The sequence below is a fragment of the Adiantum capillus-veneris genome, chromosome 3, assembly GCF_014529385.1.
Source record: "Adiantum capillus-veneris isolate H3 chromosome 3, ASM1452938v2, whole genome shotgun sequence".
Taxonomy (NCBI): Eukaryota; Viridiplantae; Streptophyta; class Polypodiopsida; order Polypodiales; family Pteridaceae; genus Adiantum; species Adiantum capillus-veneris.
In genome coordinates, this window is record NC_140933.1 from 95,191,158 (window position 1) to 95,263,246 (window position 72,089).

A 72,089-nucleotide genomic window follows, 5' to 3' on the forward strand; every position below is an offset into this window, starting at 1 on the left:
AAAGCGCACATTTGTAAGGCCCCCATTATGAGGAGAAGCCATCGTGCGTGAAGGAAAATCACTCACCGGAAACCAAAATTTTCACGGACAAGAATCAGGGGCAACTTTAAAGGCCTCGGGGGCGGAGACCCCCGAGACTTTTTTTTTCGCCGGAATATTATGGCCGGACGGCGGCTGGAAAGTGGTCGGAAAACAACCGGTCGGTTGGCCGGTGGCCAGTAGTCAATGGCTGATGGCCGGTGGTCAGAAGTCAATGGCCGGTGGCCGGTGGCCGAATTCAAAAGCGGACTTGTCTTCTCAAGGGCGGCCACACATGGGCGGATTGGAGGGTCCGATTTGGACTTATTCGCACAAGGGCGGCTACACATGGATGTCTCTCATAAGAGAGGGCAACCCTTTTGGCCTATAAAAGGAGGCCATTTCTACACACATTTCATAGTGTGAAGTTGATGCAACAAGGTGAGTGTGAGGTGGTGAGAGTGAAGCAAGGCGGGAGCTCCATTAAGGGTATAATCCCTTTGTAAACTACTTCTTGTTTTGAAGTACTAAAGCCATTGAGTGGCTGCTTTCCCGTGGACGTAGCCCACATTGGGTGAACCACGTATATCGTGTGTACTCTCTCTCTCTCTCTCTCTCTCTCTCTCTCTCTCTCTCTCTCTCTCTCTCTCTCTACTCTATAATCTCGTGTATATAAATCTGTCTCTCTCCATTAAGTAATCTACTCAATTATCTATTTAGCTACGTCTTATTTCCTAACAGGTTCTTGAGGTGGCTCTCCTTTGTAAGGCTTTAATAGGCTCACATGAAAAGCATTGTGTATGAGCCAATGATTGGGAAACTTGAGTTGATAGGCCATCTCATTGATTGGCCTAAGAATCTGAAAGGGACCATAGTACCTTTTTGCTAGTTTAGCATAGTACTTTTGGTGACCCGTAGGATTCTTGCCCGTTGTGTGCCTTAATCGAGCTTTGGGAAACTTTAACAAGACCCAATTGTTTTCTTTAAAGGCTTGGGCTCTTCTGTGCTTGTCAGCAGCAGCCTTTTGCCTTTGGTGTGAGATAGAGATAGCATCCTTAATCTTTTGGAAAGATTCTTGTAGGTATCGGCTATACTCATCTGCAGCGAAGATCTTCCCATGTACCTTAAGTAGCAAGGGACTTTTTGATCTTCCCTCAATTACCTCGAAAGGTGCTTTTCCTGTGGAAGTATGTACAGTGTTATTGTAAGCATACTCCACTAAGGGTAAGTACTTCTCCCATTGGGATCTTTGATCTACTTCCGTTACATAGGCTTTTAGTAGATCGAGAATGGTTAGGTTAGCTATTTCACTTTGGCCATCAGTTTGTGGATGATAGGCCGAAGAGAAGTTTAGCCTTGTTCCTAAATTCTCAAAGAGACCCTTCCAGAAATTACTGGTCATTCTAGGATCTCTATCCGACACTATGGACATGAGCAAGCAATGGTACTTGAAAATTTGTGAAATAAAGAGGGTTTCCATTTGATGGGCTTTGATAGTCTTTTTGACAGGTATAAAATGAGCTTGTTTACTACACCTGTCTACTATCGTCCATATTCCCGTATTCCCATGGATAGACTTAGGCAATCCAAAGATAAAATCCATGGATATGCTCTCCCATGTTGAATTAGGGATTGGCAAGGGTTGAAGCAATCCAAGTTGCTTCCCTCTATCAAATTTTGTCTTTTGGCATACCACACATTTGGAAACATACTCTTGTATGCTCACTTTCATGGTAGGCCAATAGAAATATGTTTCAATTCCCTTTAAGGTAGACTGAATCCCTCTATGCCCCGCATAAGGTGGAGCATGAGATTTATACATTACTTTCTCACGTAGTGAGTTAGTAACGCATAGTCTATTGCCATAGAGAAGAAAACCATCTTGTAAAGTAAATGGTTCTTCTTTCTTCCCTAATGCAAGGGCTGAAATCACATCTCTAAAATCGGGATCAATAGCATACTCATCTATCATTGAAGATAGATCATTGTGAGTTGCTATGGAAACCGCATTCACTCTCGGCCATCTTGAGAAGACATCAGCTACTTGATTATGCTTGCCAGCAATGTGAGCAATATGAAAATGAAATTGTGAAAGGAAATTTGCCCACCTCATTTGTTTGTCGGAGAGCTTGGTCTGTGTCATGAAGTACTTAAGACTTTGGTGATCCGTTCGCAGAATGAAAGGAGTCCCCAATAAATAGTGCTTCCATGAGTCTAAGGCATGTAGAACTACAAGGAGTTCCTTTTAATATATGCCTAGAGCTTGCTCAACAGGGTCGAGCCTTCGACTCTCATAGCCTATGGCGTGCCCTTCTTGGAGCAAAACAGCTCCAAGGCAATCACCACAAGCATCGCATTGGACCTCAAATGGTTTTGAGAGATCCGGTAGTTTAAGCACAGGTTGAGAGATAAGATTTTCTTTAAGCTTTTCGAAAGGATTGTTCTCCTTAGCAGACCATGTATACCTAACACTTTCCTTTGTTAGTTCATGTAATGGTCCCGCAATTTGTGAGAACTTTTCTATGAAGCGTCTATAGTATGCACACATACCTATGAAGCTTCTTAGTTCATGCGGATTCCTTGGTTTAGGCCATCCTTTTATTACCTCTAACTTGGATGGATCCATTTGGCTGCCATCTTGAGAGATAATGTGACCTAAATACTGAATCTCTTGCAAGAAAAATTCACTTTTCTTTCGATTAACATAAAGTTTATTCTCTCTTAAAACTTGAAATATTACCTGGAGGTGTTGCTTGTGTTCCTCCAATGAATTAGAGTAGATGATAATATCATCAAAGAACACTCCAGTGAAGGTTCGATGAGGCTTGAACAGCTTCTCCATCAAGCGGTTGAACGTGGCTGGTGCATTGGTCAAGCCAAAAGGCATGACAATGTATTCGTAAAGACCAAATGTAGTACGAAATGCGGTCTTTACAATGTCTTGATCAACTATCCTTATTTGATGATAGCCACTTTTTAGGTCAACCCTATTGAAGTAGGTCGATCCTTGTAGCTTATCAAATAGGTCTTCTACCCGTGGAACGGGAAACCTATTCTTGATAGTGATCCTATTTAGTGCTCTATAGTCGACACACATACGATATGTGCCGTCTTTCTTTTGCACTAATAGCACAGGTGAGCAAAATGGAGATGAGCTTGGCCTAACCATACCTTCTCAACTAACTCATGCACTTGCCGCATAATCTCCTCTCGTTGAGCTTGAGAAACTCTATAAGGAGGTTTATTAGGCGGTGAACTTCCTGGAAGAAGTTCAATTGCATGGTCATCATTACCTCGTTTAGGAGGTAGCTCACAAGGGATGTCGTCAATAAAAACATCTTGAAACCCCTTGAGAAAATTGGATAACTCTAATTCCTTTTGGTTGCTTTTATTTTCTTTTTCTAAAGCATTAGGTTCATTTTGAGAGTCTTTAACAAAAATCATGTACACGGAAATAGAGCTCTTTATTGACTTGTTGAAAGCTCGTGTATGTACAATGGGGATGATGTTACCCATTTCCTTAGCATCTATATACATGTCTTTTTCCCTGAACTTAAAGGAGATTCTCCTTTCAGGAAATTTAACATCGGCAGCCAGGCGGTCAAACCATGGTGCCCCTAGGATTACATCCTCATGCTTGAGAGGAGAGATAAAGAAGTCCTCTTTGTCCACATAGCCTTGGACATGAAGCCTCAATTTCTCGATTAAGGGAGTGACTGAAGCTTCTTGCCCCTTGAAGGCACTGTCTGCGGGTAGGACATCTCCCATCTCGTAGGATTGTATTCCTAGCTTGGTGGCCAACTCTATAGATATAAAATTGTGAGTAGAACCAGGTTCAAAGAGAATAAAAGCATCATGTTCTCTTACCTTTCCCCAAGCATGGCATAGAGGAGATCCTTTGTGGTGAGTTTGGTGAGTCTCCTCCTCTTGGATTTCAACCAAGGAAGCTCTAGGAGGATCTTGGCGGTTGTTCTTTTGGGGACAAGCGCGGTACGCATGCCCTTGTTCGCCGCACTTGAAACACCGGTTATCCTTACGATAACACTCAAGCTCTTCAGGAGAGAGTTTATTCTTACCTTTGTAAACTCCCTTCTCTTTAACTTTGTTGGAGTTGCCCTTAGGAGACTTTTGGACATTGTCCTTCCCCTTAGGCTCATTGGAACCCTTATTTTCCGGGGGCTTATTATTTCTTTTTTCCCTCGTTTGGAAATTGATTCGAGAGGCGACCATAGTGTGGTGTATTACCGCCGATATGGTACGTGGTCTTGGGGAGTTGACATACTCCGCCATTTCTTCGGTTAAGCCCGCACAAAATTGTTGCTTTTGCTCTCCAAAATCCAACTTTTTGAAGACAGTGGCTTTGAGTTGTAGGTCCCAAAACTTGTCTACATATTTGTGGATAGATTCATTGGGAGAGAGCTTTAAGCTTCGCCATTCGGTGAGTACTTTGTCTTTGGCATCGGTGGCCAAAAACTGCTTCATAATGGAAGCTCTTAAAGATTTCCATGTTCATGGAGCTTCACCGTTGGCTCGTAGGCTAGACCACCATTGTCTGGCGGACTTTTGAAAGTGCATAGCTACATGGCGTAGCTTAGAGGACTCCGTGAAGCCCTCATCTCCAAATGCCGCATCGAATTGTTGGATAAAGGCCAAGACTTTGTCCGTAGCACCAAAGGTACCATCATAGGTAAGGAAAGAGATGCTCTTCCCTCCCTCTTTGAATTTCTTCAACTTGGACGACCTCTTCCATGCGGCATAGGATTTCCTATGGCCTTTTCTTTTTGATGGTTCAAAGGTTGCACCGTCACTTTCTTCAGAAGGTGAAGAATTTGAAGAAGGTGGAGAAGAGGGTGACCTCTTTCTCGCCTTTTTCTTGTCTTGATCTTTGTCATCTTCACCATAGCTTTCATAAGAGGAAGAGGATGAAGAAGATGGAGAAGAGGGTGTCCTCTTTCTCGCCTTTTTCTTCTCTTGCTTTTTATCATCCCTCTTTGAATTATGGCATGGAGAAGAGTGTGATGGTCTTCTCCACTTTGGTGGTGATGGAGAGCGTTTAGCCCGCCGTCTTCGTGGAGCCATCTCCGCCGAGGTGGCAGGAGACTCGCTTCTTTCTTGTTCCTTTGGTGAAGGCTCTTGAGTTCTCCTTTGGGAAGGAGATGCATCATCAAGAAGTAAATTCTTGAGCCCTTCATATGGATTCTCTTCTTCTTCCCGAATCGGAGAGAGACCTCTTTTGGTAGTCTCACAAGGAGGCTTCCTAGGTGTTCTCTCATCATGGTGATGAGCTTGGAGAATCCCGTGAGCACGGTGCTACCATCGCACTTCACTTTGGAGAGATGGATTGCCCATGGCTTGTTGAAGCCTAGAAACAAGATAGTTAACAAGCATTGAAGCATCATTAGTAGCTTACTCATGAGCAAAATCAAAGTTATCAACATTAATTTCACTCTCTTTACTATTGTCAGCCATTCTAACAACTTTTAGGTGTAAACTTTTTAGGTTTACTTTGGCGCTTCAAGCCCTAGTTGCTACTCCTCTTTACCCCTTTAGAAAAAGCACTCAAGCTACTATACCCGCGGCTCGAATACCATTAATTGCAAGGAATAGAAGAGAGGGTCTTTCGACACCAAAACAGCACCGGCTCCTGTCAAGCTTCTAATAGCTCGATAGTGGTTAAGCCGTAAGCAAGCCCCGTAGGACTCCACTATTAAGACCATAGCTCTCGACGGTGATGCCCCGTTAACTCCACGAAGGCAGGCGCACTGCAAGGCTGAAAAATCCCTATTCTACTTACTCACAGGCAATTAATAATACCAACCATTTGTAGCTAGCTTGAGGACCTCCCTTCTTGAGCAAGAAAAGAGAAACCTTGAGCTCTGATACCAATGTAACATTTTAATGGACTAATAACTTATGTGTAGCGAAAATTAGCATGAACATAGTGGGCATTTCATTAGAATAGATTCCTAATGAGAATTACAAGAGTGCTTGGGTGGAGAGAGAGCAACAAAAAGCATAACACCTAGTTAGATAGCATCGACAATACTTTCAAAAGAGAGAGCAATTAAGCTATTGACAATAGTTGAGGATCGGATTTTCATGGAGCAGGTCCCCCCTCCAAAAGGCTTTGTATTATGGTTTCTCCCATCAAGAGAGACATTGTACAATACAATTCTTTGTGTTCCTTCAAGACTAGCTAGTGCAATGAAGATGGAAACTTCATGCACTAAGCAAAACACTTAACAAACACAACTTGAATTATCCCCGTTCTCAGACCCAAGACCTCACACACCTTCGAAGATGGTGAGAGCTAGCAGGGTATGAGAGTAGATTGAGAGGAAGAAGGAGTATCTTACGAGAAAGATGTACATCTCCTCACATAATCACTCATATGTAGCATAGCTTAGCTTAGTAATTAGCTTGGTAGAGGAGATGAGCATGTATTGAAGCTTGGCTCTTGGTTGGATTTGCATCCACATGCCAAGAGAGTGTTGGTGTAGGCTTCTATCTCACAAGATTGGAGTAGGTGATGAGTTCTCCATTAAAGCTTGGGAAGAGATAGTCTTCTCTTTCTTCACACCTGAGCTTGTGTGAGTGTGTGTGTGATAATGCTTTGCAAAAATCAGCCCCCTCTCTCTCTTGGGAGAGCCCTCTTGCTAAATGCTCTTCCTGAAGCCTCATTGACCCTCCCCAAGTCAAGCCAATTACAATTAAGCAGCATAAGTGATAGCCTTCTGACATGTGTCCCCCTTTCCCCTTTTGTGAGAACTTTAGGTAGTTAAATAATTAAACTAAACTCTCATTGGACCCCTTTGCCTCTTGGCCAATAGGAATCAGGCAAGCCATGGGGCTCCTGAATGCTCATTGGACCCCTTGGGAGACTGCCCAATAGTCTTCTAGGAGACTTAATTCTCATTTGTTTCTTTTATTAAATGTTTTTAAATTAATTAAGCTAGATTTACTCAAGCTTAATTTTCATTGGTCCACTTCAAGGGTCATCCAATAGAAATTGGGCACACCTTGTGGGCATCTGGCCTAGGGAGCTGACATGTGTCCCTCATTCCCTTTGTGTAAAGGGAGCCTGTGTGTGTGTGTGTGTGTGTGTGTGTGTGTGTGTGTGTGGCTTTCTCTCTCATCCCCTACCTTTAGGGCTCGCCCCCTCCCATGTAGGGATGTGCAAAGACTTTTAGGGCACACACAAAGCATCCAATTTTCCCTAGGGTTGACCTTTGGACACAACCTTTGAATTTTGGAACCTTAGCATTTTGGAAGTCTTAATGGGCTGAACCTTAGGGTCTTTTTAGCCCATTGTTTCACATGGCTCTTTTGCAGATGGCCCCCCCTTTCGATCCCTATTTTCCCTCCTTTGGATCCCTACTGTGGCCGGTCTGCTAGCTTAACCAATATTCTAGCTTTTTCTCCCCTGGCCTTCCCCACATTAAATGATCAGTTTAATATGACAAAATCATTTAGGAGAATTAGATATTGATTATTATGACATTACCTCTCTCTTGAAATCATAGTCATCCTCGACTATGGTGTAGAGAAGATAAAGCATGTTCATGAGTCCTTTTCTTAGCGGGTAGAGGATCCCTATGTTACCCTACGACATCATTCCACAATGGATGACTAGTCCATTTGGCGCTTGAGAGCCTGAGGCTGCTGCAATCATGTCTGCACATTAGTCCTATCAGTCTTCCATAGTAGAGTGACAAGCTCTACTTGGTGTTTGGGAGACGTCGTCTCCGCAAACTTGATCTAAGCATGCATACTACTTCATTTTTGTGCACAAATAAAGAAAAAGAGAGTCTTATAAGACAAAAAATTTTGTTCATTTTTAACATTTTGTACATTTGCTTACTCTTGGGAAGCATTGTAAGCATTGACAAGGTTTAGGTTATCCTTTAATTGTATGCCTTGCATCCATCTAGCATCTTCAAAAGGATAATTCTTAAACTTAATAAGATATCGTTGGATAGTATTACCGCCTCTTAGTACCTTGTCTTCATGTCAGAGAATGGACTCGGGCTGCAGCACCTCTTCTTGGTCCTCGATCTCCGGTGGGTCTTCAATAGTTGGTTCTGTTAAGTATGGAGCCTGATTTACCCTTGTAATTTTCTGTGGTAAAAGCGCACATTTGTAAGGCCCCCATTATGAGGAGAAGCCATCGTGCGTGAAGGAAAATCACTCACCGGAAACCAAAATTTTCACGGACAAGAATCAGGGGCAACTTTAAAGGCCTCGGGGGCGGAGGCCCCCGAGACTTTTTTTTCGCCGGAATATTCTTTTTCGCCGGAATATTATGGCCGGACGCAATATTATTCCACTTCATCCATCAAAATTCTTGTAGCAAACTGGACATTGGGAAGATGAGGATGCATCTTAAGTAGATGAGGGGACCAAATCTGGATGCAAGACAAGATGGCTGGTGTGTGTCCCTTGTACAGGCATTGGATTCACTCGCTGTGTTAGATTATGAACATCCTGGCTTAAGTGGTGAATTCTTTTCTCCATCCGGACTTGTGAGGGCCGAAGTGTCTGGGTGGCTATAGAAAGCCGTGTTATTTCTGCATCTTTCTCTTCCAACTGTGTTGTGTAAATATCCTTCTCCCTCTTTACTGTAGGTCGGTGCCTTCCACTATCAATGCCAGCTCATCTCGGGTGAAAGTGACACAACTCTCCCTTAAATCATGAGTGGCAACAGTTTTCTCCTTTGACGAGAAGTATACTGGTCATTGTTGCTCAAAGTGAACATATAACATTTTTGCAAAATATAGCGCACAATTTGCATTGTGCATGGGATGTCCATAAACTTCCAAGTACATCCTCTCAGCATTTCCTTTTATCGCATCATGGTCGTACTTCCAAACCTTCCACCTTCCTTTCTTGATCTTTGCGTCCTCACATGACCATATTGTCTTGATCATGTCCTTTGTCACTTCTTTATTGATCTCTTTCCATTGCATGTGGTTTGGATTTGCCCATTTTGAGAGTCGTCAAGTAGTGTGTGTCGCTTGTTGTGCCGACATACCTTGTGCTAGAGACTTCATGCGCTGAAATGCATTAACAACCGCTCGTTGTTGATCATCGGGTAGTGATTGGGTGTCAATATCTTGTTCTTCATCGGCCATTTTATCTTGGGGCTGCAATCAATAGATAGACAAATATTCAATATCATTGGCAAATATATATTCTCACGATTCAATAGTCGCACAGATGCACAAGATAGCAACCCCTCGTCCACTACAAAAGACGTCAAAATCCACTAAATCAAACCACAACAAATGCGACTAATTAAACCATAAGGCAAATTCGAAATATCGACACTCAACACAACAAATTTTAAATGACTAAAAAAGCTCATCTCAGTTAGGTAAACCTCTTCAAACCAGATAATACACTTCAATAAAAAATAGAATACCTTGGACAAGACATATGTATATCATAAAAATGTTTAGATCGGATAAAATGATTGTGCAAGTTCAACAAGGGGATGTTGGACAGGGTTAGGGTCTGTCTTTAAATGTTCTTTGAAAAACATCAACACGTCAAAAGCATTTCTTCTTTGTTCCCACTCTTTTAACTTCATCCAACAATCTACTTTAATCCAAATAGCCCTCATAATATCTTCGTCCGGATGGTGAAAAACTTCTTCTAGAAAATAAACTTTTTTGGTTGCACTCCAAAAATCTGCCAGCATGTCGAATAGATAGCCTTATGCATAAATGTCACTCGCTTTTGTGTATGTATCTGTGCACCGTAGATCGTATAGTTCTGGAGCAATCCATGGTCGCTTAGCCATCTCGGCATTCCCTGCTCTCTGTGCCTCCAAAACTATAGAGTTCGAATGTGCACTTGGATGCAGATAATTAATATTTGTGAGCTTAGCTGCCATTTTGAGCATCATCCCCCAATCAATGATGCCGACGTGGGGTTTATTGGTGCGAGTAAAGTCCAACATTATGTTGAACGGGTGCAGGTCACTGTGCACTATCCCGGTCGAGTGGGCAGCGGCAACGCCCTCGATTAAGACATGACAAATGGCTAGCATCTGCTTCAAAACTACTTTTATCCACGTCGTGTCTATCTCTTGTACAAGAAGATTTGTTGTAGGCAATGACCTCCATCCGTGTTGTAGCCTGTGCATGTGTCGTCTGAACAATCCGTGAGCGAATGGTAAGCGGCACATCATGTCGCCCACGATACCCCCATTATAGTATGGGAATATTGTGATCCAAGGAGATTCAGTAGTAAAGCCAATGCACCTTACAATGGAGGGGTGAAGCGTTTGCATTCCTTGCTCTATCTAAAAGCTGTCAAATTTCGCCTCACTCCCTCCCTTGTAACATTTTCCCACATATGTAATGTGGTCTGGAAAAAAAGAGATGCCTTTGATGGTGTACAATGTGCACACACCAAAGGAGCCTGCTCCAACCCTCATACCTTCTACCACCTTTGTGAGGGATGCTGACAAGATGAGCGCACTTGGCATTCAAAGCCATGCGCATGATTGTGTCGGTCCCGCTGGCATCGAATCGACCTCCCAAAGCTACTTGCGCATCTTGGGCCATCTTCAATCTCTTGGGTAAGGCTGCTTGGTCCTGTGCTTTCGCACGCTTCATCTTTACCTTCTGTTCTTCCCACAATTTATCCCAGAGCTCTAAATTTGACATGTCACAGGCGGGTGGGATATCTTCCTTTAAGTCTCTGCAACATACTTTCATATTGCCCAACACTATTCTAACCTTGTGGTGGGGGTCAAATTCTCGAATCCCTCTTGGAATCAACAACTCCTATTGGCCTTCACCTCGCATCTTGCGCTCTGTGTTCTCCCAAATAGCACTAGTGAGGTCTTTGATAAAGACATTAGTTTCACTAATCTGTTGTATGCGACCATCTGCACATGATGAGATTGCCAAAATACATTCTTTACAAATGGCAAGCATAATACTTTTCTTTTGATCTGGTGTCATATTTTCACTGGACAATAAAAAACAACATATCAAATACACATTCATGGTTGCGAATGACACTAACACTCTCACACTATTTCAGGCAAACCCTTAACCACCACTTGAAGACTTTAAGAAATGTGCAAGGAAATATTGATAAAAATTGAAAATAATCTTCACTTAAAATTGCAATCTGTTACACGTGTAAAATGCGGATCAAACAAGTGGTTTGTAAGAACTTAATTTAGATCAAACAATACATGTTAACAGTCTCGCATATTTCAGCGTATATTGAATTTTTAAATTAAATTTTTCTCCGTGTACACATACCAGTTCAAACAAAGCACACACCGACTTGAAGACTTCAAAACATTTAAAACATTGGAAGTATACAAATTGGACTAGAAAATTGCAAAGAATGTCTTGCTCTTTAAAAAGATAGAAATAAAGATTTAACATGCAAATTGTGGTCACACACATTTTTACATAGAATTTATGTAAATGTAGCGATCAAAAAAGCGATGATAATTGATTCTGTTTAAAAAGATACAAAAGAATATTTAACATGTGAATTGTGTGCAAATTCTTTTTTATAGAGAATTTATGTAAATGAAGCATTAAAAATGGCGATAATGCTTGAGGTCTTTTAAAAAGATAAAATTGAAAATTTAACATGCAATTTGTGTGCAAATACTTTTTTGCATATAATTTATATAAATGGAGCATTTAAAATAGCGATGATTGATGAATAAAGTATTCTTTTGAATATGATTAGCTAGTATATAATTTCATATGGACAATTAAAAACAACAAAATCAAACAATCCATATATTTGTATATGAAATACTCTTCACAACCGTGTTACCGACCAAGTATTTCATATACTTAATACTTAAAAAATTAACTGCACATGCACATACAGATTATATGAAGTTTGTACGGCCGGGTTAACAACCTGAATGCCACATTTATGCAAAAACAGATGCTTCTAACAAACAACACTCTGTTAGCCGCGTTATCAATCGAGTGCCGCCTGAATCTAAGGAGAAATAATGGCTTGCATACAAACATCATATAGCCGCGTTACCGATCGATGCCCATATGTTTTTTGGGTAAGGGGAAGGGAAGTTGACTTACCATAAGGATACTAGATTCGTCATGTTACCAACGTAGTACCCAGACAGTAAGCCAATACTTACGACAAGGACACCATCTTCCCTGCATCACCGAGGTGATGCCCCTGTGATAAGCATTGTTCCGTAGAACAGCTTACACACACACTCCCATTGTGTGGTAAGGTACCTCATCACTACCGTGCAATACAACAAAAGGCACGCTACCAAACAATGCGTACACACACAACACATACACGGATCATGTGGTCAGGTACTCCGCTACTACTGTCGTGCACTTCGACGCAGAGCACGCTCCCACACGACCCCCTCTCTCCTCTCTCCTCTCGACGTACCTACAGAGGTGATCGACGAGCTCTCTCTCTCTCTCTCTCTCTCTCTCTCTCTCTCTCTCTCTCTCTCTCTCTCTCTCTCTCTCTCTCTCTCTCTCTCTCTCTCTCACACACACACACACACACACACACACACACACACACACACACGACCCCCTCTCTCCCTCTCTCCTCTCTCCTCTCGACGTACCTACAGAGGCGGCCGAATCTCTCTCTCTCTCTCTCTCTCTCTCTCTCTCTCTCTCTCTCTCTCTCTCTCTCTCTCTCTCTCTCTCTCTCTCTCTCTCTCTCTCTCACAGACACACACACACACACACAGAAGATGAAAGCAAGAAATAACACCCAGCGGGCCCGATCGGGCCTGCATATATATAATTATGCACGCCCGTCGAGATTTTTAGTATTACCGACGGCACCGCAAGAAAAATGGAAAAGCCCGACGGGAATTCAGTGGGTTTCTAGGTTGCCCTTAACCGGATTTTGTGTGATCATGTTTAGTGTAATCATGTAAATGTATCAATAAGACCTTGTGATCACACAAAATTTATCGTAATTACGTAAATATTAAATCCCTACTCGATACATATACCCTATAGTGCTATTCTATTTCAAAACACCTCCTGAAGTGATAAATGAAAGCCGGTTACACATGAACAAATTCATACCCAAATTTTATTTCAATCGCAATGCCTAAAGGCCTCTGTAGCATTTTAGAGAAAGCAAAGCAATAACCTATTTGAATTTTCTTTTAAGAACTTTCAAAGGTGATGCCTTTAATGAAAAACGACACAGTAAGGTACATGACTCCGATAACTAGCAGAACGATCAGAGGAGTCCCAACCCATATGTTTGGATTTTTTTTGAAATTTACCCCTACTTGAGTTAAGAATAGATTGAATCATTTCAAATGACATCATCATTTACAGCTGTCTCTCTTCATGTGTCATGGCCAACATATTTTTTCACAAAGCCAGTAACATATTCGTGTTTTATTCCCTGCTAAAAAAGAATAATGTCAATACCAATTCCATCATCTGTTATCAAATATAAAAAAGAAGCAACAAATTTATTCTTCTCGGTATGGAAACCAAAAAAGCAGAAGAACTATAAAGTATGTTTTGATAGTGTAGGCCAAAGTGCTATACTTTGAATCACAACTAGATCAGTCGAGCAAGTCTAAGCCCCAAGAGAAGCAATAAGCCAAAACCAGAACAATAATAGCCAGAGATTAGGAAAAGTACAGCTAAAAAGCCAGAGACCAACAAAAGCATAGTCCAAAGACCAACTCTCATGCTAGAGAGTACCCATTATGCCATAGACCCATTTTAAATGTCTAATCTCTAGCTGGAGATATCAAGTTTCATATTCTTTGTAACCAGCATCATGCGGGTATATTTGTAATGCAATAATCCTACTTCTAATTGATATGATATGAAATGAGAGCATGTATAGGCAAGTTCAAAAGAGAAAAGCTTAGATCATTTTAAAGCAGGGGAACTAAACCATAACTAGGTAAGATATACCAAGCTATCATCTGTCAGCAATCCTTTCAAGATGCAAATGGTGAGCAACCAATCTGGCTAGTGTAGTAAAAAGACCAGATATCTTTTGGGTACGTGATGAATGTCGGCAAATATATTCAAGCTCAAAAAGAAAACTAGAGATCATTAGGGTATGTGATGCTTTTCATCTTCAAATATTCTTTTCAAGATCTGGCAGCACCTCAGTACCCAGTAATTATACGGCAGTGAGATTCTCATATTTTTAGAGATTTCAGCACAAAAACAGCTTAGAATCAGAGCATACCATTCCATCACTAATCAGTCCAACTAGCAGGAGTTATAAATACACAGAGTACTATCGACATAGGTTTATCACTACATCTCAACCAAATCAGCCCAGACCGATCTTAAATGCTAGATAAGTGAAAAACACCACCAGATCAAATATAAAAAATAAATAACATATCGACTAGGAGAAGATGATGACTCCACCACAGTTTTCTCCTTTCCCTTAGCCATGTTGCAATCTTAACAACTTAAAAGTTTGAACGCACAGGCTAAAAACACAGAACAAAGATGTTAAGTGAGTGTAGTACTCACCTATTCCAAATCTATGAGGGTTTTATAGAGGTTGATGCCCAGCCATAGCTGATGGAACCCGAAATTTTCCAAAATTTCCCGCAATCGAGGTAGCTCATAAATCCCACATCTCCTAGGATCTCATAAGCGCAAGATTGATAGAGCATAGTGTGTGTCGAATTGTGAGCAATGTAGCCACATACTCCATTCTTGTGCAGAGGGTAATGTGTGACAGATAAGATGTACGTGTAGTTTTAATGTTTGCAGAGGGTTAAGTAGTAAAGCTATTAGGTGTTAATAAAGTAAGGCAATATATTTAGTTGAAAGTTAGGGCTTTTTGACATCAAGAAAAATAAAAACTAGCTTGAATAATTTAAAAAAAATAGGCTTCAAGTCCACAAAGCCTTTATCATCCTCTGCCCACTCTACCAATATAGCAAGGCAATAGTACTCTCCTAGATCAGAGAGATTTTGTATATCATGTAGCAACACAAACTCCTTAGTGTTTTTCTTGTAGGGGGGCATGGTTGCTATGCACAACACGGGAGCAAGCTCTTTCTCTAGAATATGAATGGACTCCGCTTACTTGGTAATGTTCTTTGTCTCGAACTCTACCACATCCAAACCCTCTTTGCTTTGGATCTTCTCCATCTCTTCTCTAAAATCTTCGCCGTTCGCAGTTGCTGTGATTTGAAAGGGCTTGGACTCTCTCTCTTTTATAGGAATAAGACTTCAAAATATCAAAATTGCAATGCCTTCAACCAAAAGTTTACACCCATACTTTCCATGCTACTAACAAGGGTTATGAATCTTCTTCCATTCATCTTGGAGTAAAGCCAACTTCTTGACCGTTGTGCTCTTGTTTAGGTTTTTTCTTTGAAAATATCATGAAAGTGTACAAAGTTGCCAACTTTGTACTCCTTCATAAGGTCAGTAAAGACCTTCTAAAAGTTTGAAATTTCATTTATGAAGCCTTCAAGAAATCCCTCCAATTGGAAGGGAACATTAAATATTTCCCTAACAAAAACAAATTTTTATAACTAATGACTTGGCACACATCATCACTTGTCTTTTCAAAATCTTCAACTTCTATGTCTTCCAAACTCTTCCTTCTAGAACTTTTTTTTGTAAAAAGTGAAAAGCAATAAAATTCATATGTTAAGACCACTCAACCATATACATCACACCATATTCCACAACTCTATACATGTGGCAACTATCCACCTTAAGAAATTATGTATGTAATATGTGTCCTCCTTATGCAAAAATAAAATGCACAAAGAGCCATCTATGTACACATTTTTGGTGCAAGGAGGACACATGTTCAAAAAAATTGAACAAAAACTTACACTCCAAGGAGTGTCCTCCCTAAACAAAAATGCAATGCACGAAGACCCATCTTTGTTCACATTTTTGACGCAAGGAGGACACATGCTGAAAAAACTCGATCAATAACTTATACTCCAAGATGTCTCCTCCCTACACAAAAATACAAATGCAAGGATTCCCACCCATGTACGGGCCGTATACAAAATTTTCACGTGAGGACACAAGTTGAAAATTTTCAAAAACAAGCTTTTATTGCAAGAAGTGTCCTCCTTATGCACTTTAAGTAGGTCCGGATGGCTTTTGAGTACTCTAAATTTGCATAGGGAGGACACAAGTTCATTAAATTTTAATTTCTTTAAGGAAATAATTAAAAAAATACATTTATTTCCTCTAAACATCATTGTGGATTGAAGGTCACGCTTGAAAATTTGGGCAAAATAGAGAAGATTGAGAAAAAATGAGGTTTAGAGAAATTTTGGGGCATACATAGCTTGTCGATTATGAACTTAAAAATTTGTGCACAACGATCAAATTCATGCAACACGGTTAATTTTTGCCTTGTAATTTGTGCAAAATCGATTTTTTCCTAGATATTTGTTTAATGCTATATAAAGAGGGGAACATACCCAAATAACATTTTCTACTCATTTTTCTTCAAATTTTCTTTGACCCCTCTGCCTCATTTCTTTCTTCATTTTTGGATACTTGATAGCCTAAACACTAAATCTAATTCTACATGCTTCATAAGCTCAGTGGCACCTAACTACTCCCCAATATCCTCTTGGAAGCCTCGGATACTACATTTCTTGGTACGAATTTGAGCTTTTCTGATATGTGTCCCCCTTGCACAAAAATGGAAACGTCTCATTTTTGTTACAAGGAAGACAAATCTTTCTTTTTTTTATAAACTTTAAAAACATATCTCCCCCTCCTGCAAAAATTGACCAACTACTTATATTTTGTGCAAGGAAAAATTGGTTTTTCATAAAATTCTAAGACATGTGTCCCCTTGTGCTAAAATTTAGTAGTAGGCTTCTGACTACTCAATTTTTTCACAGGAGGGACACTCATTTTCTTTTGGAAACTTCTAATACATGTGTCACCCTTACACAAATAAAAGGATGTTGGCGTAGCCTTCAAAGACTCTATTTTTGCGAGGTGGACACTTATCACCACATGAGAGTTTTTTCTCTTATATTTTATATAAATTGTAGGTTTGACCTTAAGTTATCGCAAAGACTAAACAAACTACAAGGAAGGTCCATAGGGAAGATATGAAACCAAGATATGCCAACAAAGGAAATGCACCTGATGAGTGAGCCAGATAAAGGTGAGAGCTCAAAGCAAGGAGAGCTCTCAAAGAAAGGGAAAAGTGCTATGCCCATAAAGCAACCAACCAAGAAAGGAGTTGATATGAATCCCCCCCCCCCCCCCCCCCCCCCCGCAAAGAAGATGATATTTTCTCAAAAGATGAAATGTTTGAGGGAGATTAGGAGAGCACAAAAGGCCCTTACAATGCAATTCCTAAGCTACCTTTCCAAAGGCTTTGTAGGTAGGTAGAAAAACAATTTAATATTGATATGATGTGGACAAGAGGTTCTTGGAGTGTATGTAAGAGGTTATTGAAGACTTTCTAATTGAGCTCTTTGAAGATGTATACAGACGTGCAACCCACTCTCATAGGATCCCCTAATGGACAAAGATATGGTTATTTTGAGGAGATTAAGGTATAGATTCAACAAAATCTTGAACCAGTACCTCTCCAAGATGAGAAAACCTTCAATATCTTTAATATACCTCCATTAATAAGGCCAAAAGAGCTTGAAGTGGTGATTGATGAGATCATAGAGAAGGAAGAGGATGATGTGGAAGAAGGGGAGGACAAAAAGTTGACATAGAGGATCTAGAAACAAAGGATCTTAGGGAAATTGAAGCTCAACTACCTTCATTGTTGAGAAGCGTCAATCCCAATGGCTTCAGTATGGATGCCTTCTTGGAGGATGACTTTCTTCAAAGGAAAGATTATGTGGTCATGGATGTTGGTTTTGTTGACATTCTTAAAGACTGGCAAAAAGGGATCACCGAATTTATTGTCCTGACATCCTTAAGGTTTGCCTTCCCACCCAACTCCTTGCATTGAGTAATTATCCCCCCGGGGGGGGGGGGGGGGTCACTATGTATAGATTGTGTAGATCACGTACGTTTGAGGACTATTTCTAAAACCCCTTTTCTATGAATTTTTGACAAATAAAATACACCCTTTTCCTATTCAATTTCTTTTTTTTTTTTCCCAAATCCATTTTATGGTACCCTTTTGCATGTGAAAATGTGAGAAAAAAATAATAATAACCCCTTATACACTGATGTGATAGTCACATAATTATTGAGTGCCTCTAAGGTAATTTTTGGTAGATTATTGATGCATGATTACAAGTTAAATGCCCAACATAGAGTGGATGTGGTTGATCCAACCATCTCTCACTTTTTGAGAAGTGATATTGACATAAAGAATTGGATAGCCAATATTTATTTTGAGACTTGTGAGATTCTTCTCTTCCCCTATCATGAGAGGTACGTTGTTTTTGCAACGCTAGTTAAATGTGAGGGTTTAATCTTAGAGGCCTCTTACAAAGTCCTTTGCTCTTGCAATAACTCACATTCGAGTCTTATAGCAACTGATATCACTCATAAAACATGTTTCATATCAAACTGCCTTGAGGGCCACCATGAAAATGTGTGTGTGTGTGTGTGTGTGTGTGTGTGTGTGTGTGTGTGTGTGTGTGTGTGTGTGTGTGTGTGTGTGTGTGTATATATATATATATATCTGTGGTCATAGGCTCACTCTAATAGTGTTTTTTGGGTTGCACTAGGTGTAGTCAACCACTAGCTTTGCATTTGTGACCATTTTCCAACCACATGAGAAATGTTGGGGTATAAAGCCCAATGTGGTCGCCCAGGTAAGTGGACGGGCCGCCAGGTATGTACACATATTCTTTTGTAAAAATCTAATAAGAACTCACTATGCTCTACACATTACAGTAGAACGAGTTCACCATATCGTCGTGCTCTTCTTCTCGCACTCTCTCTCGCGTCGCACTTTCGCTCGTACTCCTTCAACTAGTATCAGAGCCCAGATCGAGGCTCGGGGCAGCACTGCAAGAGGCTAGAGTCACCAACTCAGATTGGAGAGAAATTCGATAGGCGAAGACACGGCCCCAAATCTCGTGGGGGTCATCTCGGGCACCGTTCGGCTTCGACAAAGGTCTGCGCATGCCATTTTCGACTACGTGGTCTCGGCGGGTGCAGATCCGACTCTGCAAATTTGGGGTTTTCGACCTACGACTGCAGGTGCTGAGGATATCGACACTCCCAGAGTGTTCATTTGTGGATGTCTACACATCGAAGGACGGCTCACAGTTCTTGGAGGCGTGTCACATACGACACAGGCGCATCTACACACAGATTGTAGGCGACATCCACTAGTTCATCAGGTAGCTTGTGTTTGCTGCTTGATATTCCAGATTTCATCCTGATATTGCAGGTACTTCCACATGGGATGTATTGTCAGAGATGATGTATGTCTGTTGAGGGTTTGCTGGCTGTGAGTCACGCAGCAAACAACCGCTGCAGCGGTTACAGCATATAGTGGGACATTTGTGGATGTATGACTTTGTGGGAAGTCTATGTACTATCAAATTTACTGCAGCCTTTGTTCAGGGTCGAGTGAGGTTTTATTGAGCTGGGGGATTCTTGAATGTTGAGATCCTTTCGGTGATACAGGTCTTGGAGCGATCCCTCGAGCACCCTTAGATAGGCAGCTGGGATGTATTGACTGTGAGTTAGACAGTTGGGATTGCATCTTTGCTTTACTGCCGTTGAGGCATTGTCACAGTCTATGCTTACAAGACAGTGACAGGACAGTGAGAGACAGTATAGGTGCAGGACAGGTTTACCCGCAGCTTATAGTGTCAGAGAGACAGTGTTTTTTGAGCTGTTTTTTGGTCTGTTTTTGAGTACACCAAAGCCATTTTACAAAGGAGACTCTGCCAAAATTTATGCAGAATCTGAAGCCTTCTTGGTTCATTTGACAGGTTGATATTGGTTCAGAGGTCAGTTTACAGGGGAACTCTGCCGAATTTTTCCCAGGAAAGTAAACCACTGTGAAGCGTAGCTATGGCTGGATCACAGGACACTGCTCTTTACAATATCAAGAAGCTGGATGGAACCAATTTCCCATTGTGGAAGAAGCATATTTGGCACGTGTTGGTACAAAAGAAGCAGATAAAACCTATAAAGCTCAAGGGGATAAAACCAGAAGATATGGACGAAGATAAATGGAGCGAAATGGATGAATTGGCACTTTCTACCATTATGCTGACTTTGGTAGAAAGCGTTTACTTCAATGTAGCAGACGAGATGTCGGCTTATCAAGCATGGTTAAAGCTAAGTGATCTTTATGAGAAGTAGAGTGCAGCTTCACAGGTATACTGGCTTAAGAAGCTTGTTGACTTGAAGATGAAAGAAGGGACACCTATGTCCAATCATCTGAATGAATTCAACACAATCTACAGTCAGTTGTCAGCTCAAGGTGTCAAGTTTGATGAATCTGTTAGAGCTATGTTCCTGTTGATCACATTGTCAGAAAGTTGGGACACTTTTCGCACAGCTTTGAGTAATTTTGCACCTCCATATGGTTTGAACATAGCAGGTGTAGAAGGAAGTCTGCTTACTGAAGAAACCAATAGAAAGACAATGGACAAAGGCAAAGGAACAGCCTTAGTTGTCAGAGGAAGGACCAAAGAAAAGTACAAAGGTGGAAAGAGGAATCAGTCTCGTAGCAAGTCCCGCAGTGCTAAAGGCAAGAGTGACATAGAATGCTACCATTGTGGCAAGAAGGGTCACATGAAAAGAGACTGCAGAGAATGGAAAGCAGAAAAAGGCAAAGAGAAAGCTGAAGAACATGGTGAGAAGAACAAGTACTCAGTAAAGATTCAAGAAATAAATGTGACAAACACTGTTGCAGAGGATGGCAGTCTAGTGTCAAGAGACATCTACTTCTTGAAGAATACAATGGACTCAGCTCTTCTTACAGCATCTGATGGAAATGCACTGAGTGACTGGATAATAGACTCAGGGGCATCACTTCATGTGTCTCCAAATAAGGAGTGGTTTACTTCTTATGTGACCACTAAAGATCATGTTCGGCTAGGCAATGGGCAGACATGTGAGATCTTAGGTGTTGGAGATGTTCAATTGAAGTTTCAGAATGGCTCTTCTTTCACGCTGAAGAATGTGAGACATGTTCCCGCAATTACAAAGAGCTTGATCAGCACAGGTTTACTTGATGATGCTGGCTACGTCACCACTTTTGGACAGAACATGTGGAAGATATCCAAGGGTTCTATGATAGTAGCACATGGATTAAAGTCTGGAGGACTTTACATGATTTATGTATCAAATGTCTCTAAAAATGTAATCAATGTAACCGAGCAGCCGAACGTTTCTTTGTGGCATAGCCGGTTAGGACATATGTCCAAGAAGGGAATGGAAATCTTGTCTCGTTCTGGTTATTTGCCTGGCTTTTCATTTAATGATTTTGAATTCTGTGAACATTGTCTGTATGGTAAGCAAACACAGCAGCCACATAAGCATAGAAGCAGTAGAAGAGATACACAGTTGGCACTTGTTCATAGTGATTTGTGTGGACCTATGCCTAACCTATCTCTAGGGGGAGCTTCTTACTTTATGACATTTATAGATGATTACTAGAGGAAAGTATGGGTTTACTTTCTCAAGCACAAGGATGAAGCGTTTAGTGTTTTCAAAACGTTTGTGACACTTGTGGAGAATCAGAGTGGGAAGAAGCTTAAATGCTTACGCACTGACAATGGTGGAGAGTATGTTTCAAAGGCCTTTCAGGACTTTTGTGAGTCAAAAGGTATAAAATGTGAACTTATTGCTCCTTACAATCCTCCTCAAAATGGTGTTGCTAAGAGGATGAAGAGGACCATACAAGAGAAGGTCAGAAGTATGTTGTCTAATGCACAGCTGCCAAATGGGTTTTGGGCTGAAGCTTTATCAACAGCTGTTCATCTTGTAAATAGATCTCCTAGCAAGGTTTTGCAGAAGGATTCAGTGCCAGAGATGGTATGGTCAGGCAAGGTGCCCTCATACAAGCATCTCAGAGTCTTTGGCTGTGAGGCATATACTCACGTTCCAAAGGAATTTAGGAACAAACTTGAGCCAAAGAGTAGAAAGTGCATCTTTCTAGGCTATGGTAATTCTGGTGAGATGGGGTACAGACTTTGGGATCCCGAATCCAGAAAGGTTGTCCGCAGCAATGATGTTCACTTTAATGAATCCAAATATCATTCTAAACCAGAGAGGGTTGAGGAGATTAGAAGATTTGTCTTCCAAAAAGATGGACTTGCACGTGCAAGACAAAATGTCAGAGCTCAAGAGGAGCAAGGACAAGATAGAGTGGAACCACAGGTTGTGGCTGAGCCTGATCCACCTATTGTGCATAGATCTGGACGTGTCACGCGACCCCCTGATAGGTTTGTTCCATCTATGAACTATGTCATGTTGACTGATTGCAATGAGCCTTCATATTACAAGGAAGCAGTGCAAATGAAGGACTCCGGGAATTGGCAATTGGCCATGCAGTCAGAGATGACAGCTCTGCATAAAAACCAAACATGGAAGCTAGTGAAATTACCACAGGGCAAAAAGGCTCTACCCTGTAAATGGGTTTACAGGTATAAGATCACCGCTCATGATAGTCAGCCAAAGTACAAAGCAAGGCTTGTTGCCAAGGGCTTTAAGCAAGAACAAGGCATTGACTTTGATGAAGTCTTCTCTCCGGTGGTCAAAATGACTACATTGAGATGCTTTCTTACATTGGTTGCCATATTAGATTTGGTGTTGCACCAAATGGATGTCAAGACAACGTTCTTGCATGGTGATTTAGATGTGGAAATTTACATGCAGCAGCCACAAGGATTTGTTGAGAAAGGCAAGGAGGATTGGGTATGCCAGTTGTTAAAGAGTCTTTATCGCTTAAAACAATCACCGAGGGCATGGTACCATAAATTCCACAAGTTTATGCTTTCTCAAGGCTACAAACGTAGTGAGTTCGATCACTGTCTATATGCAAAGAAGGCTAAGGATGGCAGTTGGCTGATCCTTATTTTGTATGTGGATGACATGTTGATTGTTGGCAAGCACTTGGAAGAAATTTCAGCTTTGAAGTCAAAGATGGCAAAATCGTTTGACATGAAAGACATGGGTGAGGCAAGTCATATACTTGGTATGCGCATTGAGAGAGACAGATCAAAGAAGTTGATTTGGTTATCTCAAACAGAGTATATTGACAAGGTTTTGCAACGTTTCAATATGGAGAAGGGAAAGGCACTGAGTGTTCCATTGCCACCATATGTGAAACTTAGCAAACAAGATTGTCGTGTGTCTGAGGAAGAACAGGCTGAAATGGATAAGATTCCATATGCGCATGCAGTGGGTAGTTTGATGTATGCAATTGCTACTCGCCCAGACATTGCATTTGCAGTGGGAGTAGTAAGTCGATACATGTCAAACCCAGGCAAGAAACATTGGGAGGCAGTGAAAGGAATATTGAGATACCTGAAAGCTACAAAGAGTATGCGTATATGCTATGGGAGTCAGGAGCTAAGTGTAAAGGGTTTTACAGACTCAGATTATGCAGGTGACTTAGACAACCGAAGGTCTACGTCAGGGTATGTCTTTACATTGGCTAGTGGAGCAGTATCATGGCGTTCTAGATTACAAGATTGTGTTACTCAATCTACTACAGAGGCTGAATATGTTGCAACATCAGAGGCATGCAAAGAATCAATATGGCTTAATCGACTAGTAACAGATTTGGGAATCAAAGAAGAGATGCTTGTGTTATATTGTGATAGTCAAAGTGCTATACAATTGGCTCGCAATCCAGTTTATCACTCAAAGACAAAGCATGTGGATGTGAAGTATCATTTCATCAGGGAAATGCTCGAGGATAAGCAACTTCAGCTTGTCAAAGTTCACACCACAGAAAATCCTGCTGATCTACTTACAAAAGGACTTCCCTCAGAGAGCCTTGCGCATTTTTGCAAGCAGTTTCTCTTGTATATTAGCTTGTATAGTAGCTTCTCTCACACTTAAAGTACCACATTGGACTTTAAGTGGGAGGTTGTTGGGGTATAAAGCCCAATGTGGTCGCCCAGGTAAGTGGGCGGGCCGCCAGGTATGTACACATATTCTTTTGTAAAAACCTAATAAGAACTCACTATGCTCTACACATTACAGTAGAGCGAGTTCACCATATCGTCGTGCTCTTCTTCTCGCACTCTCTCTCGCGTCACACTTCCGCTCGTACTCCTTCAAGAGAGACTCTTCTTGTAAGGGGGGCTACACAAACACAAGGGGAAGCATTAATTTATCGTACAAACCAGTATTCACTTTATAACCTAGCAGCACCATACCTTCACATTAAGCTCTATGTGTCATCCATGAGCTTTGTGATGGGAGGACATTGCTCAATTGCCTTTATTAGCATTGAGTATCCCTATTACTAACAAAGATTCAAAGTATTGGCTTAACCAAAGAAAAAAACTCAATGAGTGGGAGCAGTAGCTTTACTATTGGACAACTACACTTATATCCTAGCCATTTCCATGGTGGCCCTCAAGGGAGTTTGATATGAAACATGTTTTATCAATGATATCAATTGCTATAAGACTCCAATGTGAGTTGTTACAAGAGCAACGACTTTGTAAGAGGCCTCAAAGATTAAACCCTTACATTTAACTAGGGTTGCAAAAACAACATACCTCTCATGATAGGGGAAGAGAAGAAGCTCACAAGTCTCAAAATAAATATTGGCTATCCAATTCTTTATGGTTTGGATCTTTGTTAGTAATAGGGCTACCTCAAGGATAATAAAGGCAATTGAGAAATGTCCTCCCATCACAAAGCTCATGGATGACCCGTAGATTTTAAATGTGAAGGTATGGTGCTGCTAGGTTGTAAAGTGAATACTAGTTTGTACTATGAATTAATGCTTCCCCTTGTGTTTGTGTAGCCCCTCTTACAAGACGAGTATTTGTCATGTGGTTGGAGAGTGGTCACAAATGCAAAGCTAGTGGTTGACTACACCTAAAAAAAACTATTAGGGTGAACTTATGCCTGTATATATATATATGTATATATATATGTATATATATATATGTGTGTGTGTGTGTGTGTGTGTGTGTGTGTGTGTGTGTGTATACATACATATATATACATACATACATACATATATATACATATATATATATATATATATATATATATATATATAGTTGTTACTTGAAATCCTCTTGTTGAGAGCTAACACACTCATCATTCTTTTCTAGATCAATAGGAATTGCTACACCCACAACCATGTTTAATGGGTTAGGGCCAAACTAATTAGATATGTGGTCATTGTCATTATGCCACTACATACAGTGGCACGAAAGCATCCCCAAAGGGCCAAAGAAGCCAAAGCAAGAGGCCAACAACCACAAATGGTAGCAAGGCAGACCCACAAAAAAATAAAAGGGGAAGAAAGAGAAGAAGGAGAAGGCAAAGGAAGAGAAGAAGGCAAAGGAGCTAGACTCACCCTAGAAAGAGCCCTAGAAGAACATGAACACATGCCAACATGGAGCAGAAGAAGGAGACAAAAACTAAGTAGAAGAAGAAGACACAAGAAGAGCCAAAGACTAAGAACAAGGAGGAAGAAAAGCCTAAGGAGGAAAAAAGGAATAAGAAGAGTAGAAGAAAGAGACAAGCATTCCAAAAATTAAAGAGCCCAAGAAGAACAACATATGATGTAGAAACAACATCTTACATATTGCAATGAACCAATATTTTGTAAATAGAACATTACATATTGTGGTGAACCAATATTTTTTAAATAGAACATTACATATTATAGTGAACCAATATGTAATGTACAATAGTACATTACATATTCTCTCCTTGATAACATTTTGTAGAAAACCAATATTTTTGTAAAGATCACACACTGCATCTCTTGTAAATTTTTTAACTTTCATTGGCTCTAGTTCTTGTGTCCCAATATAGTCTTTTAGCATTTGTCTTTGCTTGTTTTTACCACTCCAATTGTGTTGAAAGTAGCATGTCAAGCAAGACCCAAAGCATAATACATGCCATTTTCCAACCCTATACCTGAAGGGCCTAAATACTATGTGAACCTTCTCTTCTACTTCCTGGACTACAAATTTTCTTTAAACTAAGTGGAGATAATAAACATTGGTGCCTCTACCTTCTCTTCTACTTCCTCTTCTACCTTCTCCTCCTCTATGGGCTTCTGTTCATGGAATTTTCTCTCTTTTTCTTCTCCTTCTTGCTCATAGGAAGTGAGGAAGAGGATTGAAAATCCTTACCCATATCTCTTGTCCTATTTCTCATTGCAAGGTTGACAACTCTAAACGGGATTGATCTATTTATAGTATTGTGAAGCAATTGGATGACAAGACTGCATTTTATTATTTAGAACATACAAAAATCATACAATATTGAGGGAATGACAGTTGCACACCTTTTCATATCCAACCATAGAGATGAAAACCAACATTTTCACCAAACCAATAATTCATTGATATAACAATGTTTTGTACAAAATGTCATCTATAAGCAGCAATTGATAAAAATTTTCAACAAAACCCTGGTAGTATAGTAGGGCTCTAATAGGGAGCAAGCTTTAGCTTGGAAGAAGATGCATAATCCCTTATGGAATTTCTTGGCATAGGAATTTTGTTTTAGTCCTCCTTGAGACCTTCAAGCCATAATACAAGATAGGGAAAGTAAGATTATGACTCACGGAAGCAAAGAATGGTAGAAAGAAAGAAATCATTATTTGCATATCTTCTTTCCAACTATCCGAAAAACAAAAGCTATAGGCAAAATCTATATCCTCATTGTGTATGTCGTGCCTCACTTGGTTCAATGTGCACATGGTTATTATCTTAAAAGTTGCTAGGTATTCATTGTTCGTCCATGCATCAATGTCCTAGATGGGATCATGAAGATCATCCATGTTTTTATCTAAAGGGACTAGGTCACCCCCACATTTTCAAAAAGAAGGTTTCGTAACGGAAGCACTTTTCTCATTGGCCTAGAGCACTCTCTCTCTACAAACGTTAAAAGGCAAAAGATGGCCTCAAACCTCCCCTAATGTTATCTTCAAGTTGGTCATCTCATCCCTTTTAGTAAATGCACAAGCATATGCACATGATGGATTAATTAAAAGATGACACACATGTGGTTTAATAATCTCACCAAATAATATTTACTTGAAGAATGTGATCCCTCAAACTCAACTTGTAAAAATCTTCAAAGTCTAGTGGGAGTGCTTGTCCCTCTACCTCTATTTTATGGATAAGCTACAAAAACTGCAAATTCATATGAGAACAATAGGTTTATTTTTTTCCATATGCCACAAAAGGTTCTATAATCACTAAAATGTGAGTATTGAGGTTCTTTGGCCTTTGTGAGGCTCATGAGATGCATAATAATTTTCTTCTTGTAATGAACAAATGTATGACAAACACTATGCATGAAACATGCTTAAATATCTATTTTGAGCATCTATACTATATATGAAGCAGCTTAAAATTTTCAAGGAAGGAGAAGGCATCTATACTATCTATGAAGTAGCTTAAAATTTTCTCTCTCTATTTTGAGCATCTATCCTATATATGAAGCTTAAAATTTTCAAAGAAGGAGAGGGCATCTATACTATATATGAAGCAGCTTAAAATTTTCTCTCTCTATTTTGAGCATCTATACTATATATAAAGAGCTTAAAATTCTCTCTCTCTCTCATGTCACTCCTTGATCCATTTCAAAAAACACCTTACAAAACATCTAATCTAAAATGCAAAAGTGAAGGGTACGGTTGCAAGAAATGGCAGCCTTTGCTTAATGTAAGAATTGAGAACCCTTTTCAAATGTAAAGTCAAAAGACATTCTATTTTACATAAAATAAATGTTCAAGTTTGATTGCACATCAAAAGAAAGGGGTAACTTTAGTGGAGTTTTTGTTACTTAATGCAAATTTACTTTTTAAAGATATAACAAAAAAACTCGAAGAGTTTTAGTGATTTTTTTGTTTAATGGAAATGTAATTTTTGAAGATATATTTGGCTTTATCTTTTCAAGGGGCTTTTTCAAGACCAATCTTGATATGTTCTATAAATTCCTTAGATTTTGACAGGCAAAGGTGCCAATCAAAAATCAACTTGAGAGAGAGAGGGGAGGGAGGGGGGGGAGGAGAATTTTTTAGTATCGTATTTAATTTTTTGAAATACAGAGTCTAATAAATGACCCAGGAGGAGAGAGGAAGAGATAACAAAATGTTCGGGTATATGAAGAATCAAAAGAGACTTTAAAAGTTACCAGACAAGTTTTTGACAAAAGTGAATATCTATGGGGAGGAGGAGGAGGAGGAGGAGAGGAGAGGAGAGGAGAGAGAGAGAGAGAGAGAGAGAGAGAGAGAGAGAGAATAAAGAAGAAGAAAATTTTTAATGCCATCTAAACAATCCCAAAAGATATATCTAACAACATGGGTGAGAATAAACTTATTTTTGTTTCGTCTTCTTTCAACTAGAGGGTTTGGGGTGGGGGGGGGATGAGGGGAGCATATAAATTTTGAATATCATAGTTACTGTATTGGAACAATAGCAAGATGCCTCAAGACCTATGTGACAAATATTTCCTTCAAGCATGTGTGTGTGTGTGTGTGCGCGCGCGCGTGCGTGCTATGTGTACATATAGACATATTGGAACAATATCAAGACGCCTCAAGACCTATGTGACAAATCTTCGCTTCAAGCAAATATATATATATGTGTATACATACATCCATACACACACACACACACACACACATATATATATACATGTACATATATATATATGTATGTATCTCTCTCTCTCTCTCTCTCTCTCTCTCTCTCTCTCTACACACACACACACACATAAGGCGAGAGAGAGAGAGAGAGAGCTTAACTTATGTGAGTCATCTCTATATCATTCAATTTATCATATGCTTCAAATCTTTGAAATAATTTGAGACTTTTTTAATGATGTCAGAATATTCTATAAGCTATTCATTGACATGAAAAGTTTCCTAAACTCTTTTCCCCACAAGTAACCCTCCCTCTCTTCCCTTTTCATAGTGTTGACGAGAGAAGATGCTCGCATCCCAGTGTATCAATAAATAGCGGTGGCCCCATGTGTGTCTCCCTTGACTACACAATGTGTCCCCCCCCCCCCCCTTCTCTCTTTCTCCCCAAGCCTTCAAAAACCTTCTGACACCTTCCCTTTTGTAGCCAAAATGGACTTCACTTTGTTGATGTCTCTACAATGTACATCTTCTTTCCATTAAGATGCACACCAGAAGTACTAATAAGCTCTCAAATTTGTAATTTTAGAGCATTTTTTTACTATTTTTACCCGCTTTACTTTCTATTAACACGGTTTCGGACCGTTTAATCTAGACTCTCAATCCCTAAGCTTAGGCAAACCTTCTACAAACATTGCTTGCAAGAAGCGGTCATGTTGCATAGCTTAAATAAGAGACACGTACAGGTTTACACACACACATACACGCATATACACACACACACAATTTTTAACATCACCAAAGTAAATAATCGAGTGACAAATACTATCAAATGAGTTTTGAGAGGGAGAGAGATGACAAAGGCAAAGAGAGAGAAGAAGAAGAAAAAGACAAGAGACCTTAAAAATATAGCCAAAGAGTCTTGATTCTTGAACGCAAGTGCTTACATTCTCGCATACTTTCTCAAGGAAGGATACGGAATGGGATTTTTTGTATCGTAGAAACAATCACCATGACCTCAAAATTTGGAGAGAGAGAGAGAGAGAGAGAGAGAGAGAGAGAGAGTAATTGTCCTTAAACGGTATGTGTGTATATACATGCTTAGTTACTTACTTACATACATACACACACACATATGTATATATAAAGACCTAGAGAGAGAGAGAGAGAGAGCACTTAACTTATGTGAGTCATCTTTGTATCGTTCCAATTTTATCATATGCTTCAAATCTTTGAAATAATTTGAGATTTTTTCCATGATATTAGAATATTCGATAACCTCTTTATTGACATAAATTTTTTCTAAACTCGTGACTTCTCCACACGTAACTCTCCCCTTCTACCCTTGCATAGTGTCAATCAGATAAGATGCTCGCAAATCAATGTATTAACAAATATTGGTGGCCGCATGTGTGTCTCCCTTGACTAGGCAATGTGCCTCTCTCTCTCTCTCTCTCTCTCTCTCTCTCTCTCTCTCTCTCAAGCCCTTGAGAACCTTTTGGCACGTGTCCTTTTGTAGCCAAAATGGCCTTCGCTTTGTTGATGTATCTACAATGCACATCTCCTTTTCATTAAGATGCACACCAAAAATACTAATAATCTCTAAAATCTATAATTTTAGAGCTTTTTTAAAAACTATTTGTACCCGCTTTACTTCCTATTAACGCGGTTTGAGACCTATTAATTTAAACTCAACGGATAAGCTTAGGCAAACCTTCTCCAAACACTACTGGAAAGGAGTCATCGTACTACATAGCTTAAATAAGACACACACACACACACGTGTGTGCGCGTGCACACACAAACATAAGGTGATTAACATCACCAAAATAAATAATTGAGTGACAAATATTATCCAATGAGTTTTGAGAGAGAGAGAGAGAGAGAGAGAGAGAGAGAGAGAGAGAGAGAGAGTGTGTGTGTGTGTGTGTGTGTGTGTGTGTGAGAGAGAGAGAGAGAGAGAGAGAGAGAGAGAGAGAGAGGAGGAGGAGGAGGAGAAGAAGTAGAAGAAGAAGAAAGAAAGAGGCCTAAAGAATATAGTTAGCGAGTCTCGATTCTTGAATGCAAGTGCTTACAAAATTGCATACTTTCTCAAGGAGAGAGAGGATGCGAATGTCTTTTTCATTAGGTGGGCGACGCTCATTTAATATGGCTTTCGTCATCATTGAAATTTAAAAAAAATCACAAAACTGTCAATTGGTGTTGGAATTTGAAGCTTTTGACACCGCCATTGTGTTCGGGACGTCCAAAAACCCGGAGAGGGAGAAATAGTCAAAAAAACCCTAAAAGGGGAATTTTGGATCATGGTGCGTGAGGGACCGTCTGGAGAATTCTAGATGACCCTCTGTGCGCCGTGATCCATATTTTTTTTTTGCCTCACGCCGCGCGGCAGATCATTTGGAATTTTCTAGATGGTCCCCCGCGCACTATGAGACAAAATCTCCTTTTTAGGGGTATTTTGACAATTTCTCCCTCTCTGGTTGTTAGATTGAGGCAAGTAGATAGACATTTTTAAAGTTTTTGGTCATTTTAGACGCATTGGCGGTATCAAAAACTTTAAATTATAACACCAACTAGTAATTTTATGTTTTTTTAATTTCAATGATGACGAAAGCTATATTGAATGAGCGTCATGTACTTCATGAAACGACACACGCAATTGTCAAGGATTTTGAAAAGTTAGGTTCACTTTTGAGAGTGTTCAGTTGTTCTTTTGGACGTATGCAACAAGTGCAAGTATATTTTAAGAACATTTTCTAGAGAGAGAAATAGAATTTCTTAGAAGGCCCTCCAAATGACCTCCGAAATCTCCTAATTCGGAGCTTGTTTGGCCGTAGAAAAACAACTCTAATAGTAGCAATCCTTGCAGCAAGACCTGCAACATCCTTAACATCGCCTACATCCTCAGAACTAGGACGTACATCAATGCCCTGCACAATATTCCAGACGCCCTTTGACACAAGAACGTGTTGCATCATATAAGCCCACATAGGGTAATTGTCTCCATCCAACATGTCCTCAGCAGCAAACATCATGAACACATCTGTGTTGTTGTCAACCATGGTAATTAATGATGCACCTAATGTGAAAACTGCCCGAAAAGAGGAGAAATGGAGCGGGAACAACATGTGCTATATACCACAAACCGTGGAAGATTGTAAGGCACCTGTTATGCAGAAAACGGCACTGACAGAAATTCTACACAAAATGACAAAATTGCCTATGCAGACCTGCCTGTAGTGCAAACAGAGGCCGAAATGAGCCCGAATCAAAAATCTGAGCAAATTGAGCTCTACAAGGTTGCCCAAAATATTTATCGACCTGCGAACGCTCGCCAAAGCTCATTGAAATCGGAGAAAGTGAGCAGGTGTGTGCTGGAGCAGCTGGTAACTAAGCCCGGGAGGACGCAACCTGCTTTGATACCAATTGTTGGAATTAGGGTTGCAAAGAAACGCACACAGCTTGCAGAAGACGAAGGAAGCTTAAGGCACGCAATAGAGAGTGTGTTACTTAGTGTGCAATGGAAAGATAGATAGCCCTAGAGTGATGAGCATATATACAATGCACGGGGGAAAAAACCTCCTAAAGAGGGAAAAAATGCACCGGCGGTCCTAGTGTGTTCACACACATGACTACCACATGTATATGGTAACACAATGTAGGGAAGAATTAAAGCTAGTTGTACTCCAGATGTGACAATGGAATGGATCAATGTGCCGGATGAGAATACTATGTATTCTCCCTCTTTGATAGCGAGCGGATCAGTTTTGGAATGGGAAGCAATGGCATGTCCATGGTGGCTTGAATACTCCATGTATGTGATCCCCCAGCAAGACACAGCTCTTAGAGCTAGTATGTACCTACTTTAATCTAAGTGTTGTATGAAACATCTCAATGAATTAACTTTGTTGTTTATTGCTCAATGTAGGGTACATGGAGGAAAGTCAGGTGGAGCTTGATGATGAGGGACACGATGATACACCGGAACCATTATTGGAACCCACTAGTGTAAAAAAACAGGTTGCCACGGCTTCACAAGTCACCTTGAAGACCACTACAAACATGGAGGTTGTGAGTATGCCATATAGAAAGGGTAAGAAGGTGATGGGAGCATCAATATAAGTTTGGACTTGTCCCCAATGAATGATATGCTTGGGACATCAAAGAAGCCTTGCATGAGTGCTCACACTTCCTCTTTTATTTTGAAGTCATCCCTTGGATGTCCAAATTGGGAGAGGTGACCCAAAACGAGCAAAGTTGATATATTCCATGTTTCAATCACAAAATAAGATAAATTTTTAGCTTCGTTTCATGATTCCCTAAGAATTTATGACACATGTATGTTGTCTTAACACTTCAATACACTACTGCGGTGGATCCTTTTCTTGTGGAGGTCACCTACATTGATAGATTTGCATTGGACGTGTAAAACATTGTGAGGTGTATCATGCATGCATTACTTTTATTTGATCATTGGATGTTAGTAGTGTACTATGAGTTTTGAATAGCATCAATAAGTTGTTTGCGACCCAAAAGATTGATCTTTATAGTAAACATGGTGCACCGTGTCACTAGGTGGCTTGATTGTTTTTTGCTAATTTTTCCATGGGTTTTTTAGTTGATGCATTGGGTCTTATCCACTTTGGTGAGACTTTGATAACATGTTTGTCGATTGTCAATTACTCACTTGTCATCTCTTATGAGTGGATTGTTTGTTGATGTAGATAAAATAAGTGTTTCAAAGTGGAATGTGTACTCCAAAGGATTAGTCACTTGCTTGAAGGGGTACACTATTAAGAATCCCATGTATACTGTGCGTCTAAAAATTTCCCTTTTTTAACATGTTTGAATGAATAACCCTTATTTTATAATTTTTTTCCAAAATGAAATATAAAAACCCCTTTTGCTAATGTATCTCTGTTAATTCGCCTATAATTTTTTCATTAAAACACCCATCCTATTGAACTCACGTTATATATTGAGTTGTGGTTCTTGTAAATTGTTTCCTATGACTTAGATGAAAAAAGTTTAATGTTATAATTTATGTTGTCTCTTCTAAACTTTTTCTCATTGACACCTTGAATTCCAAATGGAATCCATGTGATGGGTGGCTATCTTGTGGAATGGCTAATTGAATTCTACAAGGGAGATTCTGCAAAAATATAGGGTAGAAATGTTTGATCAGAGTACATGTTATTGTGCTTGTGGTTTCCTGTCTAAATTTTTGCTCATTAATGCGTTAAATTTCCCGTGGAAGCCCTATGATGGGTGGCTTTCTTTTGAAACAGCTAATGGTCATCGTACAAAGGAGACTCTACCATAACTTAGGTAGAAATGTTTGGTTAAAGTACATGTTATTGTTCTTATGTTGTTTTGTCTAAATTTTTGCTCATTAACATCTTAAATTATGTAATAATAAGTAATATCTAATTCTCCTAAATGATTTTCTCATGTTAAACTGGTCATTTAATATGGGGAAGTACCAGGGGAGAAAAAGCTAGATTATTAGTAAAGCTAGCAGACTGGTCACAGTAGGGGACCCACAATAGGGATCCAAAGGGGTACCATCTGCACAAGAGCAATGTGCAATGTGCAATGAATGGGCTCCAAAGACCTTAGGGTTCAACCCATTAAGATTTCCAAAAGGTTAAGTTCCAAAATTTCAAAGTGTAAAGTCCAATGGTCAATTGTAAATGGAATTGGATGCTTTGTGTGTGTGCAAAAGTCCAATAAGCTAGAGGACAAAAGCAAAAACGTTTTGGGAAGATGACAAAGCTTAATAAGGACTAGACACACACACACACACACACACACTATACACCTAAGCTTACCCTTTCCACAAAGTAAAGAGGACACATGTCAGGCATGCAAAGAAACCCTCAATTCTTGTCTGAATCCTATTGGATGGGCACAGAGGTGGACCAATGAGAAGTTAGCTAGTGTAAACTAAAATTTTATTTTTATAAATGCTCAAAAAATAACCAATAAGAAATAGTCTCCCTAAAAGACTATTGGACAGTCAAAAGGTCCAATGATAATTAAGCAGTTCCTAAAATTGCTTAATTCCTATTGACCAAAGGACTAAAAGGTCCAATAGCAAAGCAGATAATTAAATTAATTATTTGGCATTTACAAAATGGAAAAAAGGATGGACACTTGTCACAAGGCTCTTGACTGGGCCTCTCAAAGGCTATTGGCCAAATTATTTACGGGCCAATAGGAAGCCATCAAGAGTAAAACTCATACTCAAATACTATTGGCTAGGCTTTTCAAGGGCCAATAGGAATGCAGCATGAGTAATTGGCAAGGGGGGTCAACCAAGAGGAGAGAGGGGGTTGTTTTGAAAGGGCATTATTCCACACACACTCACACAACTCATGTGTAGAGCAAGAAAATCATCTCCTTCTCCAAGCTTTAATGGAAAGCTCATCTTCTTCTCCAAGTTTGAGAATGGAGGACTACACCAACAACTCTTGGATATGGAATGAAAATCCAACCAAGAGCTAAGCTTCAATGCCATGCTTCTCTCCTCTATTATCTAATTACTAAGCTAAGCAAAGCTACAAGAGTAATTAAGTGAGGAAATACTTCTTTCTCGTAAGAATACTCCTTCTTCTTCTAGATCTACTCTCATACCCCACTAGCTCTCACCATCTTCGAAGGTGTGTGAGGTCTTGGGTCTGAGACCAACGAGTAATTGATGTTATGTGTTATCACGTGTAAGTTTGGTGCATGAAGCTTCCATCTTCATAGCACCGACGAGTTTTTACCAAGGAACACAAAGAATTGTATTGTACAAAGTCTCTCTTAATGGGAGAAGTTAAAATACAAATGCCAAATGGAGGGGGGACTGGTCCATGTAAATCCGGTCCTCAATAGTTGTCAATTATTCTATTTCTCTCTCTCTTTCAAGTATTGTTATGCCAAACTAATTAGGTGTTATGCTAATGTTGTTATCTCCAACCAAGCACTCTTGTATGCTCATTAGGAATTTTCTCTTAATGAAATGCTCACTATGTTAAGTTATTTTCCGCTATTTACAAGCTTTATAGACCAGTAATTGTTACATTGGTATCAGAGCTATCGGTTTCTCTTTTCTTGCTCAAGAAGAGAGGTCATCAAGCTTGCTACAAATGGTTGGAATTATTAATTGCATGAGGATAAGGAGAACAGGGATTTATTATCCTCTATTTACAAGCTTTATAGACCAGTAATTGTTACATTGGTATCAGAGCTATCAGTTTCTCTTTTCTTGCTCAAGAAGAGAGGTCATCAAGCTTGCTACAAATGGTTGGAATTATTAATTGCATGAGGATAAGGAGAACGGGGATTTATTATCCTTGAGGTTCGCCTGCTTCGTGCAGTTAACGGGGTATCACCGTCGAGAGCTATGGTCTTAATAATGGAGTCCCAAGGGGCTTGCCTACGGCTTAACCTTTATTGAGCTATTAGAAGCTTGATAGGAACCGGTGCCGAGTGGGCTATGATAAACCCTCTCTTCTATTCCTTGCAATTAATGATATTTCGAGCCACGGGTATAGATGCTTGAGTGCTTATCTTTGAAAGTAAAGAGTAGCAACTAGGGCTTGAACTATCAAAGTACAAGTAAAAGTTTACACCTAGAACTTAGTTATAATGGCTGACAATAGTAGAGAAAGTGAAATTAATGTTGATGGCTTTGATTTTGCTAATGGTCAAGCTACTAATGATGCCCCTATGCTTGTGAACTATCTTGTTACTAGGCTTCAACAAGCCATGGGCAACCCATCCCTCCAAGGTGAAGTACAACAGCAATTACACATCCATGGGATTCTCCAATCTCCTCACCTAGAAGAGGGAGTTCCTATAAAAGCTCCTAGTGAGATTTCTAAAAGAGGCCTCTCTACGGTGAGAGAAGAGGAGGACCCAAACGAAGGACCCAAAAGCTTACAAGTTGATGGGGCAACTCCCTCACCAAGGAGAGCCCAAATCTCAACGGTAAAGCCCCCACCGAAAGAACGAGAAAGAAGTGAATCTCCCGCCACCTCGGCGGAGATGGCACCACGAAGAAGGCGGGCAAAACGCTGTCCAACACCCCCTAAACGGAGAAGACCATCGGATAGTCCTTCTCACCGTAATTCAAAGAAGGAAGAAATGAAGTATGAGAAGAAAAAGGCAAGAAAGAGGTCACCCTCTTCTCCATCTTCATCATCCTCCTCCTCTTTTGAAGGAAGTGATGGTGTGGCTCCCAAAGAATTCAAAAGGAGAGGCCATAGGAAATCCTATGCCGCTTGGAAGAGGTCATCCAAGCTCAAACAGTTCAAGGAGGGAGGAAAGAGTATCTCTTTTCTTACCTACGATGGCACCTTTGGTGCTACGGACAAAGTCTTGGCCTTTATTTAACAATTTGATGCGGCATTTAGAGATGAGGGCTTCATGGAGTCCTCTAAGATACGTCATGTAGCCATGCATCTCCAAAAGTCTTCCAGGCAATGGTGGTCTAGCCTACGAGCAAATGGTGAAGCTCCGCGAACATGGAAAGCTTTAAGAGCTTCCATTATGAAGCAGTTTTTGGCTAGCGATGCAAAAGACAAAGTGCTCACCGAATGGCGAAGCTTGAAGAGCTCTCCCTACGAATCTATTCACAAATACGTAGACAAGTTTTGGGATTTACATCTCAAAGACACTGTCTACAAAAAGATAGATTTTGGAGAGCAAAAGCAACAATTTTGTGCGGGTTTATCTGAAGATATGGCGGAGTATGTCAACTCCCAAAGGCCTCGCACTATTTCAGCGGTCATACACCATACTATGGTGGCTTCACGAATCCACTTCCAACAAGGGGCTAAGAAAAATCTTAAACCCATGGAAAGCAAAGACCGTAATGAGACTAAGGGGAAGGACCATGTCCAAAAGTTTCCCAAGGGCAACTTCAACAACAACAAAGCTAAGGAGAAGGGAGTCTACAAAGGAAAAAATAAACTCTCTCCTGAAGAGCTAGAGTGTTATCGCAAGGATAACCGTTGTTTTAAATGTGGGGAGCAAGGGCATGCTTATCGTGCTTGCCCACAGAAGAACACACGCAATGAACCTCCTAGAGCTTCCATAATTGAAGTTAAAGAAGAAGATGCTCATCACAAAGGATCTCCTCTATGCCATTCTTGGGGGAAGGTGAGAGAACATGATGCTTTCATTCTCTTCGACAATGGCTCTACTCACAATTTCATATCCACGGAGTTGGCCACTAAGGTAGACATCCAAGCCTTTGAGATGGGAAATCCCCTACCAGCCAATAATGCTTTCAAGGGAGAAGAAGTCCCAATTACTCCCTTGATTGGGAAATTGAGGCTTCATGTCCAAAGTTATGTGGACAAAGAGGATTTCTTCATCTCTCCCCTTAAGCATGAGGATGTAATCCTAGGGGCACCATGGTTTGATCGCATGGCGGCCAACATCAAGTTTCCTGAAAGGAAAATTTATTTTAAATACAGGGACAAAGACATGTACATATATGCTAATGAGTCAGGTAACACTATACCTCTTGTACATAATCAAGCTTTTGATAAGTCAATAAAGAGATCTATTTCCTGAAAGGCAAATTTATTTTAAATACAGGGACAAAGACATGTACATATATGCTAATGAGTTAGGTAACACTATACCTCTTGTACATAAGCAAGCTTTTGATAAGTCAATAAAGAGCTCTATTTCCGTGTACATGATATTTGTAAAAGACTCTCAAAATGAACCTAATGTTCTGTCAAATAAAAATAAAGGGAATCAAAAAGAATTAGGGTTATCTAATTTCCTTAATGAATTCCAAGATGTTTTTATTGACGACATTCCTAATGAATTGCCTCCAAAACGAGGGGATGATGACCATGCAATCGAGCTTCCTCCAGGAAGCTCACCGCCTAATAAACCTCCTTATCGAGTTTCTCAAGCTCAACAAGAGGAAATTATGCGGCAAGTGCATGAGTTGGTTGAGAAAGGAATGGTTAGGCCTAGTTCATCTCCATTTTGTTCACCAGTTTTATTAGTGCAAAAGAAAGATGGCACATATCGTATGTGTGTCGACTACAGAGCACTAAATAGGATCACTATCAAAAATAGGTTTCCCGTTCACCGGGTAGAAGACCTATTTGATAAGCTACAAGGATGGACCTACTTCAGTAGGATTGACCTAAAAAGTGGCTATCACCAAATAAGGATTGTTGATCAAGACATTGTAAAGACCGCATTTCGCACTACGTTTGGTCTCTACGAATTCATTGTCATGCCTTTTGGCTTGACCAATGCACCAGCTACATTCAACCGCATGATGGAGAAGCTCTTTAGGCCTCACCGCAGTTACACTGGAGTGTTCTTTGATAATATAATCATCTACTCCAATTCCTTGGACGAACACAAACAACATCTCCATGTAATTTTTCAAGTTTTGCGAGAGAATAAGCTTTACATAAATCAAAAGAAAAGTGATTTTTTCTTACAAGAGATTCAGTATTTAGGTCATATTATCTCTAAAGATGGCATCCAAATGGATCCATCAAAGTTAGAAGTAATAAAAGCATGGCCTAACCCAAAGAATTTGCATGAATTAAGAAGCTTTATAGGTATGTGTGCATGGCCTAACCCAAAGAATTTGCATGAATTAAGAAGCTTTATAGGTATGTGTGCATACTATAGACGCTTCATAGAAAAATTCTCACTCATAGCAGGACCATTGCATGACCTAACAAAAAAGAACGTTAAGTATGCATGGACTACCAAAGAGAACACTGTTTTTGAAAAGCTTAAAGAGAAGCTTATCTCTCAACCTGTGCTTACACTACCGGATCTCTCAAAGCCATTTGAGGTCCAATGCGACGCTTGTGGTGATTGCCTTGGAGCCGTGCTTCTCCAAGAAGGGCACGCCATAGCATATGAAAGTCGAAGGCTCGACCCAGTTGAGCAAGCTCTAGGCATATATGAAAAGGAACTCCTCGCAGTTCTACATGCCTTAGACACGTGGAAGCACTACTTATTGGGGACTCCTTTCATTCTGCGGGACGGATCACCAAAGCCTCAAGTACTTCATGACGCAAACCAAGCTCTCCGAAAAACAAATGAGGTGGGTAAATTTCCTTTCACAATTTCATTTTCATATTGCTCACATTGCTGGCAAGCATAATCAAGTAGCTGATGCACTCTCAAGACGTCCGAGAGTGAATGCGGTTTCCATAGCAACTCACAATGATCTATCTTCTATGATAGATGAGTACGCTATCGATTCCAATTTTAAAGATGTGTTGTCAGCCCTTGCACTAGGGAAGAAAGAGGAACCATTTACCTTACAAGATGGTTATCTTCTCTATGGTAATAGGCTATGTGTTACCAACTCACTATGTGAGAAAGTAATGTATGAATCTCATGCTCCTCCATATGCGGGGCATAGAAGGATTCAAGCTACCCTAAGAGGGATAGAAATGTACTTCTATTGGCCTACCATGAAAGCAAACATACAAGAGTATGTTTCAAAATGTGTGGTTTGCCAAAAGACAAAGTTTGATAGAGGGAAGCAACCTGGTTTGCTTCAACCTTTGCCAATCCCTAATTCACCTTGGGAGAGCATATCCATGGATTTTATCTTTGGATTGCCTAAGTCTATCCATGGGAATACAGGAATATGGACAATAGTAGACAGGTTCAACAAGCAAGCGCATTTCATACCTGTCAAAAAGACTATTAAGGCCCATCAAATGGCAACCCTCTTTATATCACAAATCTTTAAGTACCACGGCTTGCCAATATCAATAGTGTCGGATAGAGATCCTAGAATGACCAGCAATTTTTGGAAGGGTCTCTTTGAGAATTTAGGTACAAGGCTAAATTTCTCTTCGGCCTATCACCCACAAACGGATGGTCAAAGTGAGATAGCTAACGTAACAATTCTTGATCTACTCAAAGCTTATGTCACTGAAGTAGATCAAAGATCCCAATGGGAGAAGTACTTACCTTTAGTGGAGTATGCTTACAATAACACAGTACATACATCCATGGGAAAAACACCTTTTGAGGTAATTGAGGAAAGATCAAAAAGTCCCCTGCTACTTAAGGTACATGGGAAGATCTTCGTTGCAGATGAATATAGCCGCGACCTACAAGAATCTTTCCAAAAGATTAAAGATGCTATATCCATCTCACAGCAAAGGCAAAAGGCTGCTGCTAACAAGCACAGAAGAGCCTTGAACTTTAAAGAAAATGATTGGGTCTTGCTTAAATTTCCCAAGGCTCGATTAAGGCACACAACAGGCAAGAATCCTACGGGACACCAAAAATACTATGCTAAACTAGCAAAAAGGTACTATGGCCCCTTTCAGATTCTTAAGCCAATCAATGAGACGGCTTATCAGCTCAAGTTGCCCAACCACTGGCTCATACACAATGCTTTTCATGTGAGCCTGTTAAAGCCTTACCAAGGAGAGCCACCCCAAGAAGCAAACATAGAAGACCCACCGGAGATTGAAGACCAAGAAGAGGTACTGCAGCCAGAGTCCATTCTTCGACACAAAGACAAGGTATTGAGAGGTGGTAAGATTATCCGACGGTATCTTATTAAGTTTAAGAATTATCCTTTTGAAGATGCTAGATGGATGCAAGGCATACAATTAAAGGATAACCTAAACCTTGTCAATGCTTACAATGATTCCCTAGAGTAAGCAAATGTAAATATGTTTTAAATGATCAATGTTTTTGTCTTATAAGACTCTTTTTTTCTTTATTGTGCACAAATGTTAAGAAGTATGCATGCTTAGGATCAAGTTTGCGGAGACGACGTCTCCCAAACACCAAGTAGAGCTTGTCACTCTACTATGGAAGATTGATAGGACTAATGTGCAGACATGCTTGCGGCAGCTTCGGCTCTCAAGCGCCAAATGGATTAGTCATCCATTGTGGAACGGTGTCGTAAGGTAAAATAGGGATCCTATACCCGCTAAGAAAAGGACTAATGACTATGCTTTATCATCTCTACCTCATAGTCGAGGACGACTATGATTTCAAGAGAGAGGTAATGTCATAATAACTAATATCTAATTCTCCTAAATGATTTTCTCATGTTAAACTGATCATTTAATATGGGGAAGTACCAGGGTAGAAAAAGCTAGATTATTAGTAAAGCTAGCAGACTGGTCACAGTAGGGGGCCCACAGTAGGGATCCAAAGGGGTACCATCTGCACAAGAGCAATGTGCAATGTGCAATGAATGGGCTCCAAAGACCTTAGGGTTTAGCCCATTAAAACTTCCAAAAGGCTAAGTTCCAAAATTTCAAAGTGTAAAGTCCAATGGTCAATTGTAAATGGAATTGGATGCTTTGTGTGTGTGCAAAAGTCCAATAAGCTAGAGGACAAAAGCAAAAACGTTTTGGGAAGATGACAAAGCTTAATAAGGACTAGACACACACACACACACACACACACACATACTATACACCTAAGCTTACCCTTTCCACAAAGTAAAGAGGACACATGTCAGGCATGCAAAGAAACCCTCAATTCTTGTCTGAATCCTATTGGATGGGCACAGAGGTGGACCAATGAGAAGTTAGCTAGTGTAAACTAAAATTTTATTTTTATAAATGCTCAAAAAATAACCAATAAGAAATAGTCTCCCTAAAAGACTATTGGACAGTCAAAAGGTCCAATGATAATTAAGCAGTTCCTAAAATTGCTTAATTCCTATTGACCAAAGGACTAAAAGGTCCAATAGCAAAGCAGATAATTAAATTAATTATTTGGCATTTACAAAATGGAAAAAAGGATGGACACTTGTCACAAGGCTCTTGACTGGGCCTCTCAAAGGCTATTGGCCAAATTATTTACGGGCCAATAGGAAGCCATCAAGAGTAAAACTCATACTCAAATACTATTGGCTAGGCTTTTCAAGGGCCAATAGGAATGCAGCATGAGTAATTGGCAAGGGGGGTCAACCAAGAGGAGAGAGGGGGTTGTTTTGAAAGGGCATTATTCCACACACACTCACACAACTCATGTGTAGAGCAAGAAAATCATCTCCTTCTCCAAGCTTTAATGGAAAGCTCATCTTCTTCTCCAAGTTTGAGAATGGAGGACTACACCAACAACTCTTGGATATGGAATGAAAATCCAACCAAGAGCTAAACTTCAATGCCATGCTTCTCTCCTCTATTATCTAATTACTAAGCTAAGCAAAGCTACAAGAGTAATTAAGTGAGGAAATACTTCTTTCTCGTAAGAATACTCCTTCTTCTTCTAGATCTACTCTCATACCCCGCTAGCTCTCATCATCTTTGAAGGTGTGTGAGGTCTTGGGTCTGAGACCAACGAGTAATTGATGTTATGTGTTATCACGTGTAAGTTTGGTGCATGAAGCTTCCATCTTCATAGCACCGACGAGTTTTTACCAAGGAACACAAAGAATTGTATTGTACAAAGTCTCTCTTAATGGGAGCAGTTATAATACAAATGCCTAATGGAGGGGGGACCGGTCCATGTAAATCCGGTCCTCAATAGATGTGAATTTTTCTATTTCTCTCTCTCTTTCAAGTATTGTTATGCCAAACTAATTAGGTGTTATGCTAATGTTGTTATCTCCAACCAAGCACTCTTGTATGCTCATTAGAAATTTGCTCTTAATGAAATGCTCACTATGTTAAGTTATTTTCCGCTATTTACAAGCTTTATAGACCAGTGATTGTTACAAATTACCCATGGAAGCCCTCTGATGGATGGCTTGCCTTTGGAATGGCTAATGGTCATTGTACGAAAGAAAGTTTATCAAAATTTAGGTAGAGATGTTTGGTTAGAGTTCATGCTATTGTGCGTATGTTGTTTTTTCTAAATTTTTGTTAATTAACATCTTAAATTCCCCATGGAAACCCTATGATGGGTGGTTTGCTTTTGGAATGGCTATCTTAAATTCCCCATGGAAACCCTATGATGGGTGGCTTGCTTTTGGAATGGCTAATGATCATCATACAAAGGAGACTCTGCAAAAATTTAGGTAGAAGTGTTTGATTAGAGTACAGGTTATTGTGCTTATGTTGTTTTGTCTAAATTTCTACTCATTGATGCCTTAAATTCCCCGTGGAATCTTTATAATGGGTGGCTTGATTTTTGGAATGGCTAATGGTCATCATGCAAAGGAGACTTGCCAAAAATTAGGTAGAGATGTTACATTATAGTACATGTTATGTGCTTATGATGTTTTTTCTAGAGCTTTGCTCATTGATACCTTAAAATCTTCGTGGAAGCCCTTTGATGGGTGGCTTGCTTTTGGAATGTCTAATGGTCAATGTACAAAGGAGACTCTACCAAAATTTTGACAAAGGGGTTTAGAGTAAGAAGCTCGAAATAACTATTGTCACAATTGAAAAAGAAAGAAATTGAAAGCTTGCAAAAAAAAAAATCCCCTCAATGCAGAAGGTTGTGAGGGAATCTGTTGAGATTCCAACTAATGAAACACAAAAATGGAGTAAATAGGGGGCATGATTATGGAAAATGACTAATTAATGAGTATCTCCATAGATTCTTTTTTCTCTCAAAAGCAAGATTCAAGATTTCTTTCAATATAACATCTTGATGTCTAACTGCATGTATGGCGACTCTCTCTCTCTCTCTTTCAATATAACATCTTGATGTCTAGCTGCATGCATGGAAACTCTCTCTCTCTCTCTCTCTCTCTCTCTCTCTCTCTCTCTCTCTCTCTCTCTCTATGTGGTTGCAAACATGCATGGTGGTTTTATGTCCACAAACCGTCGGCAAATCCAAATCACCAAATGCAACCACCTATGCTTGTTTCACTAGATGTGAAGAAAGGTCTTTTTCTTTTTGTTGTTGATGCGAGAGGAAGTCCTTTCTCCAAATGAGATTACCCATGTCCTCACCTTGAAGGCATGTGGCCTTATGCAAGGCACTAACTGCATGGTGAAAAAACTCATGAGAAGATTGTAGGGGTTGTTTCACGCTACACTACTGGTGCGAGAGCAAGGACTTTCTCTAGTAGCAATTACCTACGCCTTCAGGCATTGAGGACCTATGGGGGAGTATGGGTGATAGATAGAGAAAAAAATAGGGTAGTCTCTCTCTCTCTCTCTCTCTCTCTCTCTCTCTCTCTCTCTCTCTCTCTCCCCAACCTTGGTTTCAAACTTTAATAATCCTTCTTGCCTACCTCTCAACCAATGGGGTTATAAGCTCAAGAAAAAATGAAGCGACCTTGTAGAAAATTTTACGTGACTTTTCCACAACTGTGCTATAGATAATTGAAAGTTTCATGTGCAAAAAGATTTACTTTCGAGTATATAAAATAATGGAAAGTTCTATGTGTTTGATAAGGCCATCTCAAGCATATCTTCGTATACAAAGAAAAATATGTTTTTGATGTATTTGTGAGTTTTAGAAAGTGATACGTTGCTTACCCTCTCCATTGAGGACTCAAGGTGGCAAGGAGAAGGGCTTTGGTATGCAACAATTATTGGATTATTTCAACTATTCAAAATTACGTAAGAGAAAACTTTGATATTTTCATTCTTGAGACATAAGCGTTCAAAACCTCAAATAATATCAAACTTTCCACGTAGATCCACTAAAAGTACCAAAGTACATGGTACAAGCACAATTGGGGCGCCTAAAACTTTGGTTTCAATGTTATTATGGAGAACTCAAGGATTTCTAGAGTTTTTGTACGATAAAAAATTCGAGATAGAGTTCAATCAATGAGATTTAATTGAGTTAGGGAGCCGAAAAAATACTTACTTTCTTGGTTTTAACGTATAAAGTCATTTGTAGTTATCAAACTACACTAAAATAGCCCCAATTTCATGAGGGGACCTTTGGAAGACCAAAACTATGCTCTTATTTAGCAAATGCTCAAGTATGAAATTATGTCTATAACTTGCATGTGACATGGACACTAGTCTTTGAAGGCCATTCTATTGTTTTGTAGCACTAAGTACTAACACTTGACTCTTATAAACATAAAAAAGGCCATCTCTACAAAAAGATATAAGAATTTTACAAATTTTTTTTGGCAAAACAACTTGAAATTTTACTAAAAGTTATAGCTTAGAACTCACCATAATTCTCTCCATAGGGATTGTATCTTGGTATGGAGAAAACTCCAAGGTTTTCTTTCCCTCATAACCAACCTATGGTAGAAGCAAGGTGTAAAAAAATTCTTTATAGCTTGACAAATAAATTGCTGAAACTTGGTAGGAAAATAGGACACTTGAATGTCCAATTACAAGACTAGTGTTAAGAGGATGAACCAATAAAGAGGAAGACATTTTGATGATAGATGAACAATTAATGACATATAGTTTAATGAGGATGAACCAATAAAGAGGAAGACATTTGAATGACAAATGAACAGTTTAAAAGACATACAAGTTAGAGAGGATGATGTCATAGTATTTATATGTGTAAATTAATATGAATACATAAATAATAGTTATAGTAATTAATGTGTAAATAGGATACTATAGGTAAATTTTTATTAGTTTTTCCTAAACAAAAAAGAAAATTCAAAGTGAACATAGAAGGTTTGGTGAAACACTCCGTCGAGGCAAATCACTAACCTTATGACTAATTTCATCACTTGAACAAGTTTCTACGGAAAAATTCTTGCCTTGGAGGAGCTAGAAAAGAAAAGAAAAACAACATTTAAACTTTTTGTACTATAATTACTTTTTGAAATATCAAAAAATTAATTAATGCATGTTATACGTGACTTCCATATGGAAGTATGGTGGAGATTCAACACATTGTCTCTCCAAAATTTATAAGATATAGAAGTCATGCCCTACCCCATAGTCTATTTCCTACTACATTGTCATGTTATTCAAGAACAAGATAACAAACTTGAATTTCTCTCTGTTAATTTCATGTTCAAGTCCTTGCCACGGCCATGTAGATTCCTCTCTTGTAATTCATAATGAAGTCATTGCCACAATCCTAAGGCCTTGGAACCGTTTCTTCTCATTACACAAACCTACGCACAACGAGCAATTTTTATGGAGGTTGCAAAGAAAACTTAGCCATCTTCATTCCCAAATTTGTCAAAATCCTTTCCTCATCCATGGCTCCTAAAGTATAGAGCTATTCCATGGCCAATATTAGAGTCTATCTTGTTAAAAAGAGAAGGATATCACCTTCTGGCTTAGTTAATGCATCCCATGTAATAGCGATAAGTGCAATATCTAGGTAGGCAATCTATGATTGCTTTGCATACAGAATCTTGTCGAGCAGCATTCTTCCTAGAGCAGTGAAAATGTTAAAGGCAAAAAAGTACCTTGAAAACATCTCAATGCCAAGTGTAGCTGAGGTGACTTATATATGAGAAAAATATTTTTGTCGCCTTACTAGGTCCTTTGAGACCCAAAGAGGACACTAATGTGTATTGTTCATTTATGTGATTCATCAAGCATGATGATAGAATACGCTAAAAGCCGGCTATCCAACCACAAGCACTTCTCTCGGAAGCATTCCATCTGTCATATACATGAAAACTATCCCAGGCCCCATGCAATCCTCAAGCCTAAATTGTGTAATCTTCCTCTTACCAAGCCTACAACCAAATTCTTCAGTAACCCTCTAGGCTATAGACATTGTGGCCCCTCTTCGAGGTTGTATGCAACCAATCTTTCCATTGGTTGTGTACCCCTACTTCTGCTAGATATTATGTAACTTGTGATGTTCTCCTAAACCAATTCCTCCAATCACAACTTAAATATAGTTCTCGTGGGGACTACTCTAACCAGCTCATTTTTCAACTTGTAAATGGAAAGACTTTATCTTTCTCCTAAATTCATAGATTTAGCCAATGGCCAAATGTGCAAAATGCATCCTTCTTCCTCTTCGGTGTGTCAAATGCAAAGACTCCTACACCACAAAGTTACTAAGCGAGAGGCTACTCTCCTAGCTCTCGCAACACTCTCCTGTCTTTGGCTAAAGCAGATTGTGTCATTGTAGCTTTTTAAAGTGAACGATTTGGATTTCTACGATTTTCACAAGTGACACAACAATCGAGTACCTTGTTTGCCCTCTTAAGAAGGCTGGTTCTTCTTGATGATCCTCTCAAATGAGGGCCATATCAATCTTTATACTTGGGGAAAAGTGGGAAAGAAATTGGTCCTATCCATCAAAGTCAATTTTAAAGATGAGGTGCTTGCATATTGTAATAAAGTAGCTAAGGATCAAGAACTAGCTCAATTGGTTAGATGCTTTAGTAGTTTCCCCAAGTTACAGGTGTGTCCTCCCCAAGCAAAACAAAAACCATAACAAAAAGAAGGAAGGGGTTGGGGTGGGGGTGGGGGGAGGGATGATGATGAGTTACTTACTTATGATGTGAGGGGAGGAAGGAAAACACTCCCCTAGTGGGTGTTTTGTAGCTGAACATTAATATATCCCCCCTACTCCTACAGGGTGTCTCTTAGATATACTAGTACATGGTGCCACGTTCGGCAACAGCACCATTTTTAGAATAGGGGGAGCAAAACGGGAAGCTCGAACAATGGCCGGAGCAGAGAGCACCCACCGAATGCAAGAGAGAGAGACATGTGGAGGGAGGGACTCTCGAAATTCCTCACCCTTTTATATATAGTATAGATAGCATAGATTCACCAAGCTCTTTTAGTTTTTTAAAAAAAGGAGAAAAAAGAGCAGCAACACAATTGTGACTTCAATGCATTGTTAAGCCTATGTAAAGGATTGTGTCGTAACTATGGTGTGAGAATGTAAAGGATTGTGTTGTAACTTGGGACGTATGGTATGAGGTAAGCTAAATCTTGACTATCACTCAATTCTTCATGTGGGCAGATTTGTTTCTGTGTGTGAGGAAAAGGAGGAGGAGTTAAAATGGGGGTGGGTCAAGGGAGAGTAAAGATGAAACTAGAGGTAAATGTAGCCTAGCCTATATTTATTCTCTCTCTCTCTCTCTCTCTCTCTCTCTCTCTCTCTCTCTCTCTCTATATCGAGAGAGAGAGAGAGAGAGAGAGAGAGAGAGAGCCAAAACGACTCTTAATTTTGTTGAGTGAAGATCTTCTTGGCTTTGAGATGCGGCCAAGATTTGCAAGATCAAGAGCCGTTTGGTAAGCGGAGTGAAGAGAAGATCCCCTCATTTACAAAATTCACACCCCCCATCCCAAAAAAAAAAAAAAAAAGCTCATAAGGTCGTTTATCATGTCATCTATAATTAATAGTTTTTTATCCTAAGGGGTCAAACCCTTTGATTACTTCTAACCGAACCCAACAACACCCCACAAAAATAGAATAAAATATTTAGTCAAAAATCTCAGGGCTAGAAAAATACATTTTTCCTAACCAAAGAAAATAAGGGCAAACTTGAAATCCTACCGTTTTTTAGGTCAAAATTTGAAGCTTTTGGCGGTCTTTACACTTAAACTTGTGTAAATTTTCCGGTTTTCTTCAAGGCAAGCTCAAAATCTAACCGGGATTTTACGATTTTAGCCGGTAAAAGACACTGTACACGGTTTTTTTCTAACACTGAAAAATCTCTTCATGAAGATCTCCCCATCAAAGTCTATACCTATCTCATTCTCTAAATCTCCTCATCAAAGTCTTCAACTCCAAGCTCATATCTTTTTTACCATTCAAAAGAAAGGGTATTTTGTCTCCTTTGAGGCACATGTTGCCCCCGGCCAAAATGCATTGTGAGAAGACCCACACAAATTGAAGAAAATCTTCTAGAAAACCACCAAATCCATTCAATTTCTCTATAATTTCCTCCACATGAAGGCTTTCTAAGCTTGTAAGATACAGTCTATGTTTCCACTGACTTTTGCCAACAAGCTCTGACTGTTTCCACCACTTGCCTCGCCTTGCCAATGGTCTGGACTTTGGCTAGCCATCTAGTGCTTTTACTGTGCAAAATTGGTTCTACCAATAAAAAAGGCCCTCCAAATTTATGCCTATGGAGGTTATCATTGGTTTTGATAGTCTCTTGTCCTCTTTGTTGAGCATAGATTTTGCTCATTCTTTCCACGGTATGGCCTCTTCTGCGTGTAATGTGTATAGCAAGTCCGACTGTAAATACATAGATATTTATAAAGCTCTCCCTGCTATATTCCCCCTGCTGATGGTTTTTTCTTTTCTCAAGCTCCACATAGCATATATATTGCACTCCCACTTAACATATTTATTGCAATAAAACTAAACACATTATAGGAAATGCATGTAGTTTATGCCTCAAACAAACTTCTCTTGCTTTTCAATCTTGGAGTCTGATTGAGGTGACAGAACCATACACACTAGGCACTATGGTTGCACTTAGGCTTCATCTTCCACGGCTCTCCCATTTGCCATACCCAGATGAGCTCAATTCATGCTGAATTTTGAGCTTCACTACTCCAAAGCAAGAGGAACTTTCAATTCACCCAAAAAGAGACCATTTGTGCATTCAGCAGGAGAGAAAGTCTCAAAAGAGGCTGCCCTTTCGCTAAACTTCACTTTGCCCGTTTGGTACGAAAGTTAGAGCTAGAACCCTAAGAAAAATGAATTTCATCAAATATCTACATGTTTTGCAGAGAAAATGACTTCATCAATGTGTTGCAAGAAGCATCTAATGTATGAGATGTATTTCACCTCATGCATTAAACTGGACCAAAGCATTGTTTCAAAGATTGGGACAATCTGTCCATAGGCATGACAAAGCCTAGCACATGGCTAAATCCTACAGAGGAAAAATGAAGGCAAGCTAGAATGGCTTCAACCTTTGTGGACACTCGATTCTGAACACTTTGACCCTAAAGCACATAGGCACACACTCACGCAAACACGCACATACACACATTGTAAGAAAAATCGAATGAATTGGCTATTGTGCTTTAAAATATACTTGTGAAGGTCTTGGAAAAAAGAAGATACTTGTAACATGTAAGCACAACTGAACCTGAAAATTAGCCATGCTTTACTCAACACGCTCTTTATCAAGGGCCTTGGAGAACATAATGCACCCACACAGGGTGAAAAAACTTGTTAGATTCATTTCAAGTACATTGATGTAAAGATGAGCTATAATTACCTTTCTTTCTATACAGCCCACCTCCCATATGCTGTGAAGCTCATGGATGTGGCAATTAAAAGGATAATACACTCAGCCTGCCTCCAAAAGTCATGGAGTGCAGATCACCGCAATACCGTGTATAAATTTTCAAGGGCAAAGTCATACAGGGCAGAAGATAGGAAAATTGTGTAGGAATCTTTCAAGAGGAAGCATCTCATCATACCATCATCTCAAAAAGCGATCCCAAGCGGCGTACAATGGTACCCTTTTGTATTACACAACCATGCCAGCCAAGCTGTTGTACCGATGAATTCCCCCATGAATATGCAGAAGCAACCTGTAGGACGTTCCTGCCCTGACCCCGAGCTCATAAAAGCTAGCCCTTTGAATTTGAGGAGGACCCATATGCATTCTCCACAGAGCTTGATGGCTTTCAAGGTTTTCTTTCTCCTTTAATCTTGTTCACCACATCAAGTAGAGCATCTGTTGCCAGTGGCTTGGTCAAATAGAAGTCCATCCCGGCCTCAATGCATTTCTTCTCATCTTGGGCCATCGCATGTGCTGTTAGAGCAATAACAGGGGTCCTTATTCCGTACCTGCTTTCTACAGAACGAATGCGCTGAGTTGCTTCATATCCATTGAGTACAGGCATCTGCAAAATACAGCATGACAGATAAATTAATACGCAGCTGGAGCAACGTTTGTTCACCTCTTGGAGGCGATTTCATCAACACAATAATTTTTGCAATGCAACATGACCAACAAGATAGAACTCACACTGATCACGTTTTCAAACCTTACAACCAGTTTAAATCATGTTTTCAACATCATACAATACAGAACTTCCACACAGAATCAGAGCTCACATCCTTATAAGTCACCCACAAAATATAGAGGGCATCAATGGTATGCCCGTGGCACCAACTATCCAAAAGGGTGAAGAGAAACTCATTCCTCCTTAGAAAGGAAGCCTTACCCACCTCCTTGTCTATCAACAAGCCAGAAATAACGTTGAATGCACCCATAGAAAGTGAAGATGATGGCAACCCAACAAGTAACAAAGAGTCTGTTGCAACCATAGAAAGTGAAGACAATGGCAACCCAACAAGCAACAAAGAGTCTGGAAGATCTCTCACCTCCCACAACCTGAAAGCAAACAGGCATTCTAGATGCCTGGTCGCACTGTTCAAAGTTCCCAATGCTATATAACAAATATAGCATCATCACAAAAACCACTGCAAACTTGAAACTAAAGGAAGTCATGAAGCGAAGGCCTGTCCCTGCTCCATTCAAACATCCTCAACAGTGGCCAACACCCTACCCTGCAGCTTATCTTATTTGTAAACACACACACAAGTTTGCCTCAAACCTCCAAATCAACAATTTTCCGAATGCAACAATATGCCCTGGATATTCAATTCCCACTCTAAGGTACTAAAAGCTGAAAAACTCGAGCTTTCCCAATCTTCTCCACTGCATCAAGAGTGCTTTGGATTGACCCCTAAAGCCAGCTGGTCTTCTTGCTGTTGCGATCATCAGCTACACCGTCCCCCTAACTGAAGTTCTTTAGATTGAAGGAACTTTTCTGCCATTGACTCAAAGCTCCTGCTGAAACTTCCTTGTTGGATACATGGTCAATAGACCAAATAGCTAGTACAGCTTCAAACAACTGTTGTAAGTTTGTGTCAGTTCCACATAATGATGTGTCCTCAGTATCTACCTTGACTCTTCTCAGCTCTTCTAAACTGAAATCAGCGTCACCCAAATCCTCAAAACTGTTTGTGCTATAGAAGACTTTCCTTGGTTGCCCAAAAACTGCCATACACTCCGGTACTTTTAGAAATATGTACCCACTCAAAACTACACTTTTCCGAGCTTTTCCAAGGCTAATGCAAGACTTATTGAAGACTTGTGTTGGCAACAAGAACCCTCAATTTGTAGTACATAAATCAAAAGTTTGAGGGAGAAACCTGTCTGTATTATAGATGTCCTAATTTCTAGAGAGAATCAAATGTGCTAAAAAAGGTAGGCATGTACAGTGCAAATCAGATCCAATAAAATAAAGTAGACAAAAAGGTAGTCTACATCTCCCACATTGAAATAGAGAAAATGAAACATAGAGCTCAATGAGAAACAAAGCCCTCACCATTGCTACATAATAGAGCATCTGGCTTAAAGAATTGAATCATTATAGAAAAAATTATCAAAGTACTACACTTGCTTGAATGCTACCTCCTAATATAAAAGAGATTCTCGTTAGAAACTTCTCCTTAGACAAGAACGGAACCACTAACCTTCTTGGTATACCATATTTTACGAGAGGAAAAAGCTAAGGTTGAGGAGAAAACCACACTAAATAAAGACAGGTTCTCTTGCTATATTCCGGAATACTTAGATCAGGAATGGAAAAGCTTAAGCTGAGAAAATCACACTGATTAAAGACAAGTCTAATTACTAGTAACTGATTGATTATTCAGAGCAAGAATGTGTGTGTGTGTGTGTGTGTGTGTGCGCGCGCGCACGCGCGAGCGCACACATGCATGTATACAAGCTGCCCTTGTGACAAGAAGCTCACTAACCTAGTGACCACATAGAGTTTGAGAGCGGAGTGGTGTAATGCACAACCTCCGACCTTCACAAAATTGTACCCTAGCTATGTGTTAAGCCCAGTCATGAATCTTAATATCTTAAGGACGGCCATAATGATGCACTAGAGAGAATGTAAATAAAAATCAGAGACTCTCACCAAGTCCTACGTACTTCACTGCATGTATCGCACCTTGGGAAGTAAGAATGCACAAACAGCTACGCATTTCACTACAAGTATCAAGTTATCAAAAGCACCTAGGGATGTAAGAAACCTTGCCACAACACATTTGACCACAAACTATGCGACAACTAACTCTAGATCAAGCCAGGGCTTATTAAGTCATTGCATACCTCACAGTCCATAACAACCAAGTCAAATGGCTGCTTCATCGTTGACTTGCTGAACTCCTGATGCTCTCCATCCTGGCACCCCTCCTGGGGAGCAGAAGAAACTTTGTTTCTATACAAATTATCAAGAACTAGCCGCACCGCCTCGGCTCCATTGTCAACACACTCAACAGTGGCTCCAAGACGAACCAACTGTGTCTTCGTTAACCGCTGTAGGATTGAATTATCTTCAGCAACAAGAATGTGCATGGAAGATAGTGCATGCTGAAACTTTCTGGGCATCTCTTTACTATGCCTCCTTGCTTTATGTACCTTACTTTCCGGCTTAGATTGGTCTGGAGATGTTGCCAAAGGTAGCCGTCTCTCCACATCTGTCTCTGAGGTTAGACTACTCTCTACTGTCTCACAAAATTCTTGGTTGGTTTGTATATTGAGTGGTTTGAAGGTTCTAGTATCCCCCAGTAAACTTAGCTCAGACCTGTAGTGGCTGTGTGTGTACATATCTGCCTTGGGGGATGTCCTTCCTCGAAAAGTATTCATGCAAGAAAGAGAGGTGTAGAGTGTGTTTGCAGCATCTAAGTTCACTTTCTTGCGACAATGTTGAGGAGACACATGCAGAACTTCACCCTTGTACTCCTGCATTCTGTTACCTACAAGCTCTTCCAACAACTGCCACATGCATTGTAGGCGAGAAGCATAGAGTGGTTTGTGCAATATAAGATTGCAAGCACTGCTCTGGCTTTTAAGGAATTGAATATCAACACTGGGAGTGTTGGGATTTACCAGCCAAACAATCCTGTACGGTATCAGCCTATCAGTCTCAAGCAGCATATCTTCAATATCTGAGCATAAAGCCTCAGACAGAGCAGTTACCATGGAGATATCCACCACTACGAGTAGGTAAGCCCGTGCTTCATGCCCATTGAGTGTCTGCATAGGCACAGCATGCACAGGCGAGTCTGTACCACAAAAGGTCTGCTGATGCAGAGATGTGTCTATGCTCGCTCTGCTTCTTCCTAAGCTTTTGGTATCAAAATCGTCTACCCAAGAGTCATAGATGTGACTCTCAGGTGAAATAGGCTCAAACCTTCCTGAATTGTGCAAGCTCTCCAAAAGCATCTCTTGTTTAATTCGCTCCACTGTTGGTGCAAACTCTTCCCAATCGCCAATTGTCCAAACCTGAAGTCCTCTCCTCTCCATCCACTTCTTCACTATCCTCCTGCCTCCCTGCCCCTTCACAGCAAGCAGAACATAGACACCTTCCATGGCAAGGGGTGACATAAGCCCACTGTCTGTTACATCCCCAAAGACTGGAATTGCAGTAGGGTTGATCCGCCATCCAGAAGAAGCAGAAGTACTGTTGACACCAAAAGAGGCCTGTATAGATCTCTTTTCATCCAATGAAATGCCGTGTCTGTATCTTTGCTCGTCTCCAGGAGCTGACTTCTGCTTGCGGCACTTAAAGATCAAATTGAAGCGAAAGCGAGTCCCTGGCTCACCAGGTTCATCTTTATCAATTATGCTAATATCACCTCCCATCAATCGCACCTTATCACAGAAAGATTAAAGCATTACATTTTGCAGAAGCAGACGCAAAATTTTAAAGACTACAACATGGAATATTACCATTGATCGTACTATGCCAAGGCCAAGACCGGTTCCATCATAATTCCGAGGCCCTGAAGACTCTATTTGAACAAAGTTTTCAAAAACAGACTTCCAGCGCTCTTTCGGTATGCCTCTTCCTGTGTCATCCACTTCGAATTCAATCTGAACATAGTCATTGTGGTCTTGAGTTTTCTCCGAAAGACAAGTGATAAGCTTGCATATCTCCTTGTGCCTTGACGGTGACCTCAGAAGCTGATTCCAAGGCCAGCTCTGGAACCTCCCTTTATAGCTAAATGGCGGCCTTTCCACTGAAAGACCTAGCGGCTTCACCCATGCCCGCAAAATAACATGTCCTTCAGATGTAAATTTGACCCCATTGCTAAGAAGGTTAGCCATTATCTGCTTTACCCGTCCCACATCACCTATAATGCAAGAAACCTTCTCAACTGAGCCATCTGAAAGGTCGAGAGCAACTTCAACCCCTTTTTTAAAGCCCACAACAGAGAACGTGTCCACAACTTCCTCCAACGCATTTACAAGGTCAAACTCTGACTCCTGCAAAGACAACTTCCCAGCCTCTATTTTGCTCATATCCAAAATTGTGTTCAGTATTCCTGGAAAAAACAAAAGACAGATGACTCATCTGTGACTAGATATGTTTTAAAAATCTTCTTCCGATGTTTATAAGCAGAATGAAATGAGTGTTCTTTTGAAGACAGGATTTATTTTTTGTTAAAAAACCTTTTTTTCGGGGTGGTCTTTTTTTTTGGGGGGGGGGGGGGTGGGGGGTGTTAGTCGCTCTCTCTTTGATTAAAAATGTTATGTATCACTTGCCTAACAGGTTAGAAGCGCAAGACTTCATCTGTAGCAGGTTTGTTTCCAACTCCGAGGACTCAGCAGCATCTGAAAGGCACAGATCAATGAGACCAAGGATAGCTGCCAGAGGCGTACGCAGATCATGACTCATATTCGCGAACACGAGACTTTTGTGGCTGCTCTTCGTCTCAGCACTCTTGGTCTCTTCTAACTGCTGAATCAATGCTGCCCTGAGTCGCATCTCATTGCTGACACCTTTTGTCAAAAGTATGACAAAGAAACAACCGACTAGCCCCATGCATGTTGCCAAAGCAACAAGTACAGCTAATGTAATGTGACTACGCTTCTCAGTCATTCGCCAAATACTCAGGTGTGGAATGACAACCACACAAATCTGCGAGAAATAACTTATCAGCATCTCTCTACTATTGCAAGAGCATTACATCTTTAGTAGAACCCACAAAAGGAAGCCATTCAATTCACCTACCAGAGACTCTTCATGAAGATGAATAGGTGCACTGTCGATCAAATAGCGTACTCCTTTCAGGTCCATGCTTGCTGTAAAAGAACCATTTTGCAATGCTATGATGGAAGGAAGACGGGAATGCAAGTACTCTGCTGCAGCAGCTACAACTGTATTGCTTGATTGTGCTGCAAAATACAGCCCTTGAGTAACATTGTTGGGACTATCGTCGTTTGTCTCGATAAAACCTCCTGATTGTGCAACTAACCGTCCATCTGCCAAGGTGAGGTAAACAGCACCCCCCCGAGGATCAAACTGGTCAAACATACTACCCATACTGGTAAGGGGCAGTCCTACTGAAACCATCCCAAATGGATCAGCCAACGAGCTTTGACGAACTGTAGAGTGAAATGTAAGTAGAAGCTCCCTGGAATAGCCAAGAGCAGGAGCCAAAACTGCCGACCCATTCTGCCCATTAAGTGCACTTTTCATGGGCTCTATATCCCAATAGGCAGAGGGCATGATGGGCAAGGACTCTCCGATAGGAACACCAGTATTCTCATCAATTCTTTGGCGATACCATCTGTACCATGGCCGGCTTGTGACTAAATTTTCGCCCTCCTTCCATGGAATTTCCACGTGTGAAGCATTAGGATTGAAGGGCATGGGTACCAAATAGGAGGTGTTTGCATACATAAGGAAGGTCCCTGAAGCATCTGCTGCATATGTGAAGAAGAAACCACTTTTTGCATAAAAAGAGACATGCGTCTTTCTTCCAAGAATCGAAAAGACTAAAAAGAGGGCAGGCCTCACCTACACACGGGAAAAAACATTATCGGATCAGAGCTTACAGAAAAGTACAGAATCCATGAATAGTTGTCAACAAAATGATGAATTAAAATTGAAACATGCAGCTAAAACCTGGTCCTCTAAGCTCGAAAACGGTGCTTGGGTCAGTAAGCTGAGTGAACCAATAAATCTTGCTAAAGAGAAAGACGATGCATTGTTACTTTGTAAAGAATTTCCCAGTGCATCTTCAATGTGTAGAAGCAACTCATGACGAAATTCTGCGGCAATGGATTTTACAGAATGCTGCACATTTGAGGAGGTAAAGACCCACGTGAGAACCGTCATCACAATCAAGAGCACTGCCAGCAGTCCCTGGCACAATTGACCAAACCCCAAAGATAAGCACTTGGCAACAATACTTAGCATACGTGAGGGCTAAAAGGAAACCAAATGAGCAGCATTACCGTTAGAGCAAGCCTGGAAGTGAGCAGTGGACTACAAACGACCCCACAGATAGACAAGGAAGAGAAGTTGCTTTTCCAGCATTTTAGGCTTTCTAACACACCTACATGAGAGCAACTACCTCCTTGCTGGCCCTCATCATCTTCTTCTCCTTTGTCGATTCTTACCTTTCTCTCCAAGTCTCTCTCACTACCCTCCAAAAAGCCAGGATCCCATTCCATACCGAACCCTGCCTGCTTGTTGCAAGGTGCCTTTGGATCATGGCTGAACAGCAAGTTGGAATTTGTGACTGCCCTTCCAGGTGAGGTGTTTAGAAAGGGAACTGGGCAGCATGATATGTGTTTAGCCGACAGGCGACCTTCGAGATATTCTTCATCCATTGTAATGGAACGGTAGACATGGACAATGCTCAGACATCGTTATGGTATTTGGACCTTGTGCATGGTTCTAACTTCCAAGAAGATTGCAACATTCACAAAATCTTTAAATTGCCAGACAGGCTTTCATTGACATAGGCAATGCTCCCGTTAAACACGGCTATCATGTCTCAAAACCAGAACCTAGCCATTACCTGTGCAACTAAGAACGTATAGCAAAATTTGATTGCAGCAGCTCATGCGTGTGAAGCAATGAGGGTACATTGAACATTCGCTGTGTGGCTGAGTTTCAAGTGAACTGCTACATCCGACTTCATCAGAGGTTGAAAACGAGAATGGGGGAAGCCCCTATGTATAAGTAGCCTGCTCCATGTAGAAAATTAGCTCTAGCTAGAGATACCCAACCAGAAAATATCCTTCTCTGTAGAGCTTACTTATTGGTAGAGATTTCCTCGCCAGATGCTCCTAAAATCTGTTCTGTAAACACCAAAACCTAAATGACAGTCCTCTTGAGCGATTCCCCTGCCAGTCCTCCAGACTAGCAGAAGAGCTTATTTGGCATTAATGCGAAACTGGATTTTCAAAGAGCGGTAATGGAGAGCAGCTTGAACTCAAGGAATGCCTGCTACAACAGAGAGCAACCGTATACACAAGTCTGCTGCAGCAACAAAGAGAGCATCTGGTTGCAATAAGAGTGTCCACGAGAGCAGAAACTCGGAATAATGAAAAGCTGGATAACTGAAGATGAATCTGCATTCAGAGCTGGATATAGGAGTGCATCTTCAGCAGAGAATTGTAGAACTCCTCTCTTGCAACGAGAAGCTTGACCCTGCTTAGTGGGAGGAGAAGTCTCATTGGAAATGCACACCCTGGAGATAATGGAGTGCCCATTCGGCATTTCCGAAAGCTCACTCTCTGAAACCCATGCTCTACCTCGAAGGACCCGCAGAATGATGAGCAGAAAACCACAAGCTTTTAGAAGATTGGGCTTACCTCGGATGCATGAGTGGAGGAGGACGGGAGCTCGAGGAATAAGAGGCCTTTCTCAAGGGATGTGTCTTGCGAAAGATTTGGAAATCGATGTGAAAGGGCGATCTTTGGCAGCTCTCCACGGTGTCTAAGGGATGAGAAACATGGTGTGGGTGTGGGTGTGGGTGTGGGTGTGTGTGCGCGTGTGCGAGAGAGAGAGAGAGAGAGAGAGAGAGAGTTACACCTGCAAACACAGAAAGAAAGTCTGCGGACAGATTTGCATGCAAGCTGGGTGAACTGATACGGAGAGCCTGGAGAGAGGAGGGAGAGTGCGCGCGTGTGTAAAATAGAGAGAGTAGAGAGCGTGTATCATGTATAGGTCTGTTGCTGATTTCGAGAGAAGGCGAGGGTCGACCTAGCAGGAAGCACACAGTGAAGTGTTGTGACATACGAGATCGGATGGGGCTTTTCTGTTTTCCTGCTTCGCTTTTGCAAAATTGAGAAGAGAGATTTTGGCCCTAAAAAAAGAAATGTAGGGAAGCAGCCAGTGTGGGGCAAGGGCAAAAAGACAGGAGACAAACGAGTAGCGACACTCTCTCCCTTTGCGGGGCCCTGGCTCCTGCTGGCAACCCATATGACTACTCTCTTAGGACTACCTACCTAGAGAGAGACAGAGAGAGAGAGAGAGTGCGCAATGTGTGTAGCCGTGGCCGAGTTTACCCCATGTGAAAATCTCAACGAGCGAAGTTTGCCCCATATCACTACCTCCACATCTTTGTTTTGCTGTTGCTCTCTAGTTTTGCCTTCACTGTGTCGAATAACGAATGCTACATATGCAATGACATTGCCCATTGAAGTTCGAAACTTCTCTACAATAGAGAAAAAGAGATTGAGAAAGAGTATCGCTTTGGTGATTATAAGAGAGTAGTGGAGCTATGTAATGTTGTGGTCATGTGAAGCATAATAATCAGTAAGATATTACTATGCAATTGTGCTAAAATTGGCATACTTACAAAAGGCCTTGCATAGTTGCATAAAAGACACATGTGACCATGCTTGAGGCTCAGTTATTTCAAAAAGTAACTAATAAGTATCCATCATGTGACCACTCCCTAAGAGAGAGAGAGAGAGAGTGTCTCAAGAAAGAGGAGAGTAAGAGCCAAAAAGTCTCCACCCCCTTGACCCAATTTGCCCATATGCCATCACATGACTATGTTGCCAATTCTTTACTGGCATCAAAGAAATGGCCAAAACCCTAGGATGATAGCTACACTTACAAAACTCTCACAAAAGCAATGCACTTCATTCTCATGATGATGATCCTCCCAAAGTCCCACTTGCAATTTAGTGTGCGTTCAGACTACACAGGGTGGAGAAAAGCTTCTTGAATCACTTTTCCACATGGAAAGGAGGAAGGTTGTGTCCCATTGAAGGCAACAATTCACACCCAACCATGGTCCTGATGCACTTTCTGGTGCAAGTTTTGAATTGTAGGTCGTGTTGATTGGTTGCTTGTCAAGAACTCCACCCACGGGCAGCTTGAGCAAGTCGGAACACCTACGTGCGACCTTCGGCAGCATGACTTCGGCATACCAAAGCAGCGAGAGGGTGAGTGGAAGTTCCCAAGTGCAAATAGTACAATTTCAGGTGTGTGCGTTCATTGGTCCACGTGGAAACAAGAGGGAGCCCATGTGCAATCTAAATCCTACCTTACTCTATTCTTGATGCTCATCCAATTGGCAACCAAGTACCTTGTAATGATGCTTCTCCCATTGGGGTGGCAATTTGGCGCATAGCACATTGCCAAAATAGTTAGCATGTGTTCATGGTAGACACATGGTTGGGATTTGAATGCATAAATTTAAGCCATTCTAGTTCTAGCACTCAGTCATCTCTTAAGCAAAACATATGCCCAACATTTCAATGCATAAAGTTAAGTCGCACTTGCTCTAGCACTCACTCATCTCTCAAGAAACATATAGGTTGTGTACTAAACATGAAATTTCTCTATAATAAGAAAACTCTCTTACAAAAGGTGTAAATAGCATCACAAGTCAAGATGTGGACCAAGATATCACTACAACATAACATCAAGATATCGACGCATTATATATCGACGGTCGTACTTTTTCACGCGGATATCGACGTACTTTCATCCCGTCGATATATGCATCAAAATATCTGTCGATATGCGCGTACGTGTGGCAAGGCATGCTTTTCCACGCGTATATCGACGGACATTACCACGAGTATATCGATGCGCATTTCGACGCAAAATAATTGGGGGGAAAAAATGGAAACCCGCGCGCAGGGACCATTTTCGCCTGCGACGCGCGTGCTCAGATCTTGGCCGAAACCTGTTGCGCAGGTATTATGAAACTCCCCGCCCCCAACCCCTCTCTCTCTCTCTACATCGTGTGTGTGTGTGTGTGTAGGAAAGAGATAGAGAGAGAGAGAGCGGTGTGTGTGTGTGTGTGTGTGTGTAGAAAAGAGAGAGAGATAGAGAGAGAGAGAAAGAGAGAGAGAGAGAGAGAGAGAGAGAGAGCGGTGTTTTTGTGTGTAAGAAAGAGAGAGAGAGAGAGAGAGAGAGAGAGAGAGAAGTGTGTGTGTGTGTGTGTGTGTAGGAAAGAGAGAGAGAGAGAGAGAGAGAGAGAGAGAAATGTGTGTGTGTGTGTGTAGGCAATCAAAGAGAGAGAGAGAGAAACGTATGTGTGTGTAAGAAACTAGAGAGAGAGAGAGAGAGAGAGAGAGAGAGAGAAATGTGTGTGTGTGTGTGTGTAAATAAGAAATTAAAAAGCTAGAGAGAGAGAGAAGTGTATGTGCGTGTAGGAAATTAAAGAGAGAGAGAGAGAGAGAGAGAGAAATGTATGCGTAGGAAATTAAAACTAAAGAGAGAGAGAGAGGGAGAGAGAGAGAGAGAGAGAGAGAGAGAGAGAGAATTAATGTATGCGCAGGAAATTAAAATTAAAAAAAGAGAAATTAAAGAGAAGAAATGAAATGAATTGTTATATTAACGTCTTCAAAAGGCCAAAGTGACCTATGAGACCAGAAAGTTACAAAGTGGTGGATCTGATACAAAGTCAGAGTAACAAGATGACAAAATGACAAAATAAAATATTATGGAATCCTAAACTGCTGGGTGTGGACTAAGTAGCTAAAACAGCTAGCTGGGATAGGTAGATCATAGGAGATCCGGCATCGATCGCTGGCGGATCTCATCAATCTCTTCCGTGGTCAGTAGTCTGACCAGGCGTTGTGCATGTCGAGCCAAAGTGACCTGGATCCTCTGATGCAGCCTCTGTCGATGTTGTGTGGTCCTCCGCAGTTGTGGGCGTCTGGATCTCCCTAGCTCAATCGCTCGTTCGATCAGTAGAGAGAGAGAGAGAGAGAGAGAGAGAGAGAGAGAGAGAGAGAGATAGGAAAATAGAGAGAGAGAAAGAGATAGGGAATAGAGAGAGAGAGAAAGAAAGAGAGTGATATATATATATATATATATATATATATATAGAGAGAGAGAGAGAGAGAGAGAGAGAGAGATAGGGAAGTGGAGAGCGAGACAGAGAGAGAGATAGGGAAATAGGAAAATAGAGAGAGATAGCGAGAGCGAGATCGAGAGAGAGAGAGAGAGAGAGAGAGAAGAAGAGATAGCGAGAGCGAGATCGAGAGAGAAAGAACGAGAGATAGGGTACGTAGACAGAGAGAGAAATAGAGAGATAGAGAGTGATATATATATATATATATATATATATAGAGAGAGAGAGAGAGAGAGAGAGAGAGAGAGAGAGAATTAACTAGAGATAGCTACAGAGGTAGAGAGAGAGAGATAGATAGTAGATAGAGAAAGAGAGAGAGAAAGAGATAGGTTGGCTGACCAATTGTGTGAAAAGGACAGAAACTCTCTCTATCTCTCTCTCTCTCCCTCTAGAAGAAACTATAGAACTAAAAGAGGCAAAGGGGTTTTGCCCGCTACATGCATTGCCATGTACACCTGGGAGTGCACATATGTGTCTACCCATATAGGATTTGACCAATAAAGACGAGATTTTGATCCGGTGGTCCTGATCTCCGTACACCTCTGGACCGAGGTGTACGGAGATGAGAATGCGAGGTAGTTTACATTGTGAGGAGTATATATATTAAAACAACATCATAATCATTGTAGATGGCAACGTCATCAACCAACATGGAGGAAAAGATTGCATGCTCGTGCACGCTCTGCAAGTATCAACTCCTGCGCAAGCATAGGATATGTAATGAGCATGTGCACAAGTATGGAGAGTTTGCTAGAGAAACCGTACAGAATCTACGAAACGGGCATTGATTTTCGCGACATAGCACCTACATTTGAGAGAGAGAGAAAAAGGATTATGCGTGAAGGTCCGACCAATATAGAGCCAAGGATGGAAGCAAAAAAGGGCTTATAGACAAAAGACGACGGCATGGAGGAGATGCTGGATGCCTTCTTCCAGACGAGCGAGGAGAATGCTAACGAAGCAGCACCAGAAGCCGTGCGCCTATCTCCTGAAGACATGTTGAGGAAGTTGGCACGTCAACCAATCTATGAAGGCGCCAAAATATATGTGCTTCTTACTTGTCTGGCGTTTTTGAATCTTCAGTCAGTGTACGGGTGGTCAGATGCAAGCGTCACTGCTTTGTTTAGGTAAGTAATTTACAAAAGAGATTTTCCGATTGCAATGGTGACGTGCTTGGAGAGATTTTTAATTTAATGTGGCTTAAACAGGTTGTTGCGGGAGCAACTTCTCCCGGCTGGCAATAAAATGCCCCCCTCCAGGCCAGACGCAAAGCAACTATTGACCTCAGTTAGCTTGGACTACAACAAGATTCATGCATGTCCAAATGATTGCATTCTTTTTCGCAATGAATTCGCAGATTGTCTGTCGTGTCCTAAGTGCGGAGCAATGCGCTACAAACAAGATGCGGTTGGTGAGACAGTGCCAGCTAAAGTGTTGCGGCATTTCCCTATTATTCCTAGGATAAAAAGCATGTTTCGTTGTGGTTCCATTGCAAAGTTGATGCGGTGGCATTCTACGAATAGATCCACTGACGCAACATTTAGGGTGCCCGCTGGTTCAAAGGCTTGGAGGCACATTGAAGATACCTGGCCACATTTTAAAAGTGAACCATGCAATTTGCCTTTGGGCATGGCAATGGATGGAGTCAATCCATTTGGCTTGAGAAGCTCGTCATGGAACATTGTGAGCAAGTTTCCCTGGTACTTCTCCATATTAAATGATCAGTTGAACATGAAAAAATCATTTGGGAGAATTAAATATTAGTTTTTATGACATTACCTCTCTCTTGAAATCATAGTCGTCCTTGACTATGAGGTAGAGAAGATAAAGCCTAGTCATTAGTCCGTTTGCTAGCGGGTAGAGGACCCTATTTTACCCTACGACATCGTCCCATAATGGATGACTAGTCCATTTGGTGCTTGAGAGAGTTAGCTGCTGCAAGCATGTATGCACATTAGTCTGTATCAATCTTCCATAGTATAGTGACAAGCTCTACTTGGTGTTTGTGAGATGTCCTCTCCACAAACATGATCCTAAGCATGCACACTCATTAACATGTGCGCACAATAAAGAAAAAGAGAGTCTTATAAGACAAAAACTTTGTTCGTTTAAACATTTTTACATTTGCTTACTCTAGGAAAGCATTGTAAGCCTTGACAAGGTTTATATTATCCTTTAACTGTATGCCTTGCATCCATCTAGCATCTTTAAAAGGATAGTTCTTAAACTTAATAAGATACCGTCAGATAATATTACCGTCTCTCAATACCTTGTCTTCATGTCGGAGAATGGACTCGAGCTGTAGCATCTCTTCTTGGTCCTCGATCTCCGGTGGGTCTTCAATGGTTGCTTCATGGGGTGGCTCACCTTTGTAAGGCTTCAAGAGGCTCACATGAAAAGCATTGTGTATGATCCAATGGTCGGGAAACTTGAGTTGATAGGCCATTTCATTGATAGGCCTAAGAATCTGGAAGGGACCATAGTACCTTTTTGCTAACTTAGCATAGTACTTTTGGTTTCCTATAGGATTCTTTCCCGCTGTGTGCCTTAATCGAGCCTTGGGAAACTTGAGCAAGACCCAATCATTTTCTTTAAAGGCTTGAGCTCTTTTGTGCTTATTAGCAGCAGCCTTTTGCCTTTGCTGTGAGATAGAGATAGCATCCGTAATCTTTTGGAAAGATTCTTGTAGGTCTCGGCTATACTCATCTGCAGTGAAGATATTCCCGTGTACCTTAAGTAGCAGGGGACTTTTGGATCTTCCCTTGATTACCTCAAAAGGTGCCTTTCCGGTGGAGGTATGTACAGTGTTATTGTAGGCATACTCCACCAACGGTAAGTACTTCTCCCATTGGGACCTTTGATCTACTTCCGTTATGTAGGATTTTAGTAGATCAAGAATTGTTAGGTTAGCTATTTCAGTTTGGCCATCCGTTTGCGGGTGATAGGCTGAAGAGAAGTTTAGCCTTGTTCCTAAATTCTCAAAGAGACCCTTCCAGAAATTTTTGGTCATTCTAGGATCTCTATCCGACACTATGGACATTGGCAAGCCATGGTACTTGAAGATTTGTGATATAAAGAGGGTTGTTATTTGATGGGCTTTGATAGCCTTTTTGATAGGTATGAAATGTGCTTGTTTGCTAAACCTGTCTACTATTGTCCATATTCATGTATTCCCATGGATAGACTTGGGCAATCCAAAGATAAAATCCATGGATATGCTCTCCCATGGTGAATTAGGGATTGGCAAGGATTGAAGCAATCTAGGTTGCTTCCCTCTATCAAACTTTGTCTTTTGGCATACCACACATTTTGAAACATACTCTTGTATGTTTGCTTTCATGGCAAGCCAATAGAAATATGTTTCTATCCCTTTTAGGGTAGACTGAATTCCTCTATGCCCCGCATAAGGAGGAGCATGAGATTCATACATTACTTTCTCACGTAGTGAGTTAGTAACACATAGTCTATTGCCATAGAGAAGACAACCATCTTGTAGGTAAATAGTTATTTTTTTTTCTAGTGCAAGGACTGAAATCACATCTCTAAAATCGGGATCAATAGCGTACTCATCTATCATAGAAGATAGATCATTGTGAGTTGCTATGGAAATTGCATTCACTCTCGATCGTCTTGAGAGTGCATCGGCTACTTGATTATGTTTGCCAGCAATGTGAGCGATATGAAAATGAAATTGAGAAAGGAAATTTGCCCACCTCATTTATTCATCGGAGAGCTTGGTTTGCGTCATGAAGTACTTAAGGCTTTGGTGATCCGTCCGCAGAATGAAAGGAGTCCCTAATAGATAGTGCTTCCACGAGTCTAGAGCATGTAGAACTGCTAAGAGTTCCTTTTCATATATGCCTAGAGCTTGCTCAATAGGGTCTAGCCTTCGACTTTTGTAGGCTATGATGTGTCCTTCTTGGAGCAAAACAGCTCCAAGGCAATCACCACAGGCATCACATTGAACCTCAAATGGCTTTGAGAGATCTGGAAGTGTAAGCACAGGTTGAGAGATAAGATTTTCTTTAAGCTTTTTGAAAGCATTGTTCTCCTTGGTGGACCATATATACCTAACGTTTTTCTTTGTTAGGTCATGTAATGGTCCCGCGATTTGTGAAAACTTTTCTATGAAGCATCTATAGTATGCACACATACCTATAAAGCTTCTTAGCTCATGTAGATTCCTTGGATTAGGCCATCCTTTTATTACCTCTAGCTTTGATGGATCCATTTGGATGCCATCTTGAGAGATAATGTGACCTAAATATTGAATCTCTTGTAAGAAAAACTCACTTTTCTTTTTCTTAATATAAAGTTTATTCTCTCGTAAAACTTGAAATATTACCTGGAGGTGTTGCTTGTGTTCGTCTAATGAGTTAGAGTAGATGATTATATCATCAAAGAACACTCCAGTAAGGGTTCAGTGAGGCCTAAATAGCTTCTCCATCAAGCGGTTAAATGTGGCTGGTGCATTGGTCAAGCCAAAAGGCATGACAATATACTCGTAAAGACCAAATGCGGTCTTTACAATGTCTTGATCAACTATCCTTATTTGACGGTAGCCACTTTTTAGGTCAATCCTACTGAAGTAGGTCGAGCCTTGTAGCTTATCAAATAGGTCTTATACCCGTGGAACGGGAAACCTATTTTTGATAGTGATCCTTTTTAGTGCTCTATAGTCGACACACATACGATACGTGCCGTCTTTTGTTTTGCACTAATAACATTGGTGAACAAAATAGAGATGAGCTAGGCCCAACCATGCCCTTCTCAACTAACTCATGCACTTGCCGCATAATCTCCTCTGGTTGAACTTGGGAAACTCTATAAGGAGGTTTATTAGGCGGTGAACTTCCTGGAAGAAGTTCAATCGCATGGTCATCATTGCTTCGTTTTGGAGGTAGTTCACAAGGGATATCATCAATAAAAATATCTTGAAACCCCTTGAGGAAATTGGATAACTCTAATTCTATTTGATTGTTTATATTTTCTTTTGCTAAAGCATTAGGTTCATTTTGAGAATATTTAACAAACATCATGTACATGGAAATAGAGCTCTTTATTGACTTATTGAAAGCTTGCTTATGTACAAGAGGTATGGTACTACCCAACTCCTTAGCATCTATGTACATATCTTTTTCCCTGAACCTAAAGCAGATTTGCCTTTCAGAAAATATAACATTGGCAGCCATGCGATCAAACCATGGTGCCCCTATGATTACATCCTCGTGCTTGAGAGGAGAGATAAAGAAATCCTCCTTGTCCACATAGCTTTGGACATGGAGCCTCAATTTCCCAATTAAGGGAGTGACTAAGGATTCTTGCCTTTTGAAAGCACCATCGGCAGGTAGGACATCTCCCATCTCATAGGCTTGGATGCCTAGATTGGTGGCCAACTCTATGGATATGAAATTGTGAGTAGAACCAGGGTCAAAGAGAATAAAAGCGTCATGTTCTCTTACCTTTACCCAAGCATGTCATAGAGGAGATCCTTTGTGATGAGCATCCTCTTCGTGAATTTCGACCAAGGTAGCTCTAGGAGGCTCATTATGTGTATTCTTGTGGAGGCAAGCATGATAGGCATGCCCTTGCTCCCCGCACTTGAAACAACGGTTATCTTTCTGATAACGCTCTAGCTCTTCAGGAGAGAGTTTATTTTTGCCTTTATAAACTCCCTTCTCGTTAGCTTTGTTGTTGTTGGCGTTGCCTTTGGGAGACTTTTGGACATTGTCCTTCCCCTTAGGCTCGTTACGGTCCTTGTTTTTCGTGGGCTTAGGATTTCTCCTAGCCCCTTGTTGGAAATTGATTCGTGAAGCCACCATGGTATGGTGTATGACCGCAGATATGGTGTTTGTCCTTTGGGAGTTAATATACTCGGCCATATCCTCAATTAAACCCGCACAAAATTGTTGTTTTTTCTCTCCAAAATCCATCTTTTTGAAGACAGTGGCTTTGAGATGTAAGTCCCAAAACTTGTCTACATAGTTGTGGATAGATTCGCATGGAGAGATCTTCAAGATTCGCCATTCGGTGAGTACTTTGTCTTTGGCATCTATAGCCAAAAACTACTTCATGATGGAAGCTCTTAAAAATTTCCATGTTCACCGTTTGCTCGTAGGCTAGACGACCATTGCCTGGCGGACTTTTGAAAATGCATAGCTACATGACATAGCTTAGAGGACTCCGTGAAGCCCTCATCCCCAAACACCGCATCCAATTGTTGGATGAAGGCCAAGACTTTGTCCATGGCACCAAAAGTGCCATCGTAGGTAAGGAAAGAGATGTTCTTTCCTCCCTCTTTGAACTTTTTGAGCTTGGACGACCTCTTCCATGCGAATAGGATTTCCTATGGCCTCTTCTTTTAGGTGGTTCAAGAGTTGTACCATCACTTTCTTCAGAAGAGGAAGAGTATGAGGAGGATGGAGAAGAGGGTGACCTCTTGCTCGCCTTTTTCTTCCCTTGTTCCTCCTTGTCTGCACCATCAATTTCTTCAGAAGAGGAAGAGGATGAAGAAGATGGAGAAGAGGGTGACCTCTTTCTTGCCTTTTTCTTCTCTTGTTTTCTCTCGTCCCTCTTTGAATTATGGTGTAGAGAAGTATGCGATGGTCTTCTCCGTTTAGGGAGTGTTTTGCCCGCTGTCTTCGTGGAGCCATCTCCATCGAGGTGACAGGAGACTCACTTCTTTCTCATTCTTTTGGTGGGGGCTCTATCGTTGAAACTTGAGTTCTCCTTTGGGAAGGAGATGCGTCATCGAGTAGTAGATTTTTTAGCCTTTTGTACGGATCCTCTTCTTCTTCCCTTATAGAAGAGAGTCCTCTTTTGGAAGTCTCACTAGGAGGCTTCCTAGGTACTCTCTCTTGTTGGTGGGGAGTTTGGAGAATACCATGGGTGGGCAATTGCTGTAGCACTTCTTCTTGGAGGGATGGGCTGCCCAGGGCTTGTTGAAGCCTAGAAACAACATAGTTTACTAGCATAAGGGCATCATTAGTTGCTCTTTCATTAGCAAAATAAAAACTATCAACATTCATTTCAATCTCTTCTCCTTTGTCAGCCATACTAGCAAATTTTAGGTGTAAACTTTTACTTGTACTTTGGCACTTCAAGCCCTAGTTGCTACTCCTCTTTACCTTCAAAGATAAGCACTCAAGCAACTATACCCGTGGCTCGAATATTATTAATTGTAAGGAATAGAAGAGAGGGTTCAACAGTGCCAAGAGAGCACCGGTTCCTGTCAAGCTTCTAATAGCTTAATAATGATTAAGCCATAGGCAAGCCCCGTAGGACTCCATTATTAAAACCATAGCTCTCGACGGTGTCCCCGTTAACTGCATAAAGCAGGAGTGCTTCAAAGATGAATTTTTTTTGTAGCAAGAGTGCTTCAAGGATGAAAAATCCCTATTCTACTCACTCTTTTGTAATTAATAACACCAACAATTTGTAGCAAGATTGAGGACCTCTCTTCTGAGCAAGAAAAGAGAAACCAATAGCTCTGATACCAATGTAACATTTAATGCACTAATAACTTGTGTGTAGCGTAAATTGATAACATAGTGTGTTCCTTCAATAACTTGCTCGTGCAATGAAGATGGAAGCTTCAAGCACCAAGATTACACTTGAAAAACACAACATCAATTCCTTCACGGTCTTAGATCCAAGTCCTCACACACCTTCAAAAATGGTGAGAGCTAGCGGGGTATGAGAGTAGATCTAGAGGAAGAAGAAGTATTCTTACGAGAAAGAAGTATTTCTCCTCACATAACCACTCTTAATAGCTTAGCATAGCTTAGTAATTAGCATCGTAGAGGAGATGAGCATGCATTAGAGCTTGGCTCTTGGTTGGATTGCATCACAAAGCCAAGAGTTGTTGGTGTAGGCCTCCCTTCTCACAAGCTTGGAGTAGATGATGAGCTTTCCATTAAAGCTTGAGAAGGAGATAGTCTTCTTTTCTTCACACATGAGTTTGTGTGAGTGTGTGTGCCATAATGCTTTTGCAAAATCAGCCCCCTCTCTCTCTTGGTCGACCCCTCTTGCTATTTCCTCTTGCTGGCTCCTCATTGGCTCATGCCAAGCTTAGCCAATAGGAAATTAGAGGTCAAATGGAGAGCCTTGTGACAAGTGTCCCTCTTTCCCCTTTAGTGAGAGCTTTAGGTAATTAAATAATTCAATTATACTCTCATTGGACCTTTTAGTCTTCTGGCCAATAGGAATCAGGCAAGCCATTGGGTTGCTGAATGCTCATTGGACCCCTTGGTAGACTGTCCAATAGTCTTCTAGGGAGCTTAATTTTCATTTGTTCTTTTATCAAGTGTTTTTAAATTAATTAGACTAAATTTACTCTATCCTAATTCTCATTGGTCCACCTCTATGGCCATCGAATAGGATTTAAGGGGACATGTGTCCAGTATTCCCTTTGTGTAAAGGGGAAGCCTTGGAGTGTGTGTGTGTGTGTGTGTGTGAGAGAGATTCTCTCTCATCCCCTACTTTCATGGCTAGCCCCCTCCTTGATAGGGATGTGGGAAGACTTTTTAGTCTTCTTATGACCATCCAATTTTCCCCTAAAATGGCCATTGGATAATACAATAATTCATTAGGAACTTTAGCCTATGGAATTCTTAATGGGGGCCCCATTGAAGTACATTGCTCTTTTGCAGACTGGCCCCCTTCGGATCCCTATTTTCCCTCCTTTGGATCCCGGTAGAGATCAGTCTGACAACCTTACCAATATTCTAACTTTTACTCCCTTAGTACTTCCCCATATTAAATGATCAGTTTAACATGAGAAAATCATTTGGGAGAATTAGATATTAGTTTTTATGACACACGTGCTCTAGCACTCACTCATATCTCAAGAAATGTGTAGGTTGTGTAATAAACATGAAATTTCTCTTTAACAAGAAAACTCTCTTTAACAAGAAAACTCTCTTACAAAAGTTGAAAATAGCACCACAGGTCAAGAGGTGATCGTATGTATCATTTACTTTGTGTTGTCGTCCACTACTGGCTATCTAGTCTATGTAGCATCACCATTTGCAATAATCTCTCTCTTTTGTAGCTATGTTTGCCTATCCTTGCTCCCCCCACTAGACTTGCCTTGCTAGGAACACCTCCGTCACCAGTCACCTAAGTTTTGTGCTCAATAATACCTATCAACTAGCAGGCTAGTTGTATGGATGGTTTTTGATAGGTGACTGTCATATATCTGAGTCTATTTGAGCCCTTCTTGCACTACTAGTAGGTTGCCTACGACCAAGTGAGAACTTCAAGCACACGACACAAGAGAGAAATGATGGCATGTTGTGGCCATGGATTTAATAGCTATGAGCAGTCTCTATCCAAATTTGGACTTTTAAAATAAGCTTTGG

General features: G+C 40.6%; 1 protein-coding gene across 2 annotated transcripts; it reads right to left on the reverse strand.

The window, feature by feature from the left end:
• Window positions 1-50,710: 50,710 nt before the first annotated feature.
• LOC147461332 (histidine kinase CKI1-like) lies at window positions 50,711-59,682 on the reverse strand. Of its 2 annotated transcripts, none has more exons than XM_086508903.1 (7): window positions 57,851-59,682; window positions 57,519-57,758; window positions 56,622-57,410; window positions 56,153-56,528; window positions 55,337-55,932; window positions 53,714-55,258; window positions 50,711-51,425 (listed from the first exon to the last, which is right to left on the reverse strand). In XM_086508903.1, exons 1-7 carry the CDS (start codon window positions 58,226-58,228, stop codon window positions 51,207-51,209), a joined length of 4,143 nt encoding a protein of 1,380 aa, XP_086365029.1. In that variant the 5' UTR covers window positions 58,229-59,682; the 3' UTR covers window positions 50,711-51,206. The 2 variants fall into 2 exon arrangements, with proteins under 2 accessions (XP_086365029.1, XP_086365030.1); XM_086508904.1 differs by having other exon boundaries at window positions 57,608-57,758; window positions 57,851-57,990.
• Between the last annotated feature and the right edge of the window lie 12,407 nt (window positions 59,683-72,089).

Excerpts from the sequence above, each read along its gene's own strand:
- LOC147461332 (XM_086508903.1), bottom strand. The coding sequence starts at position 58,228 with ATGGATGAAGAATATCTCGAAGGTCGCCTGTCGGCTAAACACATATCA. Across the intron at positions 56,529-56,621 it reads ATCTTCATGAAGAGTCTCTG|ATTTGTGTGGTTGTCATTCC; the intron begins GTAGGTGAATTG and ends TATTTCTCGCAG. Across the intron at positions 55,259-55,336 it reads TTGGCATAGTACGATCAATG|GTGCGATTGATGGGAGGTGA; the intron begins GTAATATTCCAT and ends TTCTGTGATAAG.